Consider the following 72,089-nt stretch of genomic DNA (forward strand, 5'->3'; position numbering starts at 1 on the left):
TGACATCAGGCTTTAAGTTAAACGTTGTTATAATTCTGTACTAAGTGGCCCTTAAACACAACGTAATCACTTAAATAAATACAACACTTAGGTTACTGTTTTAGGATGACATAAACATTCATGCTGTGTTTTCTATATATAATAAAGTAATGCTTGGCTCTGGTGTAGCATAGCTGTTGAAGCGTATCGTCATTCCGAAACAACGGGCTCGACTCCTCGGATATAGTGCACTGGTTGGTGAGCATTCTTGATGTCCAAGGCATAACATGGCTGGAATATTGCTGAAAGCTGCTTCATAAACCAAACTGACACCAGGAAACCCACACGCTCCATGAACAAGATGAAGTCCCTCAACCCCCCCCCCCCCCCCCCCCCCAACTCTCACACACACACACACACACACACACACACACACACACACACACACACCACACACACACACCTCCCTAGCTCCGTCAAAACGACATAATGTAGCAGATGTGTGTTACTGTCGAAGGCAACTAATGTAATTCAATACACATCAAATGTTTTATTACCACATTACGAATACAATCAATTGTTTGTTTTAACAATACAACCTTTATCGCTCTATAATCCGGGTTCGTTTGGTCAATATTGTTACATATCTCAGTCAGAGGCCGTGTCTTTCTTGTCTCTCATACTTCTGTCTGTCTTCCACTGCACCGTCAACACTGTGTAATATCCCCGGAAGTAAGAGAGCACGCACTTCATGTCATTGTAATCCCAACTGTATTGGTATACAGATAGATGAGTTGAACAACCGGTACATTATTCGTAAAATTCCCAATTGAATTGATGTACTTGATTAAAGAAAGGTCATGTGTTCTTGCCATCAATTATAGATATGGGAGGTCAGGCAATCATTAGACAACGATACAAAGTATGGTAACATATTTATGTATTTCTTTTTACAAAAAGATATGTAAAGGGATATCGTGGGAGAAAATTAAACGTATTGGTTTGAATTCTACCAAAGACATAAAAAAGTCATATTTTTTAGAAGAATTAACATGACTTCTAATACTTTTCAAACAACACGATGTCCAGGCTAATCTTGTCATGCCTGACGCCACATGACTGCTATTTATACGCTGGATGCAACATTGACGAGAGTTATTCATTATTTCGCGTCTATTCGTATGGATGACAAAATGAGAGACTGCGCATTGCAATCGTTGATGCAGCTGTTGTAACCAATAGTCAACACACTTCAGAGTCAGGTCACCATGACAACAAAGCAGAGGCATTGTAGTATCACATTTGGAACTTACTAAACCGGTTTTGAAATTTAGTCCGGTTTATACAGTGTCCCGGATTAGTGAGATAGTTGCTGAGTCGCTTTCAGAGAACAGACAAGATCGAACTGAATATTTGTTATAAATATTAGTTCCCCGCAGCTACTAAGTCAATATACTTATTTAATGATGTGTCCTTACAAGCCTTTGTTTCAACTCGCTCGTTCGGACAGGTTTGACTTGGTGGAAAGCTCTCGTAGTAAAATCGGAACCGTAAATTTGGTTAGGTATTGTAAGAGATCCAGATTAGTAAGAGTCCGGTGTTATAGATTCCAGTGTGATAAAATTGCTCGTTTGGTCAATACAATACAGACTCCCAACATCTGGTACGTCAATCACGTCTTATCTGTATATGGCAATAACCACGGATGTATTACCCGCTGTCCATGGCCTAGATAGCCTTGGGGGACACTTGAGCAAATGTTAGTCCATGGATAAATAGGGCCTCTGCCAATATATTGTTGACGAATACCATGTGGTCAGTTGACTGTCCACACAATCTATTTGTCCACCATTACAAAGATTACCCGCTTATCTGACCTTTTGATCTTCTCTGAACTTCAGATAACCTTCGCGACAGGTGGACAATGGTCAGCGAGCAAGTATATACACATGCATAGCTTAGCTACGCTCAGAAAACGAGAGTTGTGACAACTGAATAATAACTTTTCATTGTATGTTCATTGAATATGTATTCTATATGCGTGTGACCAACTACTGTAAATTCCCTGTCAAAAATAAAACCGACAACCGCCTTTTCACAAACAGGCCTTGTGTTTAGGAAAATGAAATATACAAACACAATGTTAATTCTCGTCAACAAAGCCTCCCTGATGTCCAACCCCAAGTACTAGTAGGTGTCGTGTTTTGACACCTGGTGTCGTCACCGATTTTCAGTGATCCATTCATATCATATCCATCGCTATTTGAATTTTACGCCCTGTGGAATCTGTTCCGGCGGAACATCGAGTTTGGTTATTCTCTGGCGTTGACGTATTATAAATAAGCTATAAGATATTCCCAGCTGTAATAAACATGATATTATTTATGCCTTTATGACAATGATACTGGGCCGTAATTTTCACTGTAACCCAATGTTACTGGGTTTGTTTTTTGTTTTGTTTTTTGTTTTTGTTTTGTTGTTGTTTTTTGTCTAGTTGCCCCTTTTCATGAAGCTCCCGTGAGCCTTTTGTCTCCTAACTGTCCCCTCAGCATTCTCACTCAGCTTCATGAACCTCTTGCATCGGAAACCGCCTCCGTGGTCTAGTGGTAGACCGTCCGCCCGGAGCGCGGAAGGTCCGGGGTTAGATCCCCGGCCGCGTCATACTAAAAGACTTTAAAAGATGGTACTTCTTGTTACCCTGTCTGGCGCTCGGCATTAAGGGGCGAAAACAAGGACTGGTCTGCTCGGAGTCAGTATACTGTGTCTGAGTGGGGTATTCATGTTGAACTGCGGCATGGTATCTCAGTGAGCTAGCACTATAAATCGGCATCAGTTCGGACTAGTACAAGCAGCCACACAAACACACACACGTACATGCACGTCGCTATATAAGTGTAATAATCTTGGACGCGACGTTAAGCCCTATTTCACCTCACCTCTTGCATAGGAAACGATTCCAAAATATGGTAGACTTTACCTCTCCCCACTCTCGTAAGTCACAGATGACGGCATTTTTTCCTTCACAACATGAAACACAGAGCAGAAGTTGTAGACAACGCGTGTTTAGCGATCGCTAAAGGTTACTTCGCTAAGGGTGTGATGAAGGACGTGGAAGGACTCGTAGATATCATATTAAGGGTTACGAGACTTAAATATACGAGAATTTGTTGCTATCTTTGTTGTCGTTCATTAACTGCTTTGCATGTTGGCAGTTTGCTAAAGTCTAATAAATCCTGTTCTATTTCCTATACTACAAGAGTACAATCACAGAACGCCCTCATAACATCAAAACTGACAATTATTTAGAAATACAGACAACACATGTTATTGATGTTTTTTTTATTTCCAGGACGTACCCTGTCCTGTTCAGCATGGAGGACGCTGAGGACGTGATGAGAGAGGCGTCCCCGGGGACGTACCTGTTGTACAAGGACTTCCAGTCCGACCGCATCTACCTGTCCGTCAGGTGAGTCACGTGATCCGTGGGCGTGTCAGGCGGCATGGCTGTCATGTGTGTTTCAGTGTGTAAACATGATTTTCACGATGGTGCGTTTTTGTTTCAAATTATTGCATTCATCAGTGTGTAAAAGAACTTTGTTCGTGGATGAACTTCAGTTCATCTTGCAGAGTTGCGTCCCTTATGCGTACCAGAAGTCTATGATCGTGGGTTCGAATCCCAGATTCGCCCTGATTATGTTTCCTTGTTTGTCACCTCTAAATATTTATTGGCTGGTTTCACCAAAGAGGTAAAGGACTGATACCAGCATCATGGTCCTCTCACATCCAACTGACACGTCGTGGTAGAACTGAAATATTGTTCAAAGCGGGGTTAATCCTAATCCCAACTCACTCCTGTCAACAGGCCTTACGTACAGTTTACATGATTAGAACACTCACTTCATAATCTGCGTTTTAAAGAGCGTATAAAATTAGTTTCACGAAAGTGCACCACAAAGTGTGTGCGCGTCTTCAGCTTCTACCCGGTTTTGGGGCGGTCGGGTAGCCTTGTGGTTAAATCGTTCGTTCGTCACGCCGAAAACCCGGGTTCGATTCCCGACATGGGTACAATGTGTGAAGTCCATTTCTGGTGTCCCCCGCCGTGATATTGCTGGAATATTGCTAAAAGCGGCGTTAAATCAAACTCACTCCCTCACTCACTCACTCTACCCGGTCATTGCATTTACAGTTATTTACATTTTACTCCCCTACCCGTGAACATCCGGGTTAGAACTGGTCTTCAGCAACCCATGCTTGTCGTAAGAGGCGACGAACGGGATCGGGTGGTCAGACTAGCTGACTTTGTTGATGCATGTCATCGAATCCAAATTGAGTAGATTGATGTTCATGATCTGAGTAACTGGATTGCCTGGTCAAGACCGCCGTCATATTGCTGGAATATTGATGGATGCGACGTTAAACAACAAACAAACTGACTGGGTACCCGAGAACCTGGGCACCTTGGTACGTGTGTGGAGACCCGTGAAGATCCGGGTTAGAGTAGGTCTTCAGCAACCCATGCTTGCTGTAAAAGGCGACTATGCTTGTCGTAAGAGGCATCTAACGGGATCAGGTGGCCAGGCTCGATGACTTGGTTGATGCATGTCATCGTATCCCAATTGCGTGGATCGATGCTCATGATCTCAATGATTGGATTGTCTGGTCCAGAATAGATTATTTACAGACCGCCGTCATAAAGCTGGAATATTGCTGAGTACGGCGTTAAACAACAAACTATTCAATCTTAGCGTCGCCATCCGGGATGTTAAAGAAATACTGTCTAAAACGAGGCAAAGCCCCCGCCAAAACACCCCCTCATCCACGCCCCACCAGACGCCCAGCCGTCACTCACTCACGTGTTGCCTGTATTGTAGGCGGCACAACCAGGTTGTACATCACCGCATCCTTGAGATAGAGCGCCTCTTCTACCTGGGACGACAACCCTACCCCTACCTCGACTCTATCATCTTCTACCACATGAAGCACAAGCTGAAGGGGGTCAAGCTGAAGAAGCAGGTGAGGGTAGCGCTGCAACTGGAGGGGACACAGCTGTATTGAAGAGACAATACTGCCATCAAGACATGTCATGGTCTTCCAACTTCTAAATGCCTATCACAAACTTAATACTGCGGGGAAACGGGGGCCCAGTTGTCGAAGGTGCCGCGATTCGCTGTGCAGAGTTGCGTCTCTTGGGCATGCCAGAAACCTATGATTGTGGGTTCGAATCCCGATTCGCCCTGATTATGTTTCTATGTTTGTCAGCACCATACCCATGCTCGTGTTGTTTTGTATGGATTAGCAAGGATGTTGGGAATATTAACATTTTTATCAGTTTATTTAAAATAAGACTTCTTGATAATTTTAAACAAAACTTGTATTCTACATTACACTCTTCTCATAAATGTGCTAACTATGTGTTATATAAGACACTTTTACATGTGGAAACATATTTCTGCATTGCTATTCCTTTAGATTTGAGGCGCCGCTATTCGCTGTGCAGAGTTGCGTCCAGAAACCTATAATTGTGGGTTCGAATCCCAGTTCGCCCCGATTATGTTTCTAGGTTTGTCAGCACCATACCCGTGCTCGTGGGTCTCACCGAAATGGTAAACGTCTGAGACCTGCATCACTTCGGGCTTTCCTCCCACATGAAACTGACACGTCGTGATATAACTGGAATAATGTTAAAAGCGGCGTTAAACCCAACTCACTCACTCACTTAATACTGCCATCATCTCCATGTGGTCTCCCTGCATATCATCGTTGTATCACTGAGCATAAGCCAACCTGATGTCATATATCTGCTACAAAAAATAGCTGATAGTTCCATTTATTATATCATGGTGGCGGGGTAGCCTAGTGGTCAAAGCGTTCGCTCGTCACGCCGAAGTCCCAGGTTCGATTCCCGACATGGGTACAATGGGTGAAGCCCATTTCTGGTGTCCCCCGCCGTGATATTGCCGGAATATTGCTAAAAGTGGCGTAAAACCATACTCACTTACTCACTCACATCACGGGTGTTCTCTGTTTCAGGCGTACCTCAGCGCACGTGTTGTCAAAGCATTCACTACCAAGGTCATGTCAAGCAACGGACAAATGTTGGATTATAGAGACAATTCCAACAACAATAACATCAATCCTGGTTTTCATGGCAACAACGGAAATTGCTTCCATTCCATGCAAAGAATGAATGGACGAATTTGGAAGTGTGGTTCAATGGATTCGCTGATGACGTCATCCTCGGGTGCCTCATGGTGACAGTAGGTTGCTATGGCAACTGAAACTTTCGTAAATTCGCTTGAGGCAGCTTTAAGAAATGACCATGATGTTCAGTAATTACAATACCGATTGTGGAAGTGACAGTCCCAAGACGATCTCATTCTTCGCCACTTCACGTACCACCCTTCTCCTAATGGAAGATGGTTAAACAATATGGCTGCCTTCCGGTTTCGAGCCCCTTATTGGACGCAATTAAATGTGAATTGTGATCATATTGTTTGATCGCCCTCCCTGTGTGGAAACCAAACTGGTTCTTTTCGTAAAACATTACCAAATGATGGGTGAGGTTTAACATCCTGTATGATTTTATATCCGAACTGATAATGGCCAGCAGCCGGTTGCCATGACGAGAGGTGTCATGTTACCGCAGCAGGTGTCTCATGTATGTCTCTACCGTGACAAAAATCGATGATGTCTTTTATTAAAATGATTTGTTCCCGTATCTGAAGCAGGAACATCGTGTCAGTGCCTAATGGCAGCGTCAAGGATTTCATTGGACTAGAACCTCGTTGCTGCTCGCCAATATAAATGATGCTTCCAAAATGACGAATGCCTTCCTTGAGGCACAGGAAAGTCATGCTGTGATTCAGTCCTTTACCAGTTATTACAGGGCATGTCTGGTTTAAGGAAATAAGAATAGTTTATAATTGCCAGGATTGCAGGGGTGACACACACTAAAGGCGCCTCAATTCAGAGTTGTCTCCCTTAGCGTGACAGAACCAGTTATTGTAGTTCGAATCCAAGACTTGCCCTGATTATGTTTCTAGGTTTGTCAGTACCATACCCGTGGTCGTGGGTTTCATCAAAGTAACTGCATCGAGTCAGGATGAAGCTTACACGCCTTGATATACCTGAAATACTACTAAATACAACGTTAAACCCAACTCACTCACTCACTCCAAGTCACTTAGACACCCAGTACGTAGCACTATGGAGTGTCCACTATAAGAATTATGTATGCATTATATATGGCATCTTCCCGAGGCAAAAGTCCAGTTTCCACCCTTGCCGTACTAGGCTGGAATTCCTGGGCTCGACCGTAGCGCCACCAGTGGTCATTACGTGTTATGTCACCTCTAAGCCTCTCCTATAGGCCAATCAGATTCCACCTCTCGTATCACTTGCATTTTTTTCAAAAAAAAAGGCGGCGCCCTGTCAAGACGATCTGATCGATAATCAACATCTATGTTGTGATAAAACGGGTCTTACATCGCGAAGTGCATCAAATCACATGAGCACCTTGATTAAAAACATGAAAAGATTTGGAAAATATCTGTTGACAACGAGTTGGCGGTGCACATGCAATGCAAATACTGCAATCGACCGAAATCTGCACGACAGTTTACGAACCGGATTTCGATTTCGTTGCGCGATTTTGATTGGACTATGCATAGACTCGTTAGTCCAGCCAAAATGTAACTCCATAATGCCAACCTAATTCGGCAAGGGTGGAAACTGGACTTTTATAGTCAGTTAACTCTCTTGCTTCGGGAAGATGTATATATGGGGTACCATACCAACATTTATTACGTTCACCGTTGGATGTTGTAAGTTTGAGTCCGACTATAGTGTATGAAATATTTTTATAACTGTTATGCATCCATGCTTGCCTTGCCTTCGTACAAGTGCACAAATGTCTTATAATGTGAGAATGCCGATAATGTTTAGATGTTTCAAGTAGATCGTTTAGCTACAGCGGAACCCCGTTTATCCGGAATCTTCTTTTTTGGCATAGCATAAACAAAGTCCTCCCATTTGATTATGTCTGGAGTCCCTAGACAGTTCATGACTGCCATTGACACTGATTTATTTTTTAGGTTCACTAACTGCGTTGTTGTAGCCTAGTAGATAAAGCGTTAACTCGACACATCGACACACACACACGTTAAGATCCGGGTTAGTATTGGTCTTCGGGAACCCCATGAAGATCTGGGTTAGAATTGTTCCTCATCAAACCATGCCCAAACAACAGCATAAGAAAAAGTATTCTATCACGAAGTATAACCGTTCGCCTGGATACCCGAACATCGCTGGTGTGGTTAAGGGTTATCCATTGATAATCGCCAAGAATGAGAGGTTCCGGAATACCTCAGGTCCTGTTGATAATAGTTTTACTGTATTCATCCTAAATCTACATGATAATCCATGAAACCTCATCTACATGCACTTGAAATTATTAATTAGTTAGTTACTTTTCTTCACTGTGTCTGCTCAAGTACATAGTACTGGCCGGATAGGTTAGCCAAACAGACATCACCACTCCAACTGCCAAAATGCCTAGGAAAGCCTGACTCCAAAATGACAATGTATATTTATAGATGTGATTATTGTCTTCACAAAATTGCACTCCTGCAAGGATATCCCGGGAGTACATGCATTTGCTTTAGTTTGTAAAGGTTCCGAAAGCAAGTGTGAATTCACATTTAGCCAAACCAATACTTCCTTAAACCTGTCTGTTTTTGTATCTCATTTAGTAAAAGTAGATTGAGGTTACAGGCATGTCATGCAAACACTTTCACAAACATCAGTGTTCCAGCATATTCATAGAGGAAGAAAACTCAAGAAGTAAAAATGATGAATCAAGTGTGATGATGTAAAATTATATGATGGCTTTTCATTATATGCCTCTGTTAGACTTAGTCGAAGGGGGTAGGTAGGGTAGTGGTTAAAGCGTTCGTTTGTCACGCTGAAGACCTGGGATCGATTCCCCACATGGGCACAATGTGTCAAGTCCATTTCTGGTGACCCCCGTGTTGATATTTCTGGAATTTTGCTAAAAGCGGCTTAAAACTATATTCACTCACACGTAGTCGAAGAAATGAACATAATGGAAGATGGATGGGGGGGAAATGATTATGAACTTAAAGCTGATATCACTTTAAACACTGTAAGTTTTCACTTCTATAATAAGCACTTGCATTAGTGGAGAGGGAATTGATATATATTTTTACGACTCTATGGTAGACAAAGAAAGAGTTTTGCCTCTGGGTGTATTTACGTGTAAATATGAACTGATTTATACATGAATAAAATTGACACCAACTAACATATATATGTTCGTTTTTCCTTGTGACACTGTGTCGTAGTTGATCATGAACAGTTCGAAAGTAAACAATATACATTTATGAACATTGTTCGGGGATAAATACATCAATGTGATTATCATACAATAGCGTAGAACGAACGTTCATGATGACGTGAAGTGACTTGTACAGTTTAACGCATGTGGAGATAACAAGACTTCGTGATGTATTGTACAGCATCTCCAGTACAGAGAGATAACAGCTGTACCCTACAACAACTTCACGCACATGGAGATAACGGGACTTATTGTACTGTACAGCTGCATGTGTAGAGAGATACCAAGTGTAGTGTACCCCACGTATAGTGAGATAATTCTCTTGTACAAGCCGACGTGTAGCGAGCTTACATACGTACTGTAAAATCCCACGTGTAGCGAGATAGCACGTGTACTGTACACCCTCACATATAGCGAGATAACACGTACTGTACACCTAACATATAGCCTGATAACATGTGTACTGTACACCCTCACATATAGCGAGATAACATGTGTACTGTACACCCGCACATGTAGCGAGATAACGTGTGTTGAGTACACCCCCACATGTAGCGAGATAACATGTGTACTGTACACCCTCACATATAGCGAGATAACATGTGTACTGTACACCCTCACATATAGCGAGATAACATGTGTACTGTACACCCTCACATGTAGCAAGATAACATGTGTACTGTACACCCTCACATATAGCGAGATAACATGTGTACTGTACACCCTCACATATAGCGAGATAACATGTGTACTGTACACCCTCACATATAGCCAGATAACATGTGTACTGTACACCCTCACATATAGCGAGATAACATGTGTACTGTACACCCTCACATATAGCAAGATAACATGTGTACTGTACACCCTCACATATAGCCAGATAACATGTGTACTGTACACCCTCACATATAGCGAGATAACATGTGTACTGTACACCCTCACATATAGCCAGATAACATGTGTACTGTACACCCTCACATATAGCGAGATAACATGTGTACTGTACACCCTCACATATAGCAAGATAACATGTGTACTGTACACCCTCACATATAGCGAGATAACATGTGTACTGTACACCCTCACATATAGCGAGATAACATGTGTACTGTACACCCTCACATATAGCCAGATAACATGTGTACTGTACACCCTCACATATAGCGAGATAACATGTGTACTGTACACCCTCACATATAGCCAGATAACATGTGTACTGTACACCCTCACATATAGCGAGATAACATGTGTACTGTACACCCTCACATATAGCGAGATAACATGTGTACTGTACACCCTCACATATAGCCAGATAACATGTGTACTGTACACCCTCACATATAGCGAGATAACATGTGTACTGTACACCCTCACATATAGCCAGATAACATGTGTACTGTACACCCTCACATATAGCGAGATAACATGTGTACTGTACACCCTCACATATAGCAAGATAACATGTGTACTGTACACCCTCACATATAGCCAGATAACATGTGTACTGTACACCCTCACATATAGCGAGATAACATGTGTACTGTACACCCTCACATATAGCCAGATAACATGTGTACTGTACACCCTCACATATAGCGAGATAACATGTGTACTGTACACCCTCACATATAGCAAGATAACATGTGTACTGTACACCCTCACATATAGCGAGATAACATGTGTACTGTACACCCTCACATATAGCGAGATAACATGTGTACTGTACACCCTCACATATAGCCAGATAACATGTGTACTGTACACCCTCACATATAGCGAGATAACATGTGTACTGTACACCCTCACATATAGCAAGATAACATGTGTACTGTACACCCTCACATATAGCGAGATAACATGTGTACTGTACACCCTCACATATAGCGAGATAACATGTGTACTGTACACCCTCACATATAGCCAGATAACATGTGTACTGTACACCCTCACATATAGCGAGATAACATGTGTACTGTACACCCTCACATATAGCCAGATAACATGTGTACTGTACACCCTCACATATAGCGAGATAACATGTGTACTGTACACCCTCACATATAGCCAGATAACATGTGTACTGTACACCCTCACATATAGCGAGATAACATGTGTACTGTACACCCTCACATATAGCAAGATAACATGTGTACTGTACACCCTCACATATAGCAAGATAACATGTGTACTGTACACCCTCAAATGTAGCGAGATAACATGTGTACTGTACACCCTCACATATAGCGAGATAACATGTGTACTGTACACCCTCACATATAGCGAGATAACATGTGTACTGTACACCCTCACATATAGCGAGATAACATGTGTACTGTACACCCTCAAATGTAGCGAGATAACATGTGTACTGTACACCCTCACATATAGCGAGATAACATGTGTACTGTACACCCTCACATATAGCGAGATAACATGTGTACTGTACACCCTCACATATAGCGAGATAACATGTGTACTGTACACCCTCACATATAGCAAGATAACATGTGTACTGTACACCCTCAAATGTAGCGAGATAACATGTGTACTGTACACCCTCACATATAGCGAGATAACATGTGTACTGTACACCCTCACATATAGCCAGATAACATGTGTACTGTACACCCTCACATATAGCCAGATAACATGTGTACTGTACACCCTCACATATAGCAAGATAACATGTGTACTGTACACCCTCACATATAGCAAGATAACATGTGTACTGTACACCCTCACATATAGCAAGATAACATGTGTACTGTACACCCTCACATATAGCAAGATAACATGTGTACTGTACACCCTCAAATGTAGCGAGATAACATGTGTACTGTACACCCTCACATATAGCGAGATAACATGTGTACTGTACACCCTCACATATAGCGAGATAACACGTGTACTGTACACCCTCAAATGTAGCGAGATAACATGTGTTGAGTACAACTCTGTAATTTGCATCGTCGTTATCATTGGATTTACCATCAGAGATCAGTTCATCACGATGTTGTCGCATTGTACTATACAACTTATTTAAATTATCTTATTTTCCAGCATGGTTTTAAATGTTTGGAAGTTTGAAGATGGTATACCTAGTTTTGCTGCAGCATGTGATGAATGTAGGGTACAACTGTGATACTTTTCAATGTATTCATTAGATGTATTCATGAGATGTGAGTTTCGTCATTCTGAGCACATCTGAATCATTTTTCAGTTTCATATCGGCATAAAATAAAGTCTACGCCATAAGCTTTACGCCAGTTAGGATTCTCACCGCCATAGTGGCTTTTGAGGGAAAAATAGCATTATCATCAAAGGGAAGACATTGGATTCCTTTCAGTAAGCACTCTTTACAGATATTTCGCACTTCGTTTCAATATAATTCCATGACGCAAATATGCATTGAAAGCACTTAGTAAGATTGTCTCCCTTGGTGAGAACGTCAAAAAATCACCAGTACATTATTAAGTTCTTCTATGTACACACTAACTTAAACCTCCGATGAGGGGAGGCGAGTACCAATGATATACGTAGGGCTTTCACTAATGAGGAGTTTAGCCCAATGATATGCTCGCTTGAAGGTACACGGATTGCTGACGGACTCGAAAATGTACGTTTACGAATAAATATGGCTATACCCACTGCACCGCTTTGAGATGAACGGTCATGCGCTGTTTCGACGTAGACGTTAAAGTCATCATCCAAGTCATAGAGTAAAAGATTCACCTGTCTCGTCTAACCAGTGTTCGGTAATAATCATGATGTCATAGCTCATAAGTTTTGAGCGAATTTCATAAAACAAATTTAATGCCACATGTACATTCCAAGTAATCATGAGACTGATTGCCATTAACACAAGTGTATATGTGACACGTCTACAATTGTTCGTCTTCGTTATTAATGTTCAAGCTTGTCATTGTACCATACATTATTCGGTAGCAATTCACGACAATTAACATTTTTGGGCCAGAAGCAGTCATCACCCAGGATGATATCTGCACATTGCTGTGGGACAGTTATTCGAATGGTGTAGATAGGATTGCGTCGCCCTTCCCAGTGTTTCATTGTCTTACATTTGTGATAGTTACATCGCGATTCTTAGCATAGTCACATATAGCATCTTTAACAACTTCAAATGGTTCGTAAACCAAAGCAATCTTCTCTGAAATCTACTACTGAGGTAGCTATTGACAAAGGCAAAGACATATTGTCAAGTGTATTGGCGAAACTAATGTTCTTGGATGATGATGTGAACAAGATGTTTGACATTAAGAAGTGAATACCATGGACGTAATGTGAATGTAACGCACAAAAATGGACCCGTCTCTGGAAAACATAATGTATGGCGCCAGCTGTCCAACTCCGTCGTGATAAGTATCTAAGTATTAGATAAGCTTGCAAAAATTCATTCATGTAACATGTAAGAAAATTTGTCTCCATTCTAGACACTATGGACAAAGTAAAATAACATGGATCAAGGGCCGCAACTGTGAAAAAAACAAAAACACAATTTACGGCACAAATTTTCGATCTCTTGATCAGTGTTCTTGTGACAATGTACATCTTAGATAAACATGCAGCTTTCATTCATGTAACTTCAATAATTTCTGATATAAACTTCCATTTCACACAGTATGCAAAAAGTTGAAAAGCATGGAACAAGGGCCATAACTCTGTAAAAATGAATTTAAGACACCAAACGTAGAGCTCACTTGAGGACGTGACCATTAACATCAGTGTGTAAAATTTCATTTCTCTAACAACATTCATTTCCACTTTGAGAAGCGGGCGGGCGGACGTGGCGGGGGATAATACTGAATGTTATACAGTCGTCAGGTCAGAGAGCCCTTGTCATTATTTCAAGGGAAACGTCAGGAGTGTGTGAGTGAGTTGGGTTTAACGCCGCTTTTAACAGTATTCCAGTTATATCACGGCGTGTCAGCTTGATGTGGGAGGAAAACCCGAAGTGGTGCAGGTCTCAGACGTTTACCATTTCGGTGAGACCCACGAGCACGGGTATGGTGCTGACAAACCTAGAAACATAATCGGGGCGAACTGGGATTCGAACCCACAATTATAGGTTTCTGGACGCAACTCTGCACAGCGAATAGCGGCGCCTCAAATGTATAGGAATAGCAATGCATAAATAGGTTTCCACATGTAAAAGTGTCTTATATAACACATAGTTAGCACATTTATGAGAAGAGTGTAATGTAGAATACCAGTTTTGTTTAAAATTATCAAGAAGTCTTATATTAAATAAACTGATAAAAAAGTTAATATTCCCAACATCCTTGCTAATCCATACAAAACCAAACCCAAATTCATAAAGAATATGTTTGATATGTGTAGCCCATGTGACTCTGCCAGCATCATCAAAACACTTTAACATTTAATAACTATCTAGAGTGATTAGTCTACACCAGTACTTCACTGCCCGTGACATGTATGTTAGCTGAAGTGGAGCTCTACCACATTCACCCAGTACCATACTATTGCATGTACTTTTACCAACCTTCAGGAATTATTTGCACATTCTTATCTGAACATTTTCAGTAGTTTTACAATATGTTGTTCCCCATATTTCTGACCCATAGCACAAAATTGGTGGAACCATTGCATCAAAAATCCCGAAAAGATCAGTACAATTAATATTACCTACTCTCTTTTGATATCTGTATATTGCCATTAAGGCTTTATTTGCTTGTGATGCAAGGCAGGACTGTGCATTAGTCCAAACTAGTCTGGGTGTAAATACTATACCTAAATATCTATAACATGACCTCAAGCTCTTGCCTGTGAAGTGACCTATTCTCATAGTGTCGCAGTGGGCCGCTGTTACAAAACACCATAACCTTAGTCTTTTTCAAATTTACTTTCATACCAGTTAATTCACACACAAAAAATCCAAACCAATTATATTTTTTGGTAACTGTAATGCAGTGTTAGCGACTTTCAGAAACATCATCAGCAAACATGAGAGCAAATAGATTATTTGCATCAGGAGATATATATACACCTTGTCCACCATATTCTTCCATCATGCTAATCAGTTGATTGATAAAAATAATAAACATCTGGGGACTCAAGAGGCACCCTTGACGAGTACCAACATTACAATGGAAGTAACTAGACAATCCATTTGAAGTTCTGACACAAGCTGAATATTGAAAGAATACTGAAGATTATCCCATTTATTCACACAGTGTTAAGGCTTGACAGTAATGCTACGCGGATTCTTACAGTTTGCACATCGGTTTCACGATTCATACCTCAATGAACCGAAACAAATACACAGTCAATCCTTAATTCATTCATTAACGTTGATGTACCAGATGTAAGGCTGGGGCGTTGTACATTTGTCTCGCTCTCCAAGTACATCCCATTGCATGTGATTACTACAGACTGTTCTGACGTGACCATGTCATTATGGCAGTGCACAAGCAACAACCTTGAACAAACACGTTGACCTTCACGCCTAGAGTAACATTAGCTTCGTATTTAATCCCCGTACACTATAACATTACATTAAGAATGGCGGCTTATAACCTGGCATCACCAACCCGTTCATTATTTAAGCTTGTGTCTAAGCCTCGAGTGATAAGAAGTTGCTACAAACAATACCTCAAACACCATCCAGCCCAATACACAAACCTTACACAATATACCCGCGTCCTACCTGGGACTCCAGTAATCAATATATTACATCAGTGAGTAGCTACAGGTGTGACTGTTGTAACAAGACTTCTGTACTACTTCAAGTATTGTATTTCATGTTAACAAACATTCTACCATGAATTTGGAATTTACTCGATTCTGATTGGTCAATCAGGGGCTATTAAATCACAATAAACCTCCTCTAATTGAAACAGCCGGTTTGACGGCCGCATCACCGCTAATATTCATAGAATAGTACTATTTTCAGTCAGATGTGACGTCATATCTTTTGCGTCACAATGAGCGATATGACGTCATACTGGTGACGCGGATGTAGAGCGAAAGCCTTGCAAAGCTTGCCTTGTTTTCTTTCGGGATGCCCACCTCATGTATGCTTACCAAGTTGCCGTGCTTATATGCTTTCAATGCCTGTCATATGTTCGAGTGAAGTATTACGGTGTAAACAAACTGCTTGAGTATATACAGCGCCATATTTTGTTCGGTGATTCCGTAATTCAGATCGATAACCCACTCAAAACACTGGACTCAACCGATGCCGCTTCACTCAGTATATTTGCTAATACCAAAGAGTTTGCGTTTTATTTAGTCATGGTAGAATGGAGATAAACATACTGTGTTTATCTCCTAAATATATCCATGAAAAAAGTAAAATACTACTACTACTACTATTACTACTGCTCCTACTACTGTAGATGAATATATGTCAGGTTATATATCGATATTATAGGGTTTTATTTAATCGCACCTCGCGTATGTAGCCGGGCGTGGTATGTTGTGTCCAGCCACTCGGCTGCTAGTTATAACATGAGGCAGTTCTTTGATAATGATGTTTATTCACGTTATCAGATGATAGGAGGGAAGCTGGAAAGAAGAGTCCTCCCCCCATAAAGAGTTCATGCAGAATGCATGAGGAGAGCAGGTGAGAAAGGAAGTTTAAAGAAGTGGACCAAAGGGCCAATCAGAAGAAAGGTAGCATCTGACAGGTATTAAAGGAAGTCAAGATGCTTCACAGTGACCTGAAGTGGTGGACATATCTAAAAATAGATAGGGGAAGTCCAGGTGAAGCTGGAGAAATCACAGAGGCTGCAAAAGGGTATCAAGGTTGATGTTAGTTGGCTGACATTCAACTGCAGACAAGGCGTCTTATTATGAACACAACATGAAGTGATGGTGATAATGGATGTAAATTTACATATATATATAATTAATACTAGGGGGTTATAAGAGGGTGGTACTTATGTGGCTAACTCATTCAGAGTTAGCACCACCACCCGGCTACACATACATCGATGTGCACGCTTAGAACTGATGAAGGAGTAAGTATATACTCCGACACGTTGTGTTCCTTATAATAAAGAAGTTGACATCCATACTTTCTCTGCCTTATGTGGCCCCTTCGTCAATGTGAGTCTGAATCGTGCTCAATTCCGCTCGTATGATGATTGGGAGTTTGCAGAGAGCTTGCGTGACTCTTCCCAGCCACTGACGTTTGTAGGAAAAGATTTTTAACTCATAAAACATTAAGCAGTATTACAGTATGAATAATGTCTCTACACATAGTCGCATGGCAGGTTCAGTCAGTGTGTAAGTGTGTATGTTTGTCATCACCTACAGTACCATCTGTTTATCCTATTCTCCATGGAGCAATGGAGCGGATGCCCAAAGGCCACCATGACGCAGTTTAACATGGATACCCGCTCAGACACGTCAACTGACCCCGAGCCGACCAGTCCTTGTTTTATCCTATAAATGCGGAACACGAGGCAGGGTAACAACAACCTTGCTGGCTGAGTGGGTTAGATCGATGACTTTGTGTGATGGCGATTAAGTGCCTCACTCTGGCAGAGTGGGTTCGAATCCCGAACGAGACTCAACCCAAAAAAGTACGAGCATCTGTACTTTACTCAGGAAGTGTTATCCCAAATGTAACATTTTTAACATCTTACCACTTTCTAAATGGCATTGTGTGTTCAGGGTAACAACAAGTACGAACTTTTAACGTTTTGGGGATTACGCGAGGAGGTTGTGTTATAAACAGATGACCGGCCCAAACAACGGAGACCTCAATCAGCAAAATCTCATGCATCTCCTATCAACCATCTGGTGAAAGCGTGACAGCGTTGATCACGAGGATGTAAAACATTGTTTATCACATGTGCAACGTAGCATTTAGCGAGAGATGAACCTATTGGCGATATCCGTGACGTTGTGTACGTTAATCTGCTTGTAAACTCTGGTGGGGTGATTGATGTAACTCTTTGCCTCCTACTGGGAGGCTTCCCATGAAACATGTGGACGAATCTGTTGCATTGTTCAGCGTTCATGGAGAGATTATATGACCGCCTTTGCCTGTACAATGGGCGATAACTCACGTCATGAGCGTGTTCCTCACCACATTAAGGTGAGGTGAGGTGAGGTGAAATGGGGTTTAACGTCGCGTCCAAGATTATTGCACTTTTATAACGACGTGCATGCACGTGTATTTGTGTGTGTGGCTGCTTGTACTAGTCCGGACTGATGCCGATTTATAGTGCTAGCTCACTGAGATACCATGCCGCAGTTTTAACATGAATACCCCACTCAGACACAGTATACTGACTCCGAGCCGACCAGTCCTTGTTTTATCCCCTTAATGCCGAGCGCCAGACAGGGTAACAACAAGTACCATCTTTTAACGTCTTTTGGTATGACGCGGTCGGGAATCGAACCCCGGACCTTCCGCTCTCCGGGCGGACGCTCTACCATTAGACCACGGAGGCGGTCTAACCACATTGAGAACTGCATGAACTGAGGTGTAATGGGGTTTAACGTACGTCTAGTCCAAGATTATTGCACTTCTATAGCGAGTGTGTGTGTGTGTGTGTGTGTGTGTGTGTGTGTGTGTGTGTGTGTGTGTGTGTGTGTTTGCGTGTGCGTGCGTGCGTGCGTGTGAACACCCATTAGACGAATAACGCCGCTTTCAGCAACAGTCCGGCCATGACACAGTTGCTCACACCCCTGTACCAGTGATTGAAACAGGGTTCTCAGTGTGACAACATTCGTTTACCATATTGTTGTCTTGAAGGGCGTTATACAGAGATACATCAACACATAAAACAGTTATGGAAGTATTATCATTTACTTGCCGCGACAGGATCCACTGAATTAGAATCTCAGACATTCGATTTTTCACCAAAAATGGAGAACACCAAAGCTACTTTAGGCTTTCCACACTTTTGAAGTTCCACACTTTTGGCTTTCCACTCTTTTGACTTTCCGCAGTTTTGGCTTTCCGCACTTTTGACTTTCCACATGTTTGGATTTACATACTTTTCGCTGTCTACGCAATTGGCTTTCCGAGTCGCATTAGTATAATCTCAAGGCACGATAAAACATTTACACTATCTCACCAAGTGCATGCATGTAAGCACACTCATTAAAATCAGTTTGCACTGTGGTTTGTCATCAGATTTCTATATGGAACATCACGAAAATTACAACATAATTAAGCCAGTGTTTACCATGACATGCACGGGCATATATTCATATCCCACGTCCACGTAACTGACATAGTGAACATGTGATGTGAATTCGACTGGCCGAATAACGTGCATAAAATAGAAAACACTTAGGTCATACCAAGTGTGTTAATCAATGTCCCATTGACGAGTTGGAAGCCCAACGGAGAGACTGCTGCCAAACTGTGGTGACCCTATGACACAACTTGCTGATCAAGGCTACACCACACACGTGGACATGACACAACATGCTGACCAAGGCACTACACACGTGGACATGACACAACATGCTGACCAAGGCACTACACACGTGGACATGACCAAAGCTGAAGGGCACTTGTTGGCAGAGCAGAGTACCAATGATGAGAGCACCAAGGATGAGAGTACCAAAGTTTCCTGCTTTAAGGCTAACCTTAAGGCTCATCGGTTGATGGTCATTATCGTGGTTGGGGTGATAGCTGGATTCGGCCTTGGAAGTGGAATACGATCTCTGGAGCCTTCTGGTGATGTGCTGATGTGGATCGGTATGTTGCAATAAGTGTTGGATTAAATGTTGATAAATGGAACAAATACTAGTATATAAACTATAATTGAATATAACAGGTGTTATATTTTGGATGACACTTTCTGAGTAAAGAACAGATTCTCGTACTTTTGTGGGTTGAGTCCCATCCGGGATTCGAACCCGCACTGACAGAGTGAGGTACCTAATCGCCAGAACACAAAGTCATCGATCTAACCCACTCAGCCACCGAGGCTTCCACAAATGAAAGTCCGACAACTGGTAGTCTGGATCACGTACTTTGACAGTTGTAAATTGTCAGACTTTCATTTTGTGGAACACATTGACAGAGAGAGGGAGATGGCGAGAGAGGTAGAGAGTGAGGGAGAGAGACGGAGAGAGTGAGGGGGGAGAGAGGGGAACAGAGAGAGAGAGGGCGGGGGGAGAAAGACACCATTTACAACATGCACTTATGTACTCTGTACATGTGATTCGCTCGTCACAAATTACATGAAACCTACATTTCTCCTTTCAACACAAAGCATGCGAACACACACAGACACGAACACACACAGACAAACACACACACACACACACACACAGTGGTGTTTTGTTTCTGATTTTGATAGTCTCAAAACCATTGATTTCTGTTTCAACTCACACACAGTAATGTCGACTCTTCTCGTGAGAGTAAACACACATCAATGACATACATTACTGCACATTTGTTCAAAATATGAGAAAGCATAAACATAAAAACATTACATATACCAAACACTATACATGTACTCGACAGAGAAAGTTATCATTCATGCTGGCTGCATCGCTTTGTTCTCAGTGATGGTCATGTGTGCATTGAGTGAAGCCAAAATGCGGGTATCCACTCTGTGATATTGAAGGACTATTGCTAAAAGCGACGTAAAACCCAACTCATTCACTACTTTATCACTGCATTATTCACACTGACAATAATGCATTGTCAAACGTCTTAGTGCATTGTTCATGTGACTGAAAGGACCCAACCGCATCCTACCGTGTTACTGAAACTGTTAACTGTCAACACCTTAATGAAAAGTCTCTAGAGCGGGCATGTTGAGGTTAAAAGTTAAAGGGAGATGGTCGGGGATTGATTTAAATTTACGTTTATGTCCTCTTTGTAATCTGGGGATGGAAGATGAATATAATTTTATCTAAATATATAACTCCTATAAGAACATAAGACCATCTGCCTGAAATGTATTGCCGTAATCCGAAAAACTATTAATTTAGAACGCTTCTGTCTTCGAACGCTGTAAGGTTATTTAGTAACTTATGTAAATATCTGTGTCAAAGATATGAAGATATGCAAACACTATAATATATATCATAATATAAGTCACTTGTGAATTCATTTACCATTGTAACATTGTCTATATGCACTTTATCTGTGTATGGGCCAGCGACCTTCATACAAATAAAAACTCTTGACAGTTTTACAAAAATACACACTCTAAATAATACTTATAAACCTCAAGTGACGTCATTGCATTGTTGTCAGTGGTACCTTATCCTGACTGTAAAACCCTTGGTTAGTCCATCATTCTGAAAGCCGGGGGCGGCTTTTAATTTACTCAGGGAAATGTGGGGTTAAACGGGCTAACATACAGACCTACACCGGGTCTGTTTTACCATAAAGACCCCGACTGGGTCTGTTTCAATATAGACCTACAAGTTTTCCTAAAGGCAAACAAAATGCCACTGATCATGCAAAAGGACAAAAACGGTGCATAGCTTTTTATTTGTCACAATTTTACAGCATGTTTAAACACTGATATTGAAAACGAGAGAGATTTGTTTTCCGCGCGTCTTTGCAGTTTCCTTATTCCCGATTACTGGATTTGAGACCAGTTCAGCGTCTTCGGTACCGGTCTGGTCGTTTTTTTCCGCCGTTCCTTGACCATCCTTGTTGGGAGCAATGGAGACTGTCGCAGCACTGTCGTACTGTAGTACTGGTCTCTGCTTTCCCCGCCTTCGCCAATGGTTCTTCATTTGAATTCCCGTAAATAATATCAGAAACGGCAGCCTGCATAGCCGTGTTAGTCCTCTTGTACCGACGCACAGCTGAACTACGTTGACCTGCAAAATGCATTAAAACTGCAGCATGAAATATTTTCGGCAACAGTTAAATTAATAACATCACACTTTTCAATTGTTATTCTAAAAGAGAAGTATATTTCTCCAACTCAGAAAAAACGGAGTAAATTGCTATCTAGAGACGGGGTGATTGAAGTCTGTTTCAACTCCGTTTTCAACAGTCCTTCAATCACTTCACAACGGCCAGTTTCCGGCATCTGGATCACTGATGTAATGCAGCGAATCCTGCAGGCAACAGTTTGAACTGGCAATCCAGTGTTTGAACTGCAGGGAACACGTTACCTCAATGCACTAGTTAGATATACTGTACACAGTACCAAACGTGTTATGACTTTTCATTACGGATTAACGCTACATCTGTATACATTGCTTGCTTAACTTATATGGGCTTGTTAGGTTTTTCGAATATTTACCAGTCTGTTCACATATAATCCGTTCATCTACTCCTGCGTCATAAAGCCTCGTGGCAGTGGATACCCTCAGCGAGTGGTTCGTTCTCTTGCTGGAGAAGGCTCTTCTTCGCACATCTTCTTCACGGTGGTTTACAGCGTGTTGTTCCCGACGGGTGTGGATGTAAACCAACAGTCTGGGGTGGGAGCTTTGGACGGGGCCAGGTAGAAAGCGTCCGTCTTCGGATTCTTGGGACTGAAATGGAAATGAAACAAGGTTTCAGAAAAACAGTCAAGTTTACCTCCAAGCATTTCAACGAGCTCGTTTTGGTATATCGTTACATAGAAGGTATCTTATGTCCTTTAAAAATTTACTCACCACAGTGACGTGTATTTCTCCCATAGCTTGATGTATCAGCGGGCGGGGTCGACATTTTCAAACACTTTGACAGTGATTCGGTTCAACCTTTCGATGTTTCAATTCTCCTGTGTTAGTTTTTGAAACATCCTCGCAGTACTGCATGTAGCGTTTCTTGGTAACTGGATCGATGAATGGTCCAGTTAGTTTGGGCTTCTCGCGCAAACGTAGACTTCTATGTTCAGCACCTCAACGGGGAGCAAAATGTAGGCCATTCATGAACACCAGAGTCTTTTGCAACTGAGCCGGATTCGTATCCCCGAGATTCCCCCGTTCCCACAAAATATTTTTATTGGTTCTGCTGGTTTTCGGTTGCTGGACCCATAGCCTGCGGCGGATAACTTTTTCATTACTGCGTCTAGTGCGGCTGTGGCCTGAGAAAAAGCCTCACTCGTAAACAAATCAACTTTTCGCGCATTCATTCTCAAGAAACCCTGAATCCCACAAAAAGCTGCATAAACACTCAGGGACTGATAGTTTTCACCATTTTCTAAAAAAACAAACCTTTGGAGCGCCTGGTTTAGGTAAAAATCTGACATGTCAAGCAGCGCACATTTTTTTTTTTTTTTTTTTTTTTTTTTTTTTATTCAGTCATGTACCACAGGGTACAGATACAGTCGAATAACTGTACAAATTTCATGTATAAAGGTAATTCGCAAAAGGATGTGGTACAGCAGAGGCATAAGGCATAATCCACAGCATGGTACAGATGAAGGCATATTTATGTAATCACTTAAGAAGGTGCGGTATTTATGGTACATCAAATTATGTTGCAAGCATCAAGTGAATAAGTTATTTTACAATTTGAGTAAACAAAGCCCATTTTCTCTTAAAGGCAGAGAAGTAATTATTTCTACGTGCAATATGATATTCAACGTCATAGAAACTTCTTATTGTGTTCTTAAAAGCAACAAAGTCAACATTTTCATTCTTAATACACTGGACAAAGATAAATCTTTTAGCAGCTACAATCAAATGGTTAATTAATTCATCAGAGGTACCAAGGAGGAGCTCGTTGTCAGTTATATGAATTTTTCTATGCAAGATATGAGTCAAGTAAATACAGAAATCTGACCAGAAATTCTTAACAACATGACATTCAATATAAACAGGAAAAACATTTTCTTTGTGAGTATGACACATAGAACACTCATCATTATCAATAAGTTTCATTCTTAATAACTCACGTTTAGTAAATATTACTTTATGAATAAATCTAAACTGGAAGTCCCTGAGTTGTGTGTCCCTTAATTCATGGCAATATACACTGAATATTTGTTTCCATGGAAAAGAACATCCTAGCTGATTTTCCCATTTCAAACAAGATTTACGGAGAGGGAGGGAATTCCCTATCAGTTTATTATAAAAAGACCTTTTGTTCCTTTAATAGAACGTGTAAGATCATAAATCCAAGGAGATACTGTGAGGTTAGAGGGGGAATGTAGATTTTTATCAATATTTTGTCTCCAACTTCTTGGAATATTAAAAAACATGCGATTATAGTCGAGAAAAGTTCCTTTAAGATCATAAAGTTGTTGTAAACGTGGGAAAGGGATCCATCCGTTTTCATCACACAAGTCTTTCATCGTAACTTTACCTTTTTTAAACCAGTCATTAAAAATTAATACTGGATCTCTAAAATAATGGTTTAACCATATGGGTTGGGAAGCAATTTCTGCATTTTCAAATGTCATATGAATGCATAAGGTCACTCCAGGCTATAAGGGTATCTTTCCAGAAAGGATTTACAATTTACCGATTCTTGTGCAAACTGGCACCTAAACTGTAGATATGAGCTAGCTGAAAACTAGCAAGGTCATAATCAATTTTTTTTTCGCAATATCTTTTTAAACATGAAATTTTCAAAGATGATATAAATTTGGGTATATCAGTCATTTTCAATCCACCTTGACTATAATTCCTTTTCAAATAATCCCTCTTAATCTTATCTCTTTTGTCACTCCAAAAATATGTTAAAAAGAATTCTATTCAATTGATCAATAAAAGCTTTTGATGGATTTTGGAGAGCAGAAAAAAATTGTACAAGGGTAGAGAGAATTAAAGTCTTAACAACTGTTATTTTACCCACCAAAGTCAAATTTTTCCATTTGCTTATAATAACATATATGTTATCCAGGCGTGTTTTAGTGTTGATTACCCAAAGGTCTTTGAAGTCAACATTAAAATATATGCCGAAAACTTCAAAGATGCCATCATGTCAATCTAGCTTTAGGTTAGGACAAAATCGGACTTTACTACCAGCCATACTGCCTATCCATATTCCTTTGGTTTTTTCAAAGTTCATTTTTAATCCTGAGATTTTGTAAAAACTTTCAGGTGTATCCATGGCTGATTTTCATGATTTTTCCGAGCCATCTAAAAAGGGTTGGGTGTCGTTAAACAGCTCACTTGTTAAACACTGTTTTGGAAGATCCACATTTTCAACAATTGGACATTGCAATCGTTCTCTCTGCCATTTAGCAAACAGTGATGCGGCCCACTCATTCCTGTACTTAGTATTAAGGGGTACAGAGTCTTTCAACTCGCATTGCAGCTCCTCAAAGCTTATTGGTGGTAGAAAACGAACATTATTGTCTTTCGCGTCAAGATAATAGGAAAACTTACTTTGCGTAAGAAAAATGCCATCATCCGAGTCCATTTTCACGAGTCTGAGAGGCAACCGCACACTGCAAACAACAGCGACCATGTGCCACTCAGTCAGCATTCAAACCGCGTGCATTTCGAGGCACGAGCAAGCACGTGACGAAATGGTTAGCTCTTATTGGCTCTGATTCATACGATCAATATGAGTGATGGGCTAAAAACGTAGAGAATAGAAACAGAATTTCATAAAACATTACAAATTCTTGTAAGCTTTTCGGATAAGGGACTCGGTTCTGTCTTTGTGCCTGGATGCAGACCTGAGGGGGTCTGGTTGGAAAGAAAGACCCAGTAACTATTCCCGACATACCCTAAGACTTGATAACTCTTGACAGTTTTATGAAAGTACACAATGTAAACAATACAAACAGTAACTGTTCCCGACATACCCTAAGACTTGATAACTCTTGACAGTTTTATGAAAGTACACAATGTAAACAATACAAACAGTAATTGTTCCCGACATACCCTAAGACTTGATACCTCTTGACAGTTTTATGAAAGTACACAATGTAAACAATACAAACAGTAACTGTTCCCGACATACCCGCTTCGTGCAATTGTTTATACATCCTCGTGACGATGACTCCCTTCATGCCCCTGTATACGCCTTCCCTGCAACTGTTGACACATTCCTATCACGTCGACCTACCCATGCATATTAGATAGACACTCAAGTGTTAAAGTCTGTGTTATCCCACAGTCTGTGCTATTGGTATATCTTCCTCAAGAAAAGAAACTAATCCATGAGTTAAACCATGGAAACGTATATTCCCGCAACCAACACAGCTGAATATATCGTGAACAGATTTTAATCAGTTTATCGGTTTAAGTCACATGTTGTGTTATTCTTAGATGCTCACTATCATATTGATCAAACACTCACAGGGCACTGCCAGTGTCATGCATGTTTGCATGGTATCTGTATGGGGTAAGTAAACAGTGTCATGTTCCCGGGGTCAGGGGGTGATGATAAGAATATACAATAAAACAGTGAGGTATGCCTGTACAAGAGCAGTGTGAGCATCCTCCGCGACAGAAACACAGCCCCAGATGGCGACAGCTTCAGACAAAGAGGGGGATGGTATGGAGAGCACTGTGGAGAGCACCAAGGATGGGAGTACCAAAGTGTCCTGCTTTATGGCCAACCTCAAGGCTCAGTTGTTGATGGTCCTCATCGTGGTGGGTGTGATAGCTGGATTTTCTCTTGGAATTGGAATCAGAGAGCTGGAGCCTTCTGATAATGCTCTGATGTGGATCGGTATGTTGAATTGAGACAATCCTGCTTAAAACATTTTAGTCATCAAATGAAATCTTCATCTTTTCGTGCTAACATCACATATAATAACACTTACCAATATGTCGTGTGTTGGGGTTGACGTGGCTTAAAATAGTGTTTCGATTAAACCACGCGTTGTATGTTGTTTAATGTGTGAGACAAGACAAACTGGGGAGGGGGGGAGGGGGTCTGTGACGTTTTAATTAAAGCGACAAGACCCATTAACGTGGTCTATTGGTCTAAGTGAAACATGGGTGAAATCCTGTTATCTTTGTCATTATTTGTATGACTTATCCAGTATTATTTACAGGCGGAGAGAAGTTGTTTGCATGGGAGGATTTCTGGTGGGATTTTTGTGACGATAAAACGCCCTGTCGCTTATATGTATGTGAAAAGAACGTTGATGTCCGAGAATGCTATATTCAAGGTTTTCAACAAGTCAATATTTGGTATTGATATTTCTATATCCATCCTTATGATTCTCCGTGATATCACACAACATAAGGAACGTCAATGTTACACTTGTTGTCACTTCTGGATATTCTACAAGGAATTGATATGGAATTGTTCCTTAGTAACGTCTCTAATGCCAGAACGGGTAGTGAACCCGACTTAATAGATGGTGACCTAGCAGGAAGAATGGATCTTGACGACTTTAGTTATCTCTCTGATAAATGTAATCTAAAGCGTTGTTCGTGTGATAAGATATCAAACAAAACAGGAACTCAGTTACTTAATTTTGGTTCAGCTTGTTATTTGTCTTTTTATAATGGCCGCTGTGGTACTGTTTCGGGAATTGATGACTTTACATTTATCAGTGCTCCGGATCAAGTCATTGATTATGTGATGTCATCTTGTGCCCCCCGCCGTGATATTGCTGGAATAGTGCTAAAAGCATCGTAAAACCATACTCACTCACTCATCGCCAGCGCTATTTTGACTCTTTCGACTCTTTGACATCGTAACTAGGTTAGAATCTGGCCATCTTCCGCTTAGGACTTCATTATGTTACGTGACAACACACCTGCCGAGTCTGAATCTCATAATGCATGTTAACCCCGTGACTACCGTTATGTGTAGATGTAGCCAAACGGGCTTATTCAGAGATAACTTACTTTCTGATTGTATGTTGGACATGTTTGACTCCTTTTTAGAATTGATACTTTCAGATATTGGCAAAGTAGTCACAGTATTTACTGATGCTATTTATAATGCTGTACAAAGTATGAAACGGTCTTGTAATACATTTAAGAATATGACACAGGTCTGGATTAAAAATGAATGTGAATATTACAGTTGTGAAAGAGTGAGTGATTATGGTTTTACGCCGCTTTTAGCAATATTCCAGCAATATCACGGCGGGTTGTGAAAGAAATAGGTTGTTGTCGGTCTCAGAAGGATCCAGGTTCGTTACAGAGATATGTAGATACAAGCACGGGTATACATAAGTGTTGAGAGATAAGAAACGTAACCTATTAGTTCTTGTAAGACTCTGTGGGTAATATACACAACAGCAAAACGTTTTGGTCTGTTTGCAAAAGGGTTTAACACAGTTCACCACTTCGAACCAATATATCCACAGAACAATGTTATAATCATTTTATGAATATATATAACACAGATGATTTTGTTGATGAAGAAGTTACGGATTTGGATGACATTGACGAAGGTTTTGATGATATGAAGTTAATGCCCAATTCGCCGATAACTGGTGAAGAAGCATTAGAGGGCTTGAAATGTAACAAAACTGTAGGTACTGACAAGTTAATTGCAGAGTTCATCCAAACTTCCCTTGATGTGATAATGCCACATGTCATTCTTCACACTTTCCCGAGGCATGGTCGTCGGAAATCATTGTTCCCTTGCATGAACAAGGGGATATTCATTCATCTAAAACTTACAAAGGTAAAACAATTCCAAGCATCTTTAGTAAAATGAATGTACCTATTCTGAATAGACGGTTACTATTTTGGACTTATGCCTATGATAAACTTGTGGAATCACAGGTCGGATTTCGTCAGGGGTACCCCACCATTGTGGTAATTCAACGGTATTTATAAAAAGGGGGGAAATTTATACTTCCTTTGTAAATTTTTACAAAGCTTTTGATTTGATTAATAGGCAAAAACACTATGGACGGTTTGAAAAAGAGGGATCTCTCCAAACGTGTTAAATGGAGTACAACCTTTATATAATCGAGTACGTTCATGTGTTAAGTTTAATCAGATGTATTTTCTAATATGTTTTACTGTGCTGTGTGTTCGTCAGGTTTGCGTCCTTAGTCCATACATATCTATTCTCAATGTACACTGATGTGATCAGCACAGGAAATTGAATCAAGATGTGAACCTGGTATCCAGTTTCATCAAGAGATGATTGAACTGCTTTTGGTATCGTTTGTCGACGATGTCATCTTGATATATGAAACAGCCTTTAGTCTGCAGAACACCACGCCCCCGCGCCACGCCCCCGCGCAACGCCACGCCCACTACGCAGTGAGAAGAACAGCGTATTTGATTAAACTATAATATCCATAATATACATATATTATCAGGATGATCATATGGAACCAATGGTATACAACAAATCACTAATGACATGCCACTCATTAAATCAATGGCGTTAACAGTTGTAACAGCTGTAATACTTGCATTGATCATTTTCCACGCTATGTGACCTGGTAGACAGTGGATATTATTCTGTAATGAACTCTTATGATGCATTGAGCTAATTTACACTCTCTTCCTTAATCAGATCATATACACATACTTGGAGGGCCATGGCTAATACACGAAAACATTACTCTCTGTTGTATTATACAACTGTAACGCTTGGTGTTGTTCAGGACTCCAAGTCTTTTGTTTGTACATTTGTCAACCGCTGCCCTGTCACATAGTGAGTGTGTTGGTGAACAGGTTGGTGATTCTGTGAGTGAGTGAGTTGATGGATGGGAAAGGAGTTTATGGGGTGATGTGTGGGAGGCATATGAATGAGATGGAAAGTTAGTGAATTTGATATTGAATGAAGTGGTTGCTAGTTGGGTTGTTGGGATGGTGGTTTGGTGCGTTAGTGAGTGAGTAGGTGACTGAGTAGATCCATCAGCAGATCCAATATAAAATGATAATCAATCAAGGAATACTCAGTATAAGGATATACAGATATGGTTTAATGAACCGTCATCAAATTAGCCTAAATTGAAAACTATATTTATCCCCATTCAGCGTATTGAAGTTCTTTCTGGTTCAAATACCGTCCTTCCATCACATAGTCAGATAACTACCGGAAGCTTCCAAAACTAGTTATAATTATATATTTTTAATATTTAAAGACTATCCGTGTGAATTACTGAAATAAATATAATTCAAATTAACTGTTTTGTATTATTAGGTTTACAGATGTTCATACATTTTATATTGCCTTACATCAGTGCATATCATCTGTGACGTGTAGCCTACTATTGCGCATTCCCAACCTGTTGTTTGTTTGTTTGTTTGTTTGTTTGTTTGTTTGTTTAACACTACATTTAGCAATATTCCAGCTGTCTGACGGCGTCTGTTAATAATCTTGTCACGACCAGATAATTCAGTGAGTAATATTATGAGCAACGAGAGAAACCGTGGAATTACGATAAGCTACTACCCATGTCAGCGTGTCTGACTACCGGATGTATTATAATTAAGTCGCCTTCAGTCACCTATTCTAACCCGAACTTCACACGGGGGCCTCGTGTCTAGTAATCACTTTCATATGCCATCAGCCTGACTGGCGACTTTGCCAAATAAGTGTTCCAAAAAACATGCGTACAGCAAAGTAACGCTGAGCGCCAGGCTTGTCGCGGAAATGTATTGCACTATCTGGGAACGTACTGCACCATGACCTGCCGCACAGAGAGGATTTTACCAACAATATGGATGTTTATGACAAGCCAGTCGTTGATGGTGTTAACTGCTCTGGGAGTGACCATTGGTTTCCTTGTGGGCATCTTAATCCGCCCAGCGGACGCTTCGCCGGACGTTCTGATGTGATTAGGTAGGTCATCGGAACGGACTGAGTTTGGGAAGCTGGGTAAGAGTGTGAATGTTTTTTAATGCTTTAGTCGGTAAAACTCAAGATTACTCACGTTGGTCAGTAAATAATCGAGTCTGGACCAGGTAAACCAATGACTGATAGTATGAGCAACGACCATGCTGTCATCAGATGACGGATTCTGACCAGTTCACTCAAGCACAGGTTACCCGTGACCATTTCTAACCCGAAGTCGTCACAAGGATATGAGCCCGGGTTAGGATAGGTCTTCGGCTACCCAGCTTGCCGAAAGAGGCTACTATGCCTGTCGTAAGAGGCGTCTAAAGGGATCGGATGGTCAGACTCGCTGACTTGGTTGATGGATGTCATCGTATCCCAAGTGCATGGATCAATGCTCGTGACATCAATCACTGGATTGCCTGGTCCAGACTCGAATATTTACAGACCGTCGTCATATAGCTGGAATATTGCTGAGTGCGGCGTTAAACAGCATACAAATAACCAAACAGTGATATCAATATAACCGTGTCATGAAAGTGAGCATAACATTAGTACGATGGCTGACTTTAGTGATAATCTGCTGAATCAGCTAGTCACATACCGGTGCATAAGCTGTGTTTAGATTTAGAACCAGATCGGTTTTCTAATCATGCATATGTTGGTAGATACCCTGTATGTGGTCCGAAAGGGAGCATGTTATGTTTAACGCCACAAAAAAAACCATTTTATCACAGAGAAATGTCTTTATTCCAGGTAAAATATTATGTTATAAATAATCAATTGAACAAAACAATGGTGATCGACCTGTTGGTTGAGTGGTGAACTTTTAGCAATAGATGAAGGAGTCATGGAAGAGTTGGCACGAGTCCCGGAAGGGTGTCTAATTGATAACAATTACTAAAAGCGACAAAACTCTTTCAATAGCCACAAGAAATATCTGCCAAAAGTAGAGTTGTATTCTTAATCACTTTCAAATAGGCGCGTCTAGAAAAGGTGAGCGTATCCTGCCCCACCAGTGGCACCAATCAGAAACAAACGCATGCAAAGGCAAGTCAATCTGAAATAATAAGAAGTATATTAATATTGGACGCAATTCATGTTATATTAGGCTGTAATATTTCTGAAACAGATGTGTTTTCAGTTCATGTATATGCGATTTCGGGATACAATGCGGGCTACTGTACTTTAACTGGAGTAATGTTTTGAGGTGTTGATGAGAAGGTTATTACAGTAGTCGGGTCTTGAGGATTAGTAAAGGAGATGAGTTGCTTCTGTGAAGATGTCTCATACTAGCACTGGTGCGCAGGTTGTACCTCGCAGTGTGACCCCATGGTAAGTCCCGGCTCGAGATGGACGCCAAGAGTCTTAACTAAGTCTCCAAGATGGATGGTTGTCTCCTTGTGCATGTGTACAGTGAATCCAACCTGTTGACAGAGTGATGAACTCAAAGCCAGATATGCAATAATTATGATATGGTTTGCTTGGTGACCATGTCAGGTGTGTGTTGTGTGATATCATGTTCCATCTGGACGTGCTGTTTGCTATTGGTTTGTATTATATTCATGTCGTGTGCGGGCCTAGTCACCCAGTGATACTGGATTATGAAATATAACCCCATACACAAACAACTTTTGAGGTCAGAATTTGTGGTACATGCACGAGTACGACAAGTTCTTTGTTTCCTGCCTTCTGAGTGCGGAATTGTGGTACATGCACGAGTACGACAAGTACTTTGTTTCCTGCCTTCTGAGTGCGGAATTGTGGTACATGCACGAGTACGACAAGTGCTTTGTTTCCTGCCTTCTGAGTGCGGAGTTGTGGTACATGCACGAGTACGACAAGTACTTTGTTTCCTGCCTTCTGAGTGCGGAGTTGTGGTACATGCACGAGTACGACAAGTACTTTGTTTCCTGCCTTCTGAGTGCGGAGTTGTAATACATGCACGAGTACGACAAGTACTTTGTTTCCTGCCTTCTGAGTGCGGAGTTGTAGTACAAGTAGAGAGTTAGTACAACAGCAGGGTCTCTCAGCCATGACAAGGAATGAATCGGAAGCCTTTTAATTGAGGGGGACTTGTGAAGGAGACTAAGAAATGTGTACAAACACAGAACTGAATTAACTAGCGATGACGAGTAACTGGCTTTCTCAGAACACTGAGAAAACAAAAATGACCGCAGACCGCAGACACTTGGGAGAGTGGTATTAACTTGCCTTGCTGTACTAACTTAGGTACTAATCAGTCATAGTGAGTGAGTGAGTGAGTTGTGTTTTAACGCCGCTTTTAACAGTATTCCAGTTATATCACGGCGTGTCAGCTTAATGTGGGAGGAAAGCCCGAAGTGATGAAGGTCTCAGACGTTTACCACTTCGGTGAAACCCACGAGAACGAGTATGGTTCTGACAAACCTAGAAACATAATCGGGGCGAACAGAGATTCGAACCCACAATCATAGGTTTCTGGCGTGCCCAAGGGACGCAACTCTGCACAGCGAATTGCGGCGCCACAGACGGATTGGCCACCCGTGCCCCCTCATCAGTCAGACTCATCTTTACCAATCAAATAGTATATGCAATTCTACAACCAGACAAAGGTACTGATTGTCATTTCGTCAAAAGCGTGAATACTGTCAAGGTATGATATGTATAATGTGACATCAATAATATGATTTGTATAATTCAGTGTCGACTGTCATAGTGTTTAAGTAATAATTTTCTATCTTGTTGAGATATAAAAAATACAATTACTATCAATAGAAAGGGCATAAAAGGAGCTTTCATTTGATATGTATCATGTCTATGTGTCACAACAACAGCAACAGTTATATTTTGATATGTGACCAATAGCGGATGAGAAATGGCGGCTATTTTGAAATTCAAGATGGCTGTCAAGTTCGAGTTCGTGGAATAACTTTCATCATCATTTTTCATAAACAGAAGTTTGAAGGTTTGAATTCTTGTTGCCAAGATTGTACCCAAGACTATGCCGCCTTTGAATTAGCCCATATACTACAAGCCGCATGATTCGATGCAATGCCTTACAGCTCAATAAACTATTGACTAACGTTCCCAATCAGTTCAGAAAGAAAATGCTCCATGTGTTAGTGTTTTTGTACCCAAACATGACTTCAAATCATATGGGACTGTATGATAAATTGGGACGGTTCACTCTTAAAATTGGTTTCATACGCGCGTTTTAATTACGTATTAAATATCGAGTAATTTAAGAAGAACATTATTTGATAAGATGATTGTTACACTCGTGTGTTTTTGTGTCGTAAATAGCATATATCAGGAATGAAACACAGCGAAAAGCTGACCCATCGTAGAGCAATCTTGGAGCTTTTAACATTGATGGTAATATGCTTAAGGTGTGATGTATAGCTTTCTGTTATTGATTAGTGGCGTATATAAAAGTCACAAATAATCTTGATTATTATACTAATATTCATGAAGAGGGACTGTTGTGATTATGAATTACAAAAGAACAAGGCTTTGGGGTAAAAAGAACATATCAAATAACCAATATTAATGCGGAGTAAGGGTGTCTACACAAAGTGACGTCTTGTGGATCTCCATGCGGAAGATGACATTATCTATAATTTATCCTGATTCTTTATAATGTTTTTTATATCAGATGAACGAGGAAGTGGCAATTATCAGAGGGTTGCCTTGTAGGGTGCTACTTGTATCGACGAGTGTTGACATACTTCATACCAAAGGAAATTAACTGGATCCAAACAAGCCTCACACTTTATAATCCAACATTGCGTTCTCTGGTCTTCCTGAAGGTAATGGCAATATTGTATTATATATGGCTACAACCAATGATCTGTGCACATTGGTGTACATATGTCCCTGTGTGTCTAGATGTAAAAGCGTGGGGTTCGACTCTCATAAGAGTACAATGTGAAAAGCCAATTTCTGGTGTCCCCCGCCGTTATGTAACTGGCAGATCTGCGGCGTAAAACACAAGTCACTCATTCACTCTTTCATGTTTCAGGCCTCCCAGGTGAAATGTACATGCGGATGCTACAGATGATGATCTTACCCCTCATCATATGCAGCGTCATCACAGGTAAGCAGAGCAGGTTGTTTACCTGTAACACCAAACTTTGAGCTTGGTTTAGGGATTTTGCGTGAAAACGCCTGATCCGTACGCGGACGCATTTACCAACATTTCAGATTTTTTATTGTATTCGGAAAGACATTTGTGTTTCGTGATTTCATATGAATACATACATAGAGTTATTAGTGACGTAACTGCTTCTAGCTGCATTAACGAACGCGTGAGTGTTTACAGAAGTTTGTGTTTATGTTCATGGCTATGACAATCATTAAGATGAAATGATTGTTTTTGCCTCTTGTAATGTCTTGTCATTCTATGAAATGATGTGCGTAAAAAAATCTCTGAAACCAGGCCAGGCAACTCCGAATTCGAGGGTAAATCCAAATGGTTGCTTTGTATAAAGTGAGTTTAAGCCACTTGCAACTGTTGGTAGAATATTATTTCTTGGGAGACATAAGAAAGATACAAACATATAACTGCATCTGATTTTGAGAAGTCGGCTGGAGACTTGGACAAGGGTGAGAAAAACTTCGTAAATGGTAAAAAGAGCTGAGAAACGACTGTCAATTGTCAATATTTTGTCACAGAACAACGTCAGTGTGTGGAAGTTATAAAAGCGTTGATGAAAGGTTCAGTCAGGTGTTCTGCTCTTTCAGTACGATGTGTCCCTCGCTTTTCCGGGGGCTGTGGAGTAGCCTAGTGGTTAAAGCGTTCGCTCGTCACGCCGAAGACCCGGGTTCGATTCCCGACATGGGTACAATGTGTGAAGCCCATTTCTGGTGTTCCCCGCCGTGATATTGCTGGAATATTGCTTGAAATTAAAGCGGGGTAAAACTATACTCACTCACAATCTGATTTTCACCGCTTCCCTAAACTCAGTAAATAAAAGCCACAAAATTATTCCCCTAATCATGAGAACGATTCAGCGATTCCGACACCTGCTTTGTGAAGGTTTCACCAGAAGCGATGACGCTTTTGCTGCCGTCGAGGCCACGACCTTTTCGATTTGTCCATCTTGTGTAGCAGTATTTTAATTATATATTATGCAACACTGGAATAGGCTCTTCTGCAAGTAATACTTCATCATTCGTGCTCTGTATATTCTGATGGGGTTTTTTCTACAAAATGAATCAAATGTAAGACCACACTGATGTACGTTTAAATCATTTTATGCTGAAGAAACCCAACTGTTCACATGGGGTAATATGACAAACTTCTTACTTTGCTGACGTTAATGTTATTCATGTATGCACTTTGATGATGTCTGTGTTTGCTGCTGCAGGCACGGCCTCGGTTGACCCCAAATGTAACGGACGCGTCAGTATTGCAGCCTTAACCTACATCATGGTCACAAACACCTTCCCATGCCTCCTCTCTATAGCGCTTGCCTTCGCTATAAAACCAGGTAAGTTTGACAAAGGTGATGGATCCGGGGGTGGGGGAGGGAGATACTATCTGTCGCCGCGTCAAAATTGAGTTTTTAGTGTAAAACCTGGGAACAAATGATTTTTTTGGAATAATATTTGTCTCCAAAATATCCCTGCCAAAGAATATCCAGTGGTCGGGCTCTTAAACATAGAAAGTATGTGTGTCAGTTTTAGTGTGCTTATTCACATTCTTCTTAAATAGCAAACATCAGCTACTGATACAGAATAATCGATTTTAACGAGAAACCTGTGATCATGGCTCCACAAACAAATTGGGTTCTTGGTTTATCAGAGCAAAACCCGTACTCGTGGGTTTCAACAAACTGAATCACTGAGGACTTTTATCCCCGATCAATCTTACACGCCCGTTTATACTAGTAACTCACTCACTCATTCAGTCACTCACTCACTTGTTGACTCTCTGTTGCAGGCGTTGGGATGAGCGATGTAAAGGGGGATTCTGTCGCACAGACGGACCCCGAAAACATCATCTCAACACAAGACATCTTTGCCGACCTGATCAGGTGAGGGTATTGGTCGAATTGTGACATCTCACCTTAAACCTCAATTGAACCCAGTTATAAGACAGCTTTAGCATGTTCCTTGATATCACATATATTTTTTGTGACATTGAAAGTTGCAAAAGTTTTGTCGTCTTATCAAAGCTCATGTTTTATAGACGTGTATAAAACTATGTTAGAAAAATTAATATTTATCTGAATTCATCGGAATACATAATTATATTCAAGCTGGTCACAATCGATGTGGTTGCTCCCATATTACATATGTGGAGTGAGTGAGTGAGTTTGGTTTAACGACGCTTTCAATAGTATTAGAGTTACATCACGGCGTGTCAGCTTGATGTGGGATAAAAGCCCGAAGTGAGGCAGATCTCAGACGCTTACTACGTTGATGAAACCCACGAGATCGGGTGTGGTGCTGACAAACCTAGAAATATCAGTTCGAGTCGGGATTCGTACCAACGATCACGGGTTCCTGGCTTGCCCAAGGGACGCAACTATGTGCAGCGAATTGCGTCGCCTCAGACGACTAGGCCAACCGTGCCCCTTGCTGTACAGAGGATTCATTACGAGCGTTTTTTTAAGAATGTGAAATATCAACGATATTGTAGCAAAAAAGCACGATTTTTGTTTACACCTTAAGAAAGCACATTTTTTATGTAAACCTCATGATTGTGGGTTCGAATCCCGGTTCGCCCCGATTAGGTTTGTCAGCACCATACCGTGGGTTTCACCGAAGTGGGAAACGTCTGAGACCTGCATCACTTCGGGCTTTCCTCCCACATTAAGATGACACGCCGCGATATAACTGTAATACTGTAAAAAGCGGCGTTAAACCCAACTCACTCACTCAACTGATCAACTGACAAGATAGATTGTTGGTTTATATTCTACGTTTATTCTTACATACATTTCAGGAACATCGCACCGAGCAATCTCATCACAGCCTGCTTTCAACAGGTATATATTTTACGATCTCTCTAAAAGTCATGTAATCGCCCGTAGTGTAATGTAAGGCGCCGAAACATTGTACGGAAAATTATTTATATTGATAAAAGTGAAATCAAAATAAACGAACAATGTATGAATTCATAATGCACTATGAGTGCAAAACAATCTGAAGCATTGAAAGAACACAATAGCTTCATGATATTTATGATGTTATGATGGTTGCTGTTCAGGGAAAATACTGAAAAGAATACACAGATATGAATTGGCCCTGCGACGATTTGAGCATATTAACTAACCCTATATGCTATAAATCAGAGTGTTCTCAAAACCCCATCTGTATGTATTTCCCATAACAAAAGATTGAAATATGTATTGCAATAACGAGATGCTTCTCTCAATATTTAGCTCTCAATCCTAATCACTCCCTCGTGTCAAACAGAAGTAGTTGTAAATGGTTGTATATTAATCGGATAACTCTATCAATTCTTCAGGCTCAAACAAAGTATGCGTTAAAAGAAGAAATCACGATTCGAAACGTGTCTGGCATCCTTGAGAACATCACGACCAGCACGAAGACACGTGTCCCTGGCGCCAGTAACTCACCGAATGCTCTCGGTAAGGTATCACGTGACGTGTACAGCAATCTATGTCGGTCTTATCAGCAATAATATCATAGTTCCAATTATACAACATATTCTTAGCCAAACAAGGAATCTATCAAAATAGATGTGGGAGGAAAGCCCGAAATGATGCGGGTCTTAGATGTCCATCACTTCAGTGAATGAGTGAGTGAGTTGGGTTTAACGCCGCTTTTAACAATATTACAGTTATATCACGGCGTGTCAGCTTAATATAAGAGGAAAGCCCGAGGTGATGCAGAGGTTTACCACTTCGGTGACACCCACGAGCACGGTTATGGTGCTGACAAACATAATCGGGGCGAACCGGGATTCGAACCCACAATCATTGGTTTCTGGCGTGCCCAAGGGACGCAACTCTTCACAGCAAATTGCGGCGCCTTAGACGACTAACCACCACAAAACATGTTATGATTTTATATGTTTGAATCATGTTTGGATTATCATTGTCATCCTGGCTATAACAAGCAAGATATTTAGTTCAGTTTGTTATATCTGAAAATCGTTACTTACATGAGGAACGTTAAATAAAGTGTTATAACAAATGATAGTTCGATGATCCGATTATACGCCCATGAACTGGGCGCGCTTTCGTTATATTCTAAGTTTATGGCTAGTGTTTTGCTTTGATGTTCGTTACATCCGAAGCTTCATGTTTGACGTTTTCAGGGCAAGTGTTGTGCTTTGAAGTTCCTCACATCCGAAGTGACAGCTTAAGGTTTCAAATGTTTCAAATGTTAAACTTAGCGCGATTAAATCTACAGGTAACCTAGCTCTACGTTGAAAAAACAATATGTTTATCTCCATTCTACTATGACTAAATAAAAGGCGAATTCTTTGGTATAGCGTGTTTTCTGCACGAAATATATTGCCACACATCCTTTAAAGTTTGTAGTAACTGCCACTGTGTATTTTTTAACCCCTAATGGTAGATATAATTATTTTGATACGCCCACAGACAATGACTGGAAAAAGTACCATTCTATGAATATTAGCTTCCGCGGTGATGCGGCCGTCTAACCAGCTGTTTCAATCAGAAGGGGTTTATTGTGATTTAATAGCCTCAGATTGACCAATCAGAATTGAGTAATTTCCAAATTCATGGTAGCATGTTCGTTCGTTCGTATCCAACGTCTAATGTTTGACGCTTCTAGGTTACGTTGTGCTGTTTGATGTTCGTTATATCCTAAGGTTAATGTTTGACATTTCTAGAGCTGCTGTTGTGCTGTATGATTAGGAGATAAACATACTGTGTTTTCGATGTAGAGCTAGGTTACCTGTAAAATTAACCGTGCTAAATTGAATTTGAAACCGAACGCGCAGCTTGAGGTTTCAAATCTTAAATTTAACGCTGATGAGCTGTTTGATGTTCGCTAAATCCGAAGGTTAATTTTTGACGTTTCTTTGGCCACTGTAGTCTTGTATGATGTTCGTTATATCCGAAAGTTAATGTTTGACGTGTCCAGGGCTGGTGTTGTGCTGTTTGAAGTTCGTTACATCCGAAGGTTAATGTTTGACGTTTCCAGGACTGGTGCTGTGCTGTATGATGTTCGGCATCGCTATATCCACCATAGGGAAGGCAGCCAAACCGTTCTTCGTCTTCTTTGAAGCAGCTACGATTATCATCTTTAAGATCTTGAACTGGCTTATATGGTGAGAGTTTGTTGTAGATGTGTGTTGTAAAGCGCCTGCTGTAAACGCCTGTTGTAAACGTCTGATGTAAACGTCCGCTGTAAACGTCTCTTGTAAACCGAATGATGATTATGTATATCATTATCAAATGCGATCAAGAAGGTATCACGTTCATCATAACTTGTCATTATCAAATGCGATCAAGAAGGTATCACCTTCATCATAACTTGTTAATAAATTGTTAATAGATGTTAAGGTATGTGAATACCCCCTTCGTCTATGCCCTAGGCGCATGGGGGAGAGGGGAGGGGGGAGGGGGAGGTGGGTGGAAGAAGGGGGAGTTGTGAGCAGGGATGGTGTGAGGAGGTTGTTCACGTCGCCTTCTGCCAGAATAGTAATTCCATTCGTTCGAATCAGAGACTCGCCCTGATTATAACTCAATTGGCAATTTTAAAAGGAAAGGATGTGTGGAAAATATTTTTGGAACAGTTACATTTTGGAAAGCTAACCTGTTAAAATCACAACATCACTTAAGCCACACTTAAATCCAAACATTTAACAACAAGTGTGGTTTCTGATAGAAAACGAATAATACAAATGTCTTAACTCTCTTCATCATCCGTTTACGAGCTACGAGCCGTTATCCAATGGACTCTCGAATTAAGTGGCGATATATACCCGTATTTGCGTCGCAATACGAGAGCTAAGAAAGTTGCGTAAAAATAGATCTGAACCTAATAGGAAAACTTATTGTCAGTTACGCAACAAATATAAAACAGAATGTAAAAGCTATTTAAAATCCCTTAAACTTACCAAATAAATCGTATAAATGCCTCATTATCAAACCCAAAACGGTTCTGGAGAGAAATTAATCTACGCAGTCCATCATCTCTTCAGAATAATATCACAGGCACAGAGGCAATGATCTTATATTCCATGATGTTATTGAAAATGAGCATGACGATATTGCTGTTTATAACCCATCAGATGTTGAGTTTGACATTCTTGAGTCCGAAATAACAAGAAAGGAAATTCTCGATACTATTGACTCACTTAAACCTGGAAAATCTCCAGGCCCTGACAATATCTTAGCGGATATGCTGAAGAGTTCCAAACACATAACTGTTCCATTTTTTCATTCTCTCTTTAACGACATATTCAACAAAGGTATATTTCCGTCAACTTGGTCAAAATCAATCATTGTTCCTCTATTTAAGAAGGGTGATACAAGCGATCCTGATACTTATAGAGCAATTTCATTGACAAGTATTTCAGGTAAAGTTTTTGCTATAGTTTTAAACAAGCGTTTAACGCTCTGGTCTAATGTTTATGATAAAATTCCAGAAAATCAGGCAGGCTTCAGACGATCATATTCACCTATCGACCATATTTTTACACTTTATTCTATTGTACAAAAATATCTTGGATGCCGGAAACGAAAACTGTATGTTGCATTTGTGGACTTTTGATAGTGTTAATCGTTGTAAACTTTGGGATTGTTTGAGAAAAACGGGCGTTGGGGGTAAAATGTATAAAATGTTAAAATCTATATATGCAAATGTCAAATCATGTGTTCGTCACAAAAATGGTGCTACTGATTACTTTGATTGTCCTATCGGTGTGAAACAAGGCTGCATTTTAAGCCCTCTCCTTTTCTCTTTCTTTATCAATGAATTGTCCCTTGAAATCCAACAAAACGGAAAACACGGTGTCCAACTTTATTCAGATATGTATGAATTGCTAATATTACTTTTCGCAGACGATGTTTTACTAATTTCTGATACTGTTAATGGGCTTCAAACACAAATAGACATATTGTTTCAGTATACCATCTCCTGGAAACTGACTGTTAATACAGATAAAACGAAAATTGTTGTTTATAGAAAGGGGGGTCCTCTTGCATCCAGGGAAAAATGGTATATAAATGGGCAACAAATTAATGTTGAAAAAACTTATAAATACCTTGGTGTCATTTTTCCTTTAATCTGAAACTAAATCACCTCGTCAACGATCTTGCGCTACGAGCTAAGAGAGCCCCCATTACTTTATTTGTTGTTCTTGATAAACTCGGTGTGTCTTCCCCGTCTGTTTTCTTCTAACATTTTGATTCTCAAGTTAAACCAATTCTGTTATATGGTTCAGAGATTTGGGGTCTCGAAAAATATCACATCTTCGAAAAAATTCACTTAACTGCATGTAAACGATTCTTAAATGTTTGCAAATCTACCCCAAATTGTATGGTGTATGGTGAATGTGGAAAACATCCCTTATATATCTGTTCTTATGTTCTAAAATATTGTTTAAAGATTACATAAATGTCACCTGATCGTATTCCACGTAAATGTTATGAAATGCTGAAATACCGCGACAATGTTGGTTATATAACATGGGTCACTAAAATCAGACAACTTTTATTTCTGCATGGATTTGGATATGTTTGGATTTACCAAGGTGTTGGAGATAAGACAGCGTTTCTTTGTGTATTTAAACAAGTTGCATCTGATATGTTTATCAAAGAATGGAGAGCTACATTGGAAAATAGTTCAAGATACGACCTTTATAAAACATTTAAATCCTGCTTAGCTCCAGAACAGTACTTAACAGAAATAACAGACAAAAAACTTAGAGTGTGTTTTACACGTTTTAGATTAGGTTTGAACAATTTAGTATGTAATACGGCCGTTTTTCCTCAGTTTTAAAAAATATGCGTTTTTGTCCTTTTTGCCCCACATTTATTGAAAACGAATACCACTTTATGCTTGTCTGTCCATGTTATGAATCGCTCAGAACAAAATATTTCCAAGGTTTACCCCAAAACATCAATACACTAATCAAGCTCCTCCGTTCTGATGAAATATCTAACGAGCAACAAAAGAATACTATCCTATACATTAATTATGGTTTACGACTTCGCAACCGTCTTTGTACAAATGGGGGCGGTCGGGTAGCCTAGTGGTTAAAGCGTTCGCTCGTCACGCAGAAGACCCGGGTTCGATTCCCGACATGGGTACAATGTGTGAAGCCCATTTCTGGTGTCCCCCGCCGTGATATTGCTGGAATATTGCTAAAAGCGGCGTAAAACCATACTCACTCACTCACTTTGTACAAATGATGTTTAATAATTCTTGAGGTTATTTGCCTTTATTAATCAAATGCTTTAATCTCTTCTTGTTGTGTTGTGATGCGATTTATTGTTTACAAAATTGTACACGTGCACATCTCTGTGCATATAAGTCTGCATGTTTATACTTGTACATGTACAAATTTGTATAAATATAATATTATTGTATGTATATGGGCCTATGGCCTGAATACAATAAATGAAGATGATGATGATGATAGGTACACACCAATTGGAGTTCTAAGTCTGATAGCCGTTGCCATAGCGCGGGCGGATAACATCCTGGAGACGTTCCGATCCCTTGGGCTGTTCGCATGCACTGTGGTGGTTGGCCTGCTCCTCTACCAGTTTATTATCCTGCCCCTGGGAGTGTTCGTCGTCACCAGACGGAACCCGTACAAGATACAGGCGGAGTACAGTCGAGCCTGGATGGTTACATTTGCATCGGCTTCATCGTAGGTCAACCCGGCTTATTCCATTACCTTCACCTCACACCCCGGAAAGCATAGCTATTACATTATTTACATTATTTAACCGCAAACCGATAAATCCGTCGACATATAGTTCGTACAACATGACGGCCGAGTTTGAGAATATCTTTCTTAATGGATATTAAAACTGAGGTAAATAATTTGATACCGAGAAAATTGTTCACATGGATCATAACTACCTGCAGATTAAGATGTGTAATGGTCACGTGAACTAGTGAAACTAGTCAGTACTGTTCCTGTTAAGTTTCTTCCGCATGCTGACCTGCTGACAAGGAGTATCTAAGTATGATACCGGCGTTCCTCTATATTTGTTACAGTGCAGTAGCTATGCCTGAAGGCCTTCTCGCCCTTGAGAGGCTCCACATCGACAAGAGGGTGGCACAGTTCGTCGTCCCCCTCGCTACAGCCACCAACAGGGACGGCAGTACGATGTTCATGGCAGCTGCGTGCATCTTTATTAGTCAGATAGAAGGCATGGAAGTAGATGGCAGTAAAGTAATAACGATATGGTATGAAGTATTGCGTTTGTTCAAGGAGACATTTACACACACGCAAAGATCATTCACGTTTGCCTCTGTGCACAAAAGTACATGTGAAGTACACCCACCAGCGTGCAGATACATGCATATATTCAAAAACATGTAGACACGTGCGTATTTTCACCCATATACTGATACATGATTCATCCACTCACATACAAATCAATTTATACATCCACCCACATACAGATACGTGCATACATCCACCAACACACAGATACATGCATACATCCACCCACATACAGATACATGCATACATCCTACCACATACAGATACATGCATACGTCCACTCACAAACAGACACATGCACCCGTCCATCAACGTGCCGATTTGTTCTGTATAAATAACATTTATTCAGTAATGTAAATATGACATTTTCCTTTTAGCATATTTATTCTGCGAACCACAAGTTCCACATGATAATGTTGGGTACAAACAAGCGCATGGTGCACATACAGAGACGTATACGATGAGAAATTATAAGCCACCCACCTTGTAGATTATATAACACGTTACCAATTGGATTGCAGGATTCTGACAGCGGCCCTTTCTCTGGCCATTCCCGCCCTTCCCAGTGCCAGCATCGTGTGTGTCATCATCATCCTGACCGCCCTCGGTATACCCATTCAGCAAACTGGCCTCCTCTTTGCTCTGGACTGGTTCCTGTAAGTAAATAATCATTAAAATTCATTTATTAATAATTAATAATTAAAATAAATAAATGCAGCAAAGAGCGTTTAGGTGATCCTGGCACAGTCAGGCTGATAGGCTCATCATCAGCTCAGGGCCCTTGCCTCCTTTCCACGCATCCCAAACAGCGAATGGGACTTCTTCCAGGAAGCGCTGCACACTCAAACCCACCCAGAATGTTTTGGAGAATGTGAAGACTCTCCAACACTGCAGCCTTCTATATTACCCAGATTGTCAGAAGGGCTGTATTCCTGGTAGCAAACCCGGGTACTCTCCCAATTTCAGTCAACAGATTGGGAGGTACCAAATCTGAGGCACCGAGAACATTTGAGAGTTGGACAACTTGGTACTTAGGATGCAAGCGTGACATTTCGAAAGCTAGGTCCGCATATTTGCCATGTTTTTCCTGAATATTGTCATTAACAATGGTGTCAAGAGGGACAGAAAATTCAATGATATAAATGGTTTCACTGGGTTTATAAAAGGACACGATCAGGTTTGTTGTCCTGGATAGGTTTGAGGCTGTATACGGGACTATTCCAAAGAATTTTGTATTCATCATTTTCCAAGACGCCCTTGACATATTCTGGGTCATACCATGGATGGACCTCTGTGTCAGAACCACAAGCATGGCAAAGACGGTGATAAAAGGATCGTGCCACTCCATCACGTCACTTAAGATACTGTGCTTGTGCCAAAGCTTGGCATCCAATGCCAATGTGTTGGACAGGCTCATTAAATTCATTACATAATCTACATGTCATATTTACATTTTGATGCAAAACCACACACTGACGGTTTTTAGTGGGAAGTGACTGGTCCTGAGCTGCAAACAGAAAGCCTTTGATTGCTTGGTTGACAAACATTTCTGTACCGTCCAGCAGTACAGAACCATCAACAAAATTAATATTGCCATTGAGATTATGTCCGACATTCGTGCCTTGTTAAAGAAACTGTGGAATGCCTAGTTTCATCACCACAAGGGGATCATCAGACAAGTATACGTGTGCAAAAGTACACATCACATTTCTATCATGAAAGCCTCCATGGTCATCAAACCACGCCTTCCCATAATAATTGGTATATATAAGCGATTGAGGGAAGAGAAGGGTGGTGGGATCAATTGTCTGACATTATACTTTTTGTGAGGGTGTCCATACCCTTAGTTTCTTGTTTCGTCAAATCAGCAATACCAAAAGAATATGAAAGGGCGGATGCAGCCTACGTATGCGTGACTTTACTTTTAATGCGAGCGTTCAGGTCTGAACTCGAGATTTTCTTATGACTGCCCAAGATTTTCCTTGATATTGGCGTTCTACAGTTCTATCCCTAGCCTACATCCCAAAGTACGCATAGGCCTGACCTTCCACGAGATGGTCAATAACTCCTCCTCCAAGTATGACCCGATCCTGGACTGATCCTCCCTCTTCTACCTTCCCACGTTTCACATGAAGAATATTGCATTTGTCGGGCCCAAAGAACATGCCAATATCATTAGAAAAAGACTCGACAAAGATAATCTGTTTTTAGTGTGGATTTTCCTTTGGCAAGAAATTCAACGTCATCCATATTAAGGAGGTGAGTATTGGCAAGCAGAGACATGACCGAAATTCATCATGCGCTTGAACAGTGTTTTAAACCAGGCAGAACCCGTTATGCACAGAAATTGTGCCTTGACTCGGTAATTATAGGGAAAGCAGGCCTCGGAAAAGTACATGAAACCGGAGACTGTGAAAAAGACTTACAGCAAATTCGGCTTGATTCACAAAGCTTTGTAGGCCAGCGGCCCACATCATATAGCGTTACAATAGAGCGAGAGTGTTATTTTGTTCAATTGCAGCTCTTCTTAGTTTTGTAGACTTATATACATACATTGCATGATTCCTCAAATCATCATTAATGGACATAAGCGGATTAAATTTATGTATAGAAGGATTGACACAGCATTTTGCTGGTATATAACAGTTCCTGGTGGATTGATGTACATCATAAACAAGGAAAAATGGTCCTCATCTTCTATATACAATTTGTTACACAGTAGACACACTTTCTCACATCTTGGTTGTTTGCAGTGTCGTCCGGTTTCAACTCTAAAATGATAGGAACTAAATCTTAGTTTTGCAAGACAGTTTCTAAACTTAGAGATACTGATTACAATTAGATACTTTTCCAGACCAAATGACGTTTTATACAAAGAATAATGGTCTGTAACTGTTTTCGAGGGCGTCATGCCGGTTTTGTTTGGAGGAAGACTTTAATCAAAATGTAAATTCTAAAATAAATGTAAGTACGTTACCGAGAGATTGATGTTCAAAAATATAGCCAAAAGCATTGGTGTAGAGCAAGTGCTTATTCAACAATGGAGCATCTACTTTCATACCACGTCACAAAAAACTTCAGGCTGAAGGAAGACTGTCACGACAGCAGAAATATTTCCGACTGAGACAACATAGAAAGAGAACTCAGATAGCAAACCCAGACTGTCAATTGAGGATCGTCAATTCCTTCAAATCATGGAAAGCGAGATGGTTAAAGGCAGAGAAGGCAAGAGAATAACAATTCACAAGCATTCAAACGGGCAAAGGTTTTACAAGGAAGTATGATCAAGAAGTTTGCAAAACAGCAGCAAATGACAGTGTTTATTAGAACGATTCTTTAATCCAAACATGCAGAAATAGCTCCGGCTTTGCTTGAAGGTGGCGAAGTACGATACCTGCCACTTTTCGGAGTGGGCCATCCGCAAAAAAACGGATCAGATACGTAGTGTTTTGTACTCCAGTGCCTTGTTTGATGGCATATCCTTGAACCATGTCCTCTTATAGAGCCAAGACATAACGAACAGCCTTCTAGGGGTCTTCCTTTGCTTTAGGAAGGTACCTATTGCTGTGATGGGAGACATCGAGCAGATGTTTCATTGTTTCCATGTGCGTGAGAACCAGCGAGATTATTTTAGATTCCTGTGGTACAGAGACCATGATGACAGTAAGGAACTGATTCAATATAGGATGCGGGTGTATGTGTTTTGGAACCGACCCTCACCCGCAGTACCAAACTACAGTCTCCGGAACACAATAAATCTTCTTTTATGTAGTTTTTTTTGTGCAGACAGACATGTGTTGTTACTTCCGGGGGGAAAGAGTACACGTATGCGTTTTCATAGTTTTCATCGTATTTCGTAATTTACCATAATTAATCATTACATCCGAGTATATTTGCTTACAACATATTGTCTTGTAAATGTTTGCATCGAGATGTACAATTTAAGGCACATAGTGTAAACGTTACTTATGAAATATGCTTTATCAATTCAGCATCATATCGCTGTTTAGACAATTTTGAAAATAATATGATTGTTCTTTTTACGAACATGGTGTCATAAATGTCCGACTCCTAACACAGTTTTGCCAACTATTTAAACTGTCAAACACACATCTACAACATTCCTTGGTGAAACATTTGATAAGGTCATCAACAACGAGGTGGTGTACATACTTCTTCACAATTCTGTTTCAAACATATTGGCTGTTCATTTCAATCCATATTTACATATTACCTCTTATTTCAGGAATACAGGTTGCCCAGTCGCCTGAGGCTCAACAATTCGCACTTCAAAGTTGCGTCCCTGGGTCCAGCTAGAAACCTATGCCCGTGGGTTTAAATCCCATATTCACCCTGATTATGTTTTTTGATTGTTTAGCATCAAACACCTGTTCGTCGTATCACCAAAGTGGTAAACGTCCTAGGTCTGCATCACTTCGGGCTTTCTTTCCGCCGACATCAAGCTGACACGCCGTGTTATATCCTAAATACCGCTCATATGACATTAAACAAACTCACTCACTCACTCTAATTTCAGAGATCGCATGCGTGGTGGTGTGAACCAGATCAGTATCGGCTACTGTGCGGTTGTCGCCTACCACTTCTCCAAATCTGTACTGCCGAAAGAAGACAGCGACGAGGACAGCATCGAGGCGTAGTTGATGGCAACCGCAGTGACGAGTTTGTTAAGCAGTGCTTTACGAGCACAGGACTTTAACAACGCATGTGTTCATGTACTTTACCAGGGAAACTTCATGTCATCTGATCAGAATTGACGGTGGTGTCAGTAGCAGTTATGACACAGGGAGGGCAGTACATATAAAATATCAACGCCAGAAAATAACCAGTCCCTATTATGCGCCAAAACAGACAGGGTGCAAAAAACAAAATCACAATTATAATAGTGGATATGATATGTTTCTCCAGGTTCTGCTTATCTGAATCACCCCTGGAACAAATCGGTTTGTCAAAAGTTATGAATGTTCGACCCGTATATTTTACGACATACGTTTTTTGCATGATTCCACTTAAAATTGATATACAAATAGTTTGAAGTAGAATCCAGCACCGTAGTTCTCTTGACTCTTTGGTGGTAGTGTTTCATCATAACTTGAATACATATATTTTAAGTACTCAATGAGATGGTTTTGTATATTTCTTGTCACCCACAAATATATATTTGAAATAAAAGCAGAGTCAATTGCACGATTCCGACTATATCATGAGCATGTGTTTATGAATAACTATCAAATAGTGCTGACACAAGGTGTTTACGAAAATGTGAGCGTATTCTCCACAGATGGCACCCGTCATAAACACATGCAAAGGTAAGTCAAGTGTTCACCTGAAGAAACACAGGGACATATGGTACAAGTCAAAATAGGGAATTGCAGCCGTCATTGTTATTGTCACTGATGCGTTGAATTTGGAAATGTCCTCCACATGTCTACCATAAATGTTTTGAAATCTTTACTAAGGCCTAAAATGTTGTAAACCTGATCACACGCCTTTAGAGCAAGCGTCCTATGACGCTCTTTGTAAGTTGAAATGCAGACACTAAAGGCTGTAGCTGCTGGGAAACACACTTTACCACACTTGCGTCGTGGATGTATTATTTAGATTATTCTCTCAGACATCGTGACAGCTGAGAACACCAGATGTTTTATGGTTCGATTTTGTTCACGCATCATCAAGTAACTCAAATCATCCACTACCGAAGCACAATATAAGTATAGAACTAGTCGTAAAACACATATCAAACATAAGTGAACGACATGGCTGTTTGAGCATTACAAAGTCCCACGTTGACATGTGTGTCTGTTATACTAAATATGTATACGTGAAAACATATAGGAATAGTCCTAAAACAAATTGTCCATAACAGTGGATGTTATCCACGTAGAATTTGTTATCTGGTAGCTACGATTAGGGCTTTATGTATAGGATAAAACACGTCATCCCGAGGGATTTTCCGAGGGAAAGGGTTTTAAATATCATAACAACCCGAGGGGAAGTGTTTTATCTTACTTATAAGCCAATTTTGAACCTTAAAATTATCCCCAAACTATATTTCAACCCATTATAAGTGTACAATAAAGCACGTCCAAAGGTTCTTATAACATTTAAAACATGCATCCCAAGGATAACGGTTTAAGATATCATAAAAAAACGAGGGGAAGTGTTTTATCTAACTTATCTAAAAAAAGAAACAACATTTATCAACATTTTTATGTTTCGAACATACTTTCCATGAACCTTAGGAAACGGGCGTAAAATATCTGTTCCTGGCGTACGGATCTTGAAAAGGACATTCTTATCAACACCTCTGTAGCTTTGTGGTACACTCACTGGGGTACAGATATGAAGGTTGCGAGTTCAATCCTCGGGAATATAACGAAAACATTTGTCATTTGATTTAACATTTCATTACATGTTACAATCTGAACGGAACTTATATTAATAAAATACCCAGGACATTATATAAAATCCCTGGGATATTATAACACATTATATAGCAAATATGACTTGAATATCCTATAAAATCCCAGGGTCATTACAACGTCCCTGTTTATGAGATTTAACCCGACTGGAGAACAATAGGATGACGTCACCGGAGGTTTATAAATTTTGGAGAATAATACCAATAGCTGTTTTGGCCATAGTAATTTGGTATGTTGTGCCTAACAATGATGCAAATGTTGGTGACTAAAAGTGTCTAAAAGCTAGAAAAATCCTTCGATTTGTGCTTAGTAGTAGTTGTATTTAAGTGAGTGAGTGTGAGTGAGTTGGGTTTAACGCCGCATTTAACAATATTCCAGTTATATCACGACGTGTCAGCTTAGCGTGGGAGGAAAGCCCGAAGTGATGCAGGTTTCAGACGTTTACCAATTCGGTGAAACCCACGAGCACGGGTATGGCGCCGACAAACCTAGAAACATAATCGGGGCGAACCGGGATTCGAACCCACAATCGTAGGTTTCTGGCGTACCCAAGGGATGCAACTCTGCACAGCGAATCGCGGCGCCTTAGACGAATGGGCCACCCGTACCCCTAGTTGTATTTAAGGATATGATATGAAAGAAGTACCCAAGTTAAAGCATCTCCTTCAAATGCCTCTGTTAAGAACCAAACAGATGTTCACCATGGCATCAGCGATTAAGGGAAAATAGGAAAAGGTTGTGAACAGAATGAAGATGAAAGTTGGCTTATATCAATTTATAACTATACACGTATTAAGCTTGCTGACAACAGCCAGCGTGACCTAGAGTAAAATATGGTTCCTCTGTTTGTGTATGTACTTATATCCTGGTAATGCCTATGTGTATTCTGACATAAATTCGTATTTTGAAATTAAGGGATTTCCGGTGATGTGATTGGTTTATTTGCTTCTTGCATGACCCATTTGATATATCGGATGATTAGTCGGAGAATTGCATTTCAGACATGGCACTTTAGTGATCAGTGTACTGATCACTGGTGTCTGATAGATTTTTTTATCAAATCACCAATGATCAGTTTGAAACGTCTCCGATAAGTCTAGAATCTATTAGTATTTTTTGGAAAGTACGCAAACCAACGCCGAAGTGAACCTTCCGCCTTATTGGACATTGTTTACAAATTCCCATTTCTCGTATTCCGGTTATGAGACGCCTATTACACATATTTCAAACTCACCTGCGATACGTATATCCATGAATTCATCATTCATATTAGAATACATTTATAAATGGACTTGTCACCAGTAGGCCTATAAACTGCCCAGATGAACTCAGGCGAAATAAATTAGGTGTGAAAACGAACGATGTGATCGAAAAACTGCCCTTGTTTGAAATGTAAACAAAGCAAAATTCAGATTTTACACTTTGTAGCTTTTTCTCCTACCTTGATAGATCCATTCATCTAGTCGTTGCATACAATGGCTCAAAATTTTCAGAATATGCATGGGGAGAGTATCGTAGCAAGAAGTAGGGAATTGAAAATAGATACATTACAATGCTTTGGTAAATTTAACAGAAATTGTCAAAGTTTCAGTCCTGCGTGACGCCATGTCTGTCGCAATATAATGCAAAACAACAACGGTATTCATTGGCATTTCTCTTGGTTACAATGACAAATATAAAAACAAATAACAATACGTAGATTGTCAGAATGGTTCTGATTACGTACATGACTCATTTATGTGTGAACGATCCTTAAATCAACGAAAGAGCACTCGTAAAATCCTGCATACTGATGTCAGTGGAACCCCGTTTTGTAAAAGTCGATTACCGGGTGTGATGTCATTCGTCAACATATGTTGTACATAATTGGTAATTTTGTAGGGGGTGAAGGTCAGGTGAAAAGAAGTAAGTCCTTTCTGGTGTAAAAATATAAAAGTAACTCACGTTGATTAACAATGCTTTGTCATTTTTTATTTATGGAATTGGAACTACTTTGTTTTGCGTAAGTGTGAAGAACATACCCGCAATTAGGTCACTACATTCTAATGTATCCGGTAAGGTAAATCACCTGAAATGTGCGTTTCATTAAAAGTTGCGTCACTTAAACTTCAAAATATGAATTTATATGACATGAATTTCATATTGTGTTGGTTTACGCAAGCTCTCGCTTATACACGAGATTTGAACTTCAAAGCGTTCATACTTCAGTAAACCAACACAATAGGAAATTAATTTCTTCAGAAGCTTAATATTAAGTCATGTGGTGAAAAGAAGCAGATTAATTTATTAAGCCATTCTTTTCTGGCCGACTATTCATATATGCAGGAAGATATGTTAGTGTAAATACGCTTTCCTCTTCACCCAAGACACTCTATCAATAAATGTCTGAATGCTCGTGGAAGTTGTGAGCAGGACAAATACAAACTTGCTACACACCTTCTTCACACTTCTATTTAACCACTCTCCATAAAATAACTGCATAAAGAAATAGAACAGTGTGGCGACAGGAGTATTTTTTCTGCCCTGAATTTCTAGAACTGTATATATGAGTATGATTTCTGACAATGAAATTGATTTACAAAGATGTACCTGCACAACAGTTTTGTCACAAATGGGGATTGAGTATTAATTTTGAAAAGACTGAAGTTTTAATGTTACAAGTAGAAAACTTCGGGAAAAGTGATGTTTGAATAAAGCCAGCAAAGGACTGTCCTCTGTAAAAAGTCTTGTTAACAGGTTGAAAAATATAAAGACAAGTTAGGACGCAAAACGTGGGTATATGATATTCGAAAGATATTGTTTAGATATGGCTGTGGTTTTGTTTGGGAATCACAGGGGGTTGGCAATAAAGATAACGTTTTATTTGAATTTAAAACAAAGATACAAAATTGCTATGTGCAATCTGTATTCTCGGATATTTCGAACGGTTCATCATTGGTTATCTATTCTCAAATAAAACTATCCATCTGTATAGAAACCTTCCTGTTAAACATAAAATCAAAAGACGCACGGCGTAGAATTACTTTGTTAAGGATTAGCGAACTGCCTATTTACAAAAATATTGGAAGACGTGATGGTATTCCACGTCAGGGTCGTTTTTGTAAAATATGAAATTTAAAAAACGTAGAAGATGAAATTGTCTTTCTCCATAAATGTCAAGTATATCATGATCTTCGTCAAAAACATTTAAGAAATCTTCCTTCACACATCAACAATAACTTCCAAATTCATTTCTTACAGTAGTAATCTGTCTTGTTTATTGTCTTACACAGACTATATTCGGGATGCCTTACTTATATGCAGTTCCTTTCTATAGTAACATTGTTATTTTGCTGCAGCTCATGTTTTTTTGTATTTTCTAAGTGGGCATTTTATGTACGTGGGCCTAAGGCCTTTCCACTAAATGAAATAATTGATTGACTCTTGTTATTACATTGTTATTTAATTGCAGTGACATACACTGCATTCCTTCCGTCATGAGACCTCCAAGACAAATATGAAGAATTACATCTACATTTAGTTCAAAACAGAGGCCGTCAATATGTTGTTTTTACACCTCGTGCTCTGATGCATGCTTTGCAACACAAGAGTCGGGTGCACTCTAATGGTATAGCTGCCTAGTGGTGTTGCAAGGCTTGTCTTCAGCGTCATCGCATGGTGGTTGTTGTTGACGTCGAACACGTCGTCCAAGTTCGTCCTATGTTCCGTGGGGTTTTTGAAGCTGACTTGCACAGTACTGTTCTGCAGAACGTCCGTGTGAATCTGGCTGTGTTTGGACTATCATGCTGGACCACGAGCCTGCTGTGACCATGTTCCTGGAGAAGCGGAATGAAACATGGATAAATAATGGCCCTGACTTAAAGTGGGGAATTGAGGTTTCTATGAACAAGCAAAACCTAGGATCCAAAGCGAACGTTGACGCCCAGCCATATCACGACACAAACATAGAACTATTCTTTTACCGATGACTAAGCGCGAGCACAGTTATATGTTTGGGATGTAGTATCGCGAACTAGAGATACTTTCATTTAAAAATCAAACATATTGCAGAATCAACTAAGAGTGATAGTTTCCTTCACCCCTTTATGTAGATTCATAACATCACAAAATGTATGTTGTGCGAGCAACCCTCGGGTTTGAAACTATACATGGTATATTTGGTAGATGTACATGTATAGGCGTTTGGTTAAACTGTTTGTAAACGTTTCGCTGATCCATTTGGTAATATGTTTAATTTCTTCACATATAACTACCATTCTTCTTTAGCACTTCTACCTTGTGATCTCAAAAAGACCAATTTCCAAACAGCTGTACCCACGCTTCGATCATTCCAAGATGTTTCATGTCATCTCTGATGTTGATCTTGTTTTGGATTATCCTCTTTCTGTACAAGTAGGAAACATCAGGCGTTATCACATTTTTGTCAAAACTGTCCAGGATTTAGTTTCACATTTCTTCCCGCAATTTCATTTTCCCCTTCTGTGCGCGACTTCAAAAAGCAGCATCGGTCACCATTTATATATGCTTGGCAAACGAGGCATTATAACCTCAAAGAAACAATTAGTAATGATATGTTATGCTTACAAAGCTGTAACACTAATGTTGAAAATAAAAACAATCTTTGATCATTTACAATTTCATTGGTCAGACGTTATATTATCTGAATGAATTTTAGTTTGATTCCAGATACTAATGTTCTTGGATGATGATGTTAACAAGATGTTTGACATTAAGAAGTGAATAACATGGACGCAATGTGAATGTAACACACAAATGGACCCGTCTCTGGAAAACATAATGTATGGCACCAGTTGTCCAACTCCGTCGTGATAAGTTTCTAAGTATTAGATAAGCTTGCAAAATTTCATTCATGTAACATGTAAGAAAACTTGTCTCCATTCTAGACACTATGCTCAAAGTAAAAAAACATGGATCAAGGGCCGCAACTGTGAAAAAACAAAAACATAATTTATGGCACCAATTTTCGAACTCTTGATCACTGTTCTTGTGACAATGTACATCTTAGATAAACAAGCAGCTTTAATTCATGTAACTTCAGTAATTTCTGATAAAAACTCCCATTTCACGCAGTATGCACAAAGTTGAAAAGCATGGGAAAAGGGCCATAAAAATGAATTTAAGACACCAAACTTAGAACTCACTTGGGGACGTGACCATTAACATCAGTGTGTAAAATTTCATTTCTCTGAGAAGCTGGCGGACGGACGAAGCTGGGGATAATACTGTATGGTATATAGTTGTCAAAGTAGAGAGCCCCTCTCTTTATTTCAAGGGAAACGTCAGGAAAATGCTAAGATTTCTAAATGAATACGATATGCACCATAGGAAAGGGGGAAATGAAACTTTTCTCGGGGAAATTAGGCGACAAACATTCTGTGTTTTCAATGTAGAGCTAGGTTACCTTCAGATTTAACCGCGCTTAATTGAATTAGGAACCGAACGCGCCATGACTAAATAAAACAGATTCTCAAATCTAAAGGAATAGCAATGCAGAAATATGTTTCCACATGTAAAAGTGTCTTATATAACACATAGTTAGCACATTTATGAGAAGAGTGTAATGTAGAATACCAGTTTTGTTTAAGATTATCAAGAAGTCTTATTTTACATAAACTGATAAAAATGTTAATATTCCCAACATCCTGGCTAATCCATACAAAATATGTGTTTGATATGTGTAACCCATGTGACTCTGCCAGCATCATCAAGACACTTTAACATTAAAAAACATTGATGAGTTAGCCGATTTTCTATCTAGAGTGATTAGTCTACACCAGTACTTCACTGCCTGTGACATGTATGTTAGCTGAAGTGGAGCTCTACCACATTCACCCAGTACCATACTATTGCATAAATTTTACCAACCTTCAGGAAATATTTGCACATTCTTATCTTAACATTTTCAGTAGTTTTAAAATATGTTGTTTCCCAGATTTCTGACCCATAGCACAATATTGGTGTAACCATTGCATCAAAAATCCTGAAAAGATCAGTACAATTAATATTACCTACTGTCTTTTGAAACCTGTATATTGTCATTATGGTTTTATTTGCTTGTGATGCAAGGCAGGACTGTGCTTTAGTCCAAACTAGACTGGGTGTAAATACTATACCTAAATATATATAAAATGACCTCAAGCCTCTGGCCGTGAAGAGACCAATTCTCATAGTCTCGCAGTGGGCCGCTGTTACGAAACACCATCACCTTAGTCTTTTTCAAATTTACTTTCATACCAGTTAATTAGTTCCAAACCAATTTTCTTTTTTATAACTGTAATGCAGTGTCAGCGACTGCAGAAACATTGTCCACCATTCTCTTCCATCATACTAATAAGTTGATTGATGAAAATAATAAACATCTGGGGACTCAAGAGGCACCCTTGACGAGTACCAACATTACAATGGAAGTAACTAGACAATCCATTTGAAGTTCTTACACAAGCTGATAGCTGTGAACACACTGATGAAAGAATATTGAAGATTTTCCCATTTATACCCACAGTTTTAAGGCTTGACAGTAATGCTACGCGGATTCATACAGTTTTCACATCGGTTTCACGATTCATACCTCAATGAACAGAAACACAGTCAATACTTAATTCATTCATTAAGGTGTATGTACCAGATGTAAGGCTGGAACGTTGCACATTTGTCTCGCTCTACATCCCATTGTATGTGGTTACTACAGACTGTTCTGACGTGACCATGTCATTATGGGAGTGCACAAGCAACAACCCTGAACTAAACATGTTGACCTTCACGCCTAGCGTAACATTAACTTCGTATTTAATCCCCGTACACTATAACATTACATTAAGAATGACGGCTGATACCCTGGCATCACCAACCCGTTCATTATTTAAGCTTGTGTCTAAGCCTCGAGTGATAAGAAGTTGCTCCAAACAATACCTCACACACCATCCAGCCCAATACACAAACCTTACACAATATACCCGCGTCCCACCTGGGACTCCAGTAATCAATATATGTATATTACATCAGTGAGAAGCTACAGGTGTGACTGTTGTAACAAGACTTCTTTACTAATTCAAGTATTGTATATCGTGTTAACAAACATTCTACCATGAATTTGGAATTTACTCGATTCTGATTGGTCAATCAGAGGCTATTAAATCACAATAAACCCCCTCTGATTGAATCAGCTGGTTTGACGGCCGCATCACCGCGGAAGCTAATATTCATTTTCAGTCATTGTGGTTAGGCATATTTAGATAATTATATCTACAATTACAGGTTACAAAATGCACAGATGAGGTTACGACAATATTCAAAGGATGTGTGGCAATACATTTCGTGCAGAAAACACGATAGAAATCTAAAAGGGAATGTATTTACGTTTTGGAGACAACAGAGAGCTTGGAATTTTGGCGCTTTTCTATGTGCGACTGTGACGTCATATCTTTTGCATCACAATGAGCGATATGACGTCATACTCATGACGCGCGAGGTAGAGCGAAAGCCTTGCAAAGCTTGCCTTGTTTTCTCTCGGGATGCCCACCTCATGTTAGCTTACTAAGTTGCGTATATGCTTTCAATGCCTGTCATATGTTCGAGTGAAGTATTACGGTGTAAACAAACTGCTTGAGTATATACAGCGCCATATTTTGTTCGGTGATTCCGTAATTCAGATCGATAACCCACTCAAAACACTGGACTCAACCGATGCCGCTTCATTCAGTATATTTGCTAACACCAAAGAGTTCGCGTTTTATTTAGTCATGGTAGAATGGAGCTAAACATACTGCATGAGCTGAGGTGTAACGGGTTTAAGGTCAAGTCCAAGATTATTGCACTTCTATAGCGACGTGCAAATGTGTGTGTGTGTGTGTGTGTGTGCGTGCGTGCGTGCGTGTGAACACCCATTAGAGGAATAACGCCGCTTTCAGCAACAGTCCGGCCATGGCATAGTTGCTCACACCCCTGCACCAGTGATTGAAACAGGGTTCCCAGTGTGACAACAACATTCGTTTACCATATTGCTGTCTTCAAGGACGTTATACAGAGATACATCAACACATAACACAGTTATAGAAATATTATCATTTACAAATGGTGCCGCGACAGGATACTGAATTAGAATCTCAGACATTCAATTTTTCACCAAAAACGGAGAACACCAAAGCTACTTTAGGCTTTCCACACATTTAACTTTCCACACTTTTGAAGTTGCAGATTTTTGGCTTTCCACACATTTGGGTTTTGCACACTCCTTACTTTCCACACTTTTGGCTTTCCACACTTTTGACTTTCCGCACTTTTTGCTTTCCATACTTTTGACTTTCCGCACTTTTGGCTCTCTGCACTTTTGATTTTCCGCACTTTTGGCTTTCCACACTTTTGACTTTCCACACTTTTCACTGTCCACACATTTGAGATTCCGCAGTTTTGACTTTCCACATTTTTTACTTTCCGCACTTTTGGCTTTCCGCACTTTTGTCTTTCCACACTTTTGACTTTCCGCACTTTTGACTTTCCGCACTTTGGGCTTTCCGCACTTTTGACTTTCCGCACTTTTGGCTTTCCATACTTTTGACTTCCCACACTTTTGGCTTTCCACACTTTTGGCTTTCCACATGTTTGGATTTACATACTTTTCGCTGGCTTTCCGAGTCGCATTAGTATAATCTCAAGGCACGATAAAACTTTTACACTATCTCACCAAGTGCATTCATGTAAACACATTGATCAGTTTGCGCTGTTGTTTGTCATCAGATTTCTATATGGAACATCATGAAAATCAAAACATAATTACGCCAGTGGTTACAAGTACATGCACGGGCATATACTCATATCCCACGTCCACGTAACTGACATAGTGAACACGTGATGTGAATTCGACTGGCCGAATAACGTGCATAAAAATAGAAAACACTTAGGCCATATCAAGTGTGTTCATCAATGTTATTGTCACAGAAGAGCAGTACCATTTGTCTGACTTCACTCACATTGGTGATATTCAAGAGGAGGATATGCTTACAAGTGAACACCCGGTTTTTTACTGTGTAGTGACCATTTGAGTAACTCAAAGTATTGAACATTTTTTATGCAACAAATTCCTCACTAAAATCTAAATTTCAAATTTTCTGTTAGTGTATGTATGTCTACAGTAAACTACGTTTATAACGAACACGCTTATAACGAACTGACCGATATAACGAACTTATGTTTTAGTCCCGGGCATTTGTCGAAAAATGCTGTATATATTCTTAGAACGAACTACGGTTATTACGAACTAAAATTATTGGTCCCCTTGAGTTCGTTATAACCGTAGTTTACTGTACTTTATTTGACAATGGTTTGACTGTGAATAATATTCATATATTTATATAATTGATTGCTTTGCCAACTCTGCTGGGAATAAGTTGTTTAGGCAGGGAGCTCTGATTTAGTTGAATACGACTGTCGGTGTCTTTCAGTGATCTGTGAGTAGTATAGTCTCAGTCCGCAGAAGGTAGTTTGGTTGATCCGGTTGATCCAGGCGAATCCGAAGTTGATTGGCTGATCCAAGTCACGTGATCAGATAGGATGACTCATGCATCAACAGCGCGTCGGGAAAGGGGGGAATGAAAGGTGTGTGTTTATAAGGCAGAAAAGAATTCATAAGAAAACAAAAGTAAAGGGTTATGAATAGAGCTATGTGTATAGCGTGCTGCCCTAAATAGACAGACCGTACCCGTCAGCCCAGTTATGAATTGATCGCGCTTTACAACTCGTCTTGAGAAACCATTTGGAAACTTTATTCAAATTTGGGTATCCAAAGAGCTAGTATACGATGTGTGGTATCAATGTATAAAAAATGGTCATATGCTTATTACCAACAACAATGATTGTTTACATACCAAAAGAGTATCCAATATCTGAAGAACAAAACAAAAAGAAAATATTACATACAAAATAATTTTCAAGTAATAATATCTTTTTTAAATATTTTAAAGAACAATTTTTAAAAATCGCGCGTAGTAGGAGTATCTAAAATTTCAGATGGGATTTATCATTAAGGAAAAGGCGAATAGTTGTTTTTAAGGGGTTAAAATAATACTGGACTAGGCAACAAAGTATATAACACGACAGCAGTTGGAATGCATCATTGTGAATTCTGTAAGAACTAGACATTGGCTACGGGTTATAACGATTTATGACTGTGTACATTTAAGGTCGCTCTATTCCAGTTTGGTCCCCCACTGGTCATCAAAATAGAAAATGTGTATTAATTGTCAATGATATTTCCATATATCGAAATACTTACGGTAACGAAGCAAACTATATATGCAACTTAACAAATCTTTGACACCACCCATAGAGATGTGTACTCTGTACCGATGAGAAGAAACTGTATGCGGTATTCAATAAACCCAAGTCAACATTTTTTAACAAAATACATTATTTTTAAAATTTAATACAAATACCACTGAGAAATTCAAAAAAGTAGATTGTGAGTAACCGAGGCAAACATGGATAAAATACACACATAAATTTAAAAGAAAGTAATGTTAATAATTACAATGTACGTTTTTAATACGGAGGCAATTCTTCATAGTAATAAAAAGTATATCAAGGAGTATGTCTAATTATTGCCACTTGTAACACGGACGCTAACAACGATATTTAGTACTGAATTAATGCAGTATATATTGCAAATGTATCCTTATAATTTGGCCTGAACATTTTGTAATGTTTGATATTTTTCTAAAATATTTGGTAGTAATTATTTGAAAGCCAATCCGGCATATATACAATCGCAACATTGAGGCTCTTGATACTACATTAAGGAAGTGAGCAGAAAAATCCTCACTGCTTTATTCATTTAAGACACTAAAAATCCACATTAGTTTCTATGTAAGGGCGGTTTATTACGTCCAGAAGTGACACATCGCCATTACCGGACCCTGTTTTTCGTTCTCTCGCCTACTTCACGGGCAGCACGTGTGTAGCGACCAGAACTGGGATAAACAGTCCCCAATTTCGCAAAACCCCATTTACTGCGGTAATGCTTTCGGTTAGCTCTAAAACACATGGCGATATATATGCGGAATATGATTTAATTTATATTGGGGGGGGGGCGTACTGAATATGATCTTTTGTATATTTCCATGTCCCATTCCAAATAAATAACGCACATTAAATTCTTCACTATAAATTGGAAACATCTTTAGTTATTATTATTTTGGGTTTTTTTGTACTTGACAAATATTCACACGCCTTTCTGTGCGGCAATTCACATTTATGCACAAATGTCACAGTGTCTGTGCGATATTCCTTTTAACAAATTATGTTATAATTAGATCAATAATTGAAATCAAGGATGTGTTTCTACATCACATTGTGGTCACAATAGTGTATAGAATGTAAAGGAATCGGCCATATTACAAAAGTAAAAGCGGTAACTCGAGGGGTTTCTGAAATATTTCGGATTGTGGCCGTTAAATAAAAGAGCCCCGACACATTATGCATTCCATTTAGATTTTGTTTTGTTTGTAACTGTAAACAATTTTCCGTATTCTGTTGTTTGTGGCCCAATTTAACGTGCGGTCTCCTCCAATCCCACGATGTGAATAGAAATGCAAAACATGTATCCTCATTAATTTATTTAATGTAACTGTGCTGAAGGGAATCCTTGTAATTCACAAATGAGTAGATGTGAGAAATCATATTTATATAATTTCAAAACAATTATTTCACTTGCCTCTGCATTAAGACAAGCTCTTTCCATTTCTTTTAATTAGTTCGATGGGTTAATTGTATATGGTTTGCCAGAAGATTGAGGCGAAAATTACACAAGATGAAAGTGTTTTATAATTCTTCTTTACAAAGTTACGGGGAAGTACACAGGTACATCGGACATAAAATATACATTACTCAGAATGAAACGCGGGGTGTTGTATATCAGACATTTTTTATACATCATTATAAATGAAAGACGCGGGGGGAGTATGTATATCGGATATAAACTATACATCACTCAGAACGATAGATAACGATAGAGGGTTTGTATCGGATGTATTATATTATACATACTTCAGAATGCTGTAGATGCAGACCAATGTAAGCTTTGAAACATGCTAAGAAGTATCCAAGCTGGATATTGACGATTGTTTCAGAATGGCATTCTACCCACATATACAAGTTAGTGGTAACCTCAAATACCTCCTTAACTTAACCCTATCACATATACATGATGCAGGTAATGCATGCTCAGAAGTTTGGTGTGCAAATTTATAATAAATGTATAAATATAAATGTATAACTAACAGATATAAGCGGTGAGACGGATATGACTCCTCATGCATGCATGCATGCACCGGTAAACCAGACCTAACAGAAAGGAGTATATAGTTACTCCATAGTGTTTTAGGAACCAGGCAGCTTCAATTTGAAATAAAGGAAAGATATATTGAAGCAAGTCGAAATAATATATTTATATATCTAGCCTAAAATCACGATGATCCATGGACAGTGCATTGTGTAAGTCTATGTTGGGCATTGCTTAAAATATACCCACCGCTTCGCTTGTCATGTTAGGCGACAATCGATGGTTGGTTGGTTGGTTGTTTAACGCCGCACTGAGCAATATTCTAGCTATATGACGGCGGTCTATAAATAATCGAGTCTGGACCAGACAACACGGACAATCCAGTGATAGACATCATGAGCATCGATCCATGCATTTGGGATACGATGACATGCATCAACCAAGTCAGTGAGCCAGACCACCCGATCCCGTTAGTTGCCTTTTACGAGAAGCATAGTCGCCTTTTAGGGCAAGCATGGATTGCTGAAAAGACCTATTCTACCCCGGGTCTTCACGGGCACCACAATCGATGGACCGGGTGGGCATGCTTGTATAGTGACTTCGTTAATTGTGTGTCATGTACCCCGATATAAATACATGTAAATAAACGATTGGTTTAAGTATGAACAACGTCCCACGCCGACATGTACGATGTCTCGCAATCAACCAAATAACGAACCTGACTACCCGAGGCTCGTTAGTCGCCTCTCATTATACGATTCTAAGCCGGACTCCCGATCCGATCATGGGAATATTACCTGCATGCTCATCTTTGCTGTTACTGGTTCTTGCAGTAAAATGTTGGTCCACATGGGCAGAGAGCAAAATAGTGATTGATATTATAAGCAAACATCCAGCACGTCGGAGGACGTTGAACCTCCGATCCATGAAGTCACCTAGTAAGACAATTAAAATTAAGCATGTGTTGCTGGGGACCCCTTCTACACGAAATCAACTGCCTGAGTGGTCTAGTGGATAGACGTCTGCAGAAGGAGTGAGTAAGTGGGTGAATATGTATTTACACTGCTTTTAGCAGCATTCCTGGAGTATCATGGCACGGGACACCAGAAATAGGGTTTACTCATTGAACACATGATGGGAATCGAACCCGGGCCTTCGACGTGACGAGCGAACGCTTTGACCAATAGGCTAACCAATCGCACCCCTGACAGCGGAAGTTTGTGGTCCTAATCACTTACAAATGCTAAAATTAATTATAAATATTCAACAGTTAATAAATTTTAAAGGTGTTATGCCGCTTCTGCACGGTTTGATTACAGTAATACAAGGGTAAATATCTAATCGATAATTAATAAAAATCAGCTACAAGTATTCCATTATTTGTACATGTGAAAGGGCTATCCCATTTCTGAGTGATTATATAGTAAAAGGTCTCTTATAAATAGCAGTATTGACCCATTACATTAAGATTCTGCTCATAAGTGCGAAATATTATTTACTATAATCAACCGACAAGAAATCTTAAGATTCCATTAAATGTAGATTTTAAAGGAATTATCCCACTTCTGGTCAAGGTGATATGAGTCATTATATAGTCAAAAATCTCTTAAAATTAGAAATATTGACCCATTACATTTAGACCTTTGTTCATAGGTTTGAAATATTATTTACTATCATCAACCAAGAAGAAATCTTAAGATTCCATTAATTGTAGATTTTAAAGGCATTATCCCACTTCTGGTCAAGGTGATATGAGTCATAAAATAGTCAAAAATCTCTTAAAATTAGAAATATTGACCCATTACATTAAGATTTTGTCCACAAGTGTGAAATATTATTTACTATCATCAACCGACAAGAAATCTTAAGATTCTATTAATTGTAGATTTTAAAGGCATTATCCCACTTCTGGTCAAGGTGATATGAGTCATAATATAGTCAAAAATCTCTTAAAATTAGAAATACTGACCTATTACATTTAGACCTTTGTTCATAGGTTTGAAATGTTATTTACTATCATCAATCGACAAGAAATCTTAAGATTCCATTAAATGTAGATTTTAAAGGCATTATCCCACTTCTGGTCAAGGTTATATCAGTCATAATATAGTCAAAAATCTCTTAAAATTAGAAATACTGACCCATTACATTAAGATTCTGTCCACAAGTGTGAAATATTATTTACTATCATCAACCAAGAAGAAATCTTAATATTCCATTAATTGTAGATTTTAAAGGCAGTATCCCACTTCTTGTCAAGGTGATATGAGTCATAATATAGTCAAAAATCTCTTAAAATTAGAAATATTGACCCATTACATTAGGATTCTGTCCACAAGTGTGAAATATTATTTACTATAATCAACCGACAAGAAATCTTAAGATTCCATTAATTGTAGATTTTAAAGGCATTATCCCACTTCTGGTCAAGGTGATATGAGTCATAAAATAGTCAAAAAATCTCTTCAAATTAGAAATATTGACCCATGAAGATTCTGCTCATAAGTGCGAAATATTATTTACTATCATCAACCGACAAGAAATCTTAAGATTCCATTAAATGTAGATTTTAAAGGCATTATCCCACTTCTGGTCAAGGTGATATGAGTCATAATATAGTCAAAAATCTCTTAAAATTAGAAATATTGTCCTATTACATTAAGATTCTGTCCCCAAGAGCAAAATATTATTTACTGTCATCAACCGACAAGAAATCTTAAGATTCTATTAATTGTAGATTTTAAAGGCATTATCCCACTTCTGGTCAAGGTGATATGAGTCATAATATAGTCAAAAATCTCTTAAAATTAGAAATACTGACCCATTACATTTAGACCTTTGTTCATAGGTTTGAAAGGTTATTTACTATCATCAACCGAGAAGAAATCTTAAGATTCCATTAATTGTAGATTTTAACGGCATTATCCCACTTCTGGTCAAGGTGATATGAGTCATAAAATAGTCAAAAATCCCTTTAAATTAGAAATATTGACCCATTGCATTCACATTCTGCTCACAAGTGTGAAATATTATTTACTTTCTGCAGCCAACAAGAAATCTTAAGATTCCATTAATTGTAGATTTTAAAGGCAGTATCCCACTTCTTGTCAAGGTGATATGAGTCATAATATAGTCAAAAATCTCTTAAAATTAGAAATATTGACCCATTACATTAGGATTCTGTCCACAAGTGTGAAATATTATTTACTATAATCAACCGACAAGAAATCTTAAGATTCCATTAATTGTAGATTTTAAAGGCATTATCCCACTTCTGGTCAAGGTGATATGAGTCATAAAATAGTCAAAAAATCTCTTCAAATTAGAAATATTGACCCATGAAGATTCTGCTCATAAGTGCGAAATATTATTTACTATCATCAACCGACAAGAAATCTTAAGATTCCATTAAATGTAGATTTTAAAGGCATTATCCCACTTCTGGTCAAGGTGATATGAGTCATAATATAGTCAAAAATCTCTTAAAATTAGAAATATTGTCCTATTACATTAAGATTCTGTCCCCAAGAGCAAAATATTATTTACTGTCATCAACCGACAAGAAATCTTAAGATTCTATTAATTGTAGATTTTAAAGGCATTATCCCACTTCTGGTCAAGGTGATATGAGTCATAATATAGTCAAAAATCTCTTAAAATTAGAAATACTGACCCATTACATTTAGACCTTTGTTCATAGGTTTGAAAGGTTATTTACTATCATCAACCGAGAAGAAATCTTAAGATTCCATTAATTGTAGATTTTAACGGCATTATCCCACTTCTGGTCAAGGTGATATGAGTCATAAAATAGTCAAAAATCCCTTTAAATTAGAAATATTGACCCATTGCATTCACATTCTGCTCACAAGTGTGAAATATTATTTACTTTCTGCAGCCAACAAGAAATCTTAAGATTCCATTAATTGTAGATTTTAAAGGCATTATCCCATTTCTGGTCAAGGTGATACGAGTCATAATATAGTAAAAAATATCTTAAAATAAGAAATATTGACCCATTGCATTCAGATTCTGCTCACAAGAATTTACTATCAGTAGTCATGAAGAAATCTTAAGATTCCATTAATTGTAGATTTTAAAGGCATTATTCCATTTATGGTCGAGGCAATATGAGTCTTAATATTGTCAAAAATCTTGTAAAATTAACAGTATTAACCCATTGCATTCACATTCTGCTCACAAGTGCGCTCACAAGTGCGAAATGTTATTTATTATCATCAGCCGAGAACAAATCTTAAGATTCCATTAACTGTAGATTTTAAAGGTGTTTATGGTTGAGCGAGTAAGTGACTATGGTTTTATGCTGCTTTTAGCAATATTCCAGCAATATCACTGGGGGACACCAGAAATGGGCTTTACTCATTGTACCCATATTGGGAATCAACCCAGGTCTTCGGCGTCACGAGCCAATGCTTTAACCACTAGGCTACCCGACCGCCCCCACTTATGGTTGAGGTGATATGAGTGATAAATAGAGGTTATCACGCGAGTGTGTTTTGGGATGGTAAATATCCTGTATTAGGAATAAACATTGTATTTAGGGAGCCTTGGCTTGTTAAATACATAGTAATTGATATTTCTCCAGATTCCCGATGGTTAATTCTGACTTGATCGCCGAATGACAAGGGTGATGCCATGTTTGTTTATAAACAGTGAAAGTAGTCCCAACTTGACCTATGATATTTGTATCTCTATCCGCATATGACCCCAACGGATATCGTTTTTATCCATTGGCTTTATTCTGCTGAGAAACCTACCCATTATATGATAATACAGTATAAGATCTCATAAAATTAGAAATATTGACCCATTACATTCAGATTCTGTCCACAAGTTTGAAATGTTATTTACTATCATCAGGTGAAAGAAAATATTAAGATTCTATTAACTGTAGATTTTACAGGTGTTCTCCCTTTTTCTGGTCGAGGCCATATAAGTAATAATATATACTGAACAACAAAAGTTCCTGTGACATTAAATAAGATTTAATGCAAAGTTATGTTTTTTACCAAATCTGAAACAATTTCCGTTTGCAACAGATAAAAGACTCCAGTAAATGTTCAAATGGTTTAATTTGTCATACTAAATGTTTCTGAATCAGCTCCAAGTCATATGGTCTATGGCGAATGTGGTAGATACCCGTTATATATTTGTTCATATTTACGTTTACTCAGATACTAGCTCAAAATAACAGAGATGTCGCGGGAACGAATCCCAAGAAAATGCTACGAAATGCTTGTCTATCGTGATAGTGTTGGTTACGTAACCTGGGCATCAAACATTAAGCATTTACTCTTCTCTCACGGATTTGGATATGTTTGGCTAAATCAAAGCGTTGGAGACAAAATGTATTTTCTTAGCTCTTTTAAGCAGGTAGCAATTGATATGTTTACTCAAAACTGGAGGTCGTCACTAGATAATAGTACACGCTACGACGTCTATAAAACCTTTAAATATTGTCTAACACCAGAGGTTTACCTGCACACTATAACAGAGAGAAAAATTATAGACTCAGGCTAGGGTTAAATGATTTGATGTGCAACAGGGGTCGCTTCTCCTCTATTCCTAAGGATATGCGTTTTTGTCCATTCTGCGAAAACCATATTGAAAACGAATTACACTTTTTGTTTATATGTCCAATTTACGACAATCTAAGATTGAAATATATGCCTGATATCACTAAGAACCACTATTCCATGAACAAAATATTATCTTTAATGGTATCCCTAGTCAAAAATTAACTAAGATATTACAATACATCTATCAAAGTCTACGAGTGCGTAGTAAATTACTTAGTAAATCCGATATGTCCAGAAATAATTAGTTGTTTTGAAACTTTCGCATCTAGATCAGGAGTATCTACATTTCATTTTTGTCTGTTTGTTTCTACTAGAAATGCATATACATTTAAATTGTCAAATTGTCATGACATGATGAGTATATTACTGATAGATCCTTTTGTATTGAACGTCGTGCTATGGCTGAAAGCCTTTGCGACGTAAAACTTCATATTTCCATTCCATTCCTTTTGTATTTTATACTACTACTGCTGCCACTGTGGTTATTACCACATGTCAAGCATCATATTAGTTATCCAACAATTATATAATGCGCTGTTCAGCTGTAAATGATATTGTTTATCTGTATGTGTATATGGGCCAATGGCCTTTCATACAATAAAGATTGATTGATTGACTTCAGAAAATGCGTGATTTCATAAAAAAAACATGAACATGCCAAAATGTCAATTTACAAATCAATAGTGTGTGTGTCCACCTCTGGCTGCAATGCAAGCAACACATCTTCGTCTCATGGAATGGACCAGGCGTCGCACAAAGTCCTGGGGATATCTGTCCATATCTGCTGGAGCATGTTTGAAGTTCCTGCTGTGTCTGTGGAACACGTGGTTGACGTCGAAGGCGCCGATCCATCTCATCCCATATGTGCTCGATTGGTGAGAGATCAGGGGAGCGAGCCGGCCAGGGGATGACAATTACGTTGGTTTGTTGAAGAGAATCCTGAACAAGTCGAACAATATGAGACCGGGCATTGTCATGTTGAAAGGTAATGCCTGGGCCATGACTACGACAAAACGGTAGAACAACAGGGCCAGTGATCTCGTCGCGGTAGCGCTGTCCATTGAGATTTCCCTCTACCACTATCAAACAGGTCCTCTGTCTTGCTGTAATCCCACCCCATACCATAATGCTGCCGACCCCGAACCAATCTTCTTCCATAACACAACGATTGAAGTAACATTCACCTCGACGTAGGTACACACGAATCCGTCCATCGCTTTGGCTGTGGTGAAAACGAGACTCGTCAGTGGATAGAACTTGTCTCCACTGCATGGCCGTCCAGCGTAGACGCTGTCTACACCAGTGTAGACATGCTTGACGGTGGTTTCCTGTAAAAATGGGACGTCTGGCGGGTCTTCTGGCGACAATCCCTGCACATCTGAGGTGGTGACGCACGGTTTGTGAAGATATTCGTCAAAAGCCAGGGATGCTTCTTGCAGTCACTGTTGCTGGCTGGAATTGATTTCGTAGGTGTATTGTTCGAATCAAGTTGTCTTGTCGATTATTGGTTACGCATGGCCTGCCACTCCGAGGATGGTCTCTGACTGCATTCGTCTGTTGCCAATGTTGCCATAAACACCAAATTGCTCACAGGCGCTCATTTTCGGACAAGCGTGGCATTTCGTAATGTGGAATAATTGCGTAATTTTGTTGTTTTTCTGAGTAGTTGTTGTCAGCACGATGCTAAAAAATGCACATGGAATCCAGTTAACGCAAATGTTTTTATACCCATTCTTGGATAGTGAAATGCATGGGGCTTGCATAAAAGTCAACTTTTGCATCAAATGCATGCTTTTCTGTAGCAGTTGCGTTTTTGTGACTAGATTCCATACATGTACTACAATATTGAAAACCAAACTTTACTTGTTTGAAAAATACACTAAAATATTGGTGTCACAGGAACTTTTGGTGTTGAGTATAGTACCTGGCAAATGAAACAAGAACAAAGAAGTACTGCTTATTACCATAGTTAATGTAGAGTTTTACTTGAATGTTGAGGTAAAATGTACATATTGATAATCTATGTCAGGCAGAATAGTTTCTTTTTGTCTTTGCTTCAGGAGTTCAGACATGGTGCACAAAGTATTAGTAAGAATTAGTCTTCAGGCGAATCATATGTCCTGTGATGAAAATATGAGGGCTATATTGAATTTTACTTATCGCGTACATGACGACACTTTCAAAGACATGTTAGGAGGGGTTACTTTGATCAGAAACATTGTTCTTCAAGGTCAAATTGTTGGTTCTCAAACTCGCTCCAAGAGAGCATTGCTACCTTTTATTGGTGAATTCTCACACAATTTATTTGGTGCCGCCCTGACAGCGACGTGAACATAATACGACAACATATCAATATCTTGTCAAACAGAATGAGAGCTGAAGAAGCAGCTTTTAATGTGTCACATGATTACATGGGTTCGTACATATCTAAGGCTAATGACAGAATGGATGGTTTGAAGCAAGGTATAATTCAAATAATTCCAGTAAAGTAAAATTATTTTTTTCTGCTACAACATTAACAATATGAGCTAATGACCTTGCTTAAATTTACACTGAGGTTCTCACACCCTTCATAGGGATAGTTCCTCCTTGGAATTCAAGTATCAACAATCTCCTGAGCAGTAAGAGATCTGAACAGACAACTAGTCAGTAGTAATTAGGGAATCATCTTGTGACATGTTTATGGCTAGTGTGTCAGATCAGTGCTAGCAGTAGCTCGCCTGTATTCAGTTGTTTGAGCCCTCAACACACCAATGAAACCTTCAGTATAAACTATCAATTTCCACTTTCCCCAGTTTGGCTTTAGCAAGTCTAGAAATAGACAAATACACATATCCATGGAAGGTGGTAATACATCAATCTATACAGATGTTCACAGGTCATAATCAACCTATGACATTTTATACACAATGTCATCATACAATCTACACTTAATGGAATGTTAAGATTTCTTCTTGGCTGATGATAGTAAATCACATTTCACACTTGTGAGCAGAACCTGAGTGCTGTGGGTCAATATTTCTAATTTTAAGAGATTTTTTGCTATTTTATTACTCATATCCCCTCAACCAGAAATGGGATAAAACCTATAAAATCTACAGTTAACGGAATCTGAAGATTTTCTTTTGGCTGCGGATAGTAAATCACATTTCTAGCTTGTGAGCAGATTCTGAATGCTATGGGTTAATATTTCTAAGTTTAAGAGATTTTTTACTATATCATTACTCATCTCCCCTCAGCCAGAAATGGGATAAAGTCTATAAACTCGACAAATAATGGAAGCTTAAGATTTCTTCTTTGCTGATGTTAGTAAATAACATTTCTAGCCCGTGAGCAAAGCCTGAATACTTTGAGTCAAGATTTCTAATTTTAAGAGTTTTTTTACTATAATTTATATTATCATTCATATAACCTTGACCGGAAATGGGATAAAAC

General features: G+C 39.4%; 2 protein-coding genes across 4 annotated transcripts in view; both read left to right on the forward strand.

Annotated features, from left to right (window-relative positions):
• LOC124120071 overlaps positions 1 to 7,347 on the forward strand; it is a 15,319-nt gene extending 7,972 nt beyond the window's left edge. The window contains exons 2-4 of the mRNA XM_046482806.2: positions 3,329 to 3,445; positions 4,851 to 4,992; positions 6,010 to 7,347. Coding sequence (XP_046338762.1) covers positions 3,329 to 3,445; positions 4,851 to 4,992; positions 6,010 to 6,234 — 484 coding nt within the window. The 3' untranslated portion in view covers positions 6,235 to 7,347. The remainder of the gene's footprint in view (positions 1 to 3,328; positions 3,446 to 4,850; positions 4,993 to 6,009) is intronic.
• Positions 7,348 to 19,645: 12,298 nt separating this feature from the next.
• LOC124120072 (excitatory amino acid transporter 2-like) lies at positions 19,646 to 49,547 on the forward strand. Of its 3 annotated transcripts, none has more exons than XM_046482807.2 (11): positions 19,646 to 20,042; positions 34,927 to 35,001; positions 36,275 to 36,397; positions 36,850 to 36,943; positions 37,858 to 37,900; positions 38,383 to 38,506; positions 40,056 to 40,182; positions 43,504 to 43,737; positions 44,091 to 44,282; positions 44,844 to 44,978; positions 48,860 to 49,547. In XM_046482807.2, the coding sequence occupies exons 1-11, from the start codon at positions 19,715 to 19,717 to the stop codon at positions 48,978 to 48,980; spliced, it is 1,596 nt and encodes a 531-aa protein (XP_046338763.2). In that variant the 5' UTR covers positions 19,646 to 19,714; the 3' UTR covers positions 48,981 to 49,547. The 3 variants fall into 3 exon arrangements, with proteins under 3 accessions (XP_046338763.2, XP_046338764.2, XP_046338765.2); XM_046482808.2 differs by lacking the exon at positions 19,646 to 20,042 and adding an exon at positions 26,611 to 26,882; XM_046482809.2 differs by lacking the exon at positions 19,646 to 20,042 and adding an exon at positions 34,566 to 34,714.
• Positions 49,548 to 72,089: the final 22,542 nt, after the last annotated feature.

This window comes from Haliotis rufescens, unplaced genomic scaffold, assembly GCF_023055435.1.
Source record: "Haliotis rufescens isolate VD_foot unplaced genomic scaffold, xgHalRufe1.0.p SCAF_6, whole genome shotgun sequence".
Taxonomy (NCBI): domain Eukaryota; kingdom Metazoa; phylum Mollusca; class Gastropoda; order Lepetellida; family Haliotidae; genus Haliotis; species Haliotis rufescens.

Bases quoted from the DNA above. Each gene is read 5' to 3' on its own strand.
- LOC124120072 (XM_046482807.2), top strand. From the start codon at position 19,715: ATGACACAACTTGCTGATCAAGGCTACACCACACACGTGGACATGACA. The intron at 38,507-40,055 runs GTAAGGTATCAC...TGACGTTTCCAG, and splicing joins TAACTCACCGAATGCTCTCG to GACTGGTGCTGTGCTGTATG. The intron at 40,183-43,503 runs GTGAGAGTTTGT...TGATGATGATAG, and splicing joins ATCTTGAACTGGCTTATATG to GTACACACCAATTGGAGTTC.